This window comes from Gossypium hirsutum, chromosome D07 (assembly GCF_007990345.1).
Source record: "Gossypium hirsutum isolate 1008001.06 chromosome D07, Gossypium_hirsutum_v2.1, whole genome shotgun sequence".
NCBI classification, from domain to species: domain Eukaryota; kingdom Viridiplantae; phylum Streptophyta; class Magnoliopsida; order Malvales; family Malvaceae; genus Gossypium; species Gossypium hirsutum.
In genome coordinates this window covers 55773076-55842000 of record NC_053443.1, presented here as the reverse complement: position 1 = coordinate 55842000, position 68925 = coordinate 55773076, and the positions used below count along the sequence as shown (strand labels likewise).

At 34.1% G+C, this 68925-nt stretch overlaps 9 protein-coding genes, 1 long non-coding RNA gene and 1 pseudogene across 16 annotated transcripts; 6 read left to right on the top strand and 5 right to left on the bottom strand.

Moving 5' to 3' along the window:
• Window positions 1–8697: 8697 nt before the first annotated feature.
• LOC107936723 (probable myosin-binding protein 4) lies at window positions 8698–12295 on the bottom strand. Its single transcript, XM_016869477.2, has 3 exons — window positions 12087–12295; window positions 9148–11864; window positions 8698–9067 (listed from the first exon to the last, which is right to left on the bottom strand). Exon 2 carries the CDS (start codon window positions 11793–11795, stop codon window positions 10083–10085), a length of 1713 nt encoding a protein of 570 aa, XP_016724966.2. The 5' UTR covers window positions 11796–11864; window positions 12087–12295; the 3' UTR covers window positions 8698–9067; window positions 9148–10082.
• Window positions 12296–13111: 816 nt separating this feature from the next.
• On the top strand, window positions 13112–14977 carry LOC107936727 (phytosulfokine receptor 1-like; annotated as a pseudogene).
• A 6457-nt stretch (window positions 14978–21434) lies between these two features.
• On the top strand, window positions 21435–25062 carry LOC107936718 (uncharacterized). 2 transcript variants are annotated; one of them, XM_016869472.2, is made up of 2 exons: window positions 21435–21764; window positions 22451–25062. In XM_016869472.2, exon 2 carries the CDS (start codon window positions 22555–22557, stop codon window positions 24832–24834), a length of 2280 nt encoding a protein of 759 aa, XP_016724961.2. In that variant the 5' UTR covers window positions 21435–21764; window positions 22451–22554; the 3' UTR covers window positions 24835–25062. The 2 variants fall into 2 exon arrangements, with proteins under 2 accessions (XP_016724961.2, XP_016724962.2); XM_016869473.2 differs by lacking the exon at window positions 21435–21764 and adding an exon at window positions 21775–22304.
• Window positions 25063–25431: 369 nt separating this feature from the next.
• On the top strand, window positions 25432–28885 carry LOC107936737 (calmodulin calcium-dependent NAD kinase). 2 transcript variants are annotated; one of them, XM_041097968.1, is made up of 9 exons: window positions 25432–25654; window positions 25793–25924; window positions 26028–26251; window positions 26383–26444; window positions 26747–26968; window positions 27204–27330; window positions 27607–27929; window positions 28028–28172; window positions 28254–28885. In XM_041097968.1, exons 1-9 carry the CDS (start codon window positions 25645–25647, stop codon window positions 28506–28508), a joined length of 1500 nt encoding a protein of 499 aa, XP_040953902.1. In that variant the 5' UTR covers window positions 25432–25644; the 3' UTR covers window positions 28509–28885. The 2 variants fall into 2 exon arrangements, with proteins under 2 accessions (XP_040953902.1, XP_016724986.1); XM_016869497.2 differs by having other exon boundaries at window positions 25489–25654; window positions 25742–25924.
• A 245-nt stretch (window positions 28886–29130) lies between these two features.
• Window positions 29131–30873, top strand: LOC107936740 (40S ribosomal protein S15-4). The gene is made up of 4 exons (XM_016869500.2): window positions 29131–29287; window positions 29442–29590; window positions 29708–29765; window positions 30430–30873. The coding sequence occupies exons 1-4, from the start codon at window positions 29285–29287 to the stop codon at window positions 30676–30678; spliced, it is 459 nt and encodes a 152-aa protein (XP_016724989.1). The 5' UTR covers window positions 29131–29284; the 3' UTR covers window positions 30679–30873.
• Window positions 30874–32243: 1370 nt separating this feature from the next.
• On the bottom strand, window positions 32244–34794 carry LOC107936738 (probable WRKY transcription factor 21). Of its 2 annotated transcripts, XM_016869498.2 has the most exons (4): window positions 34323–34794; window positions 33356–34113; window positions 33102–33227; window positions 32244–32712 (listed from the first exon to the last, which is right to left on the bottom strand). In XM_016869498.2, exons 2-4 carry the CDS (start codon window positions 34081–34083, stop codon window positions 32571–32573), a joined length of 996 nt encoding a protein of 331 aa, XP_016724987.1. In that variant the 5' UTR covers window positions 34084–34113; window positions 34323–34794; the 3' UTR covers window positions 32244–32570. The 2 variants fall into 2 exon arrangements, with proteins under 2 accessions (XP_016724987.1, NP_001314332.1); NM_001327403.1 differs by lacking the exon at window positions 34323–34794 and having other exon boundaries at window positions 32551–32712; window positions 33356–34093.
• Window positions 34795–42886: 8092 nt separating this feature from the next.
• LOC107936728 (GABA transporter 1) lies at window positions 42887–44903 on the top strand. Of its 2 annotated transcripts, none has more exons than XM_016869481.2 (7): window positions 42887–43175; window positions 43318–43440; window positions 43519–43613; window positions 43691–43877; window positions 43971–44101; window positions 44172–44387; window positions 44478–44903. In XM_016869481.2, exons 1-7 carry the CDS (start codon window positions 43007–43009, stop codon window positions 44844–44846), a joined length of 1290 nt encoding a protein of 429 aa, XP_016724970.2. In that variant the 5' UTR covers window positions 42887–43006; the 3' UTR covers window positions 44847–44903. The 2 variants fall into 2 exon arrangements, with proteins under 2 accessions (XP_016724970.2, XP_040953901.1); XM_041097967.1 differs by having other exon boundaries at window positions 42903–43175; window positions 44489–44612.
• A 990-nt stretch (window positions 44904–45893) lies between these two features.
• LOC107936742 (PRA1 family protein E) lies at window positions 45894–47797 on the top strand. The gene is made up of 2 exons (XM_016869504.2): window positions 45894–46637; window positions 47568–47797. Exons 1-2 carry the CDS (start codon window positions 46112–46114, stop codon window positions 47597–47599), a joined length of 558 nt encoding a protein of 185 aa, XP_016724993.1. The 5' UTR covers window positions 45894–46111; the 3' UTR covers window positions 47600–47797.
• Window positions 47280–52081, bottom strand: LOC107936741 (E3 ubiquitin protein ligase DRIP2). 2 transcript variants are annotated; one of them, XM_016869501.2, is made up of 7 exons: window positions 51905–52081; window positions 51122–51221; window positions 50290–50623; window positions 49690–50132; window positions 49537–49587; window positions 48154–48226; window positions 47280–47713 (listed from the first exon to the last, which is right to left on the bottom strand). In XM_016869501.2, exons 1-7 carry the CDS (start codon window positions 52017–52019, stop codon window positions 47540–47542), a joined length of 1290 nt encoding a protein of 429 aa, XP_016724990.1. In that variant the 5' UTR covers window positions 52020–52081; the 3' UTR covers window positions 47280–47539. The 2 variants fall into 2 exon arrangements, with proteins under 2 accessions (XP_016724990.1, XP_040953900.1); XM_041097966.1 differs by having other exon boundaries at window positions 51122–51214; window positions 51905–52042.
• Window positions 52082–54066: 1985 nt separating this feature from the next.
• On the bottom strand, window positions 54067–59304 carry LOC107936711 (magnesium transporter MRS2-I). Of its 2 annotated transcripts, XM_016869466.2 has the most exons (11): window positions 58793–59304; window positions 58681–58710; window positions 58447–58606; window positions 58246–58367; window positions 57106–57180; window positions 55412–55636; window positions 55284–55328; window positions 55162–55206; window positions 54890–54919; window positions 54642–54761; window positions 54067–54478 (listed from the first exon to the last, which is right to left on the bottom strand). In XM_016869466.2, the coding sequence occupies exons 1-11, from the start codon at window positions 59039–59041 to the stop codon at window positions 54392–54394; spliced, it is 1188 nt and encodes a 395-aa protein (XP_016724955.1). In that variant the 5' UTR covers window positions 59042–59304; the 3' UTR covers window positions 54067–54391. The 2 variants fall into 2 exon arrangements, with proteins under 2 accessions (XP_016724955.1, XP_016724956.1); XM_016869467.2 differs by lacking the exon at window positions 55284–55328 and having other exon boundaries at window positions 58793–59276.
• Window positions 59305–66340: 7036 nt separating this feature from the next.
• On the bottom strand, window positions 66341–67566 carry LOC107936720 (uncharacterized). Its single transcript, XR_001694481.2, has 2 exons — window positions 67009–67566; window positions 66341–66736 (listed from the first exon to the last, which is right to left on the bottom strand). It is a non-coding gene; the product is annotated as an uncharacterized lncRNA (long non-coding RNA).
• Between the last annotated feature and the right edge of the window lie 1359 nt (window positions 67567–68925).

Sequence of the window (68925 nt, the reverse complement as noted above, 5' to 3'; positions counted from 1 at the left end):
TATTTTGATTTTTGATTTTTGATTTTCATTTTGACTTTGATTTTGATTTTTTCTTTTTCTTGCCTTTTTTGATCTAAGCCTTTTGGGGCGCAACTACGACAAAAAACTTTGGATCGTCCTCTTTAATCAGGATGGACCCAACAACAACTTGAAGAGGTAGAAATTTGACTTCAAATGGGCAAAGTTATGCTGACTCCACGAGAAAGGCATTGCTCCGGCAAAGAATTACATCGTTCATACTGCAAATTTCTAACATCGTGCTGTTGTGCAGATTTCATTATTGGCGTTTAACCCGGGCATATCCTGGTATGATCCTACAAAGATATCTTCGAAATCTAGAAGTGCCTCAACAAGGTCTTGCTTCGTCTCTGCGGTCAGGTCAATTCTAATCTTCGCCAAGCTCACAATTTCTGATGATTCCTTATGAGGTTCTATCCTCTTGTTCAACCATCCTTAACAAGTCAGGAGATAAACTACAATTTTTGTCATTTTCAAAGCCCTGAGATCCCTCTGAACACATGCCTCGCTTAAAATGAAAATCTGAGTTTGCAACAGTTTCATTCATGTCATTGATATCTGAGGACTCATAATAAGTACCAAAGAATATACAAAAGGAATGTATAAATTTATGAATAATTATTTATACAATATGATTTTGAATGAATGATGTGGAAGAAAATCCAAAAGAATGAAATAATCAGAAATAATTATTCAAAAAGAATGAAAGAATATTGGCTCAAAAAGGAATACAAAGATGTATTTTATTAGAATAATGACTTTCAGACATTAGCCTATTTCACAAAGGAATTTCTATCACTTTTAGGCTAAAAACAACAAAAATGTTCTGAACATTACTCTAAATAAGCTCTAAAAACTACAAGGATTTCTTCTGCAGTTCAATTGCTTAGAACGCTCCAAAATTTATAAGGGCGGGTCATCTAACAAGTTCCCTTTTCAATTGTGTCCTCATATATGCCATTGGTGTGAACATTTGCCAACATTGCTTCATACATCGCATTCATCCCATTATCAATATGGTTGGGTAGATGGCTTTCTGCACTAGATGAGTCATCCAACTTGACAATACCCATGTTGATGAATTTTTCAACTAGCTTCTTGAAGGCAATGCAATTCTCTATTGAATGCCCTGTAATTCCTGTATGGTAGTCGCATTGTGCGTTCGTGTCGTACCATCTGGGGTACGGAGGCTGTAAAGGGGTCAAGTAATGAGGAGCAACAACATGCGCATCGAACAAGCTTTGATACAGCTCCTTATATGACATCGGAATTGGTGTGAACTGGAGCTTCTCAGTACCTGGTTTCACTCCAGATTCCTACTTTAAAGGGCTCTGATGGCTAATGGTTTCCGTCTTTGGCCTGCCCACAGTGATTGGTTTTGAGTGGCCCTTGTTACGTCCGCTTGCATTATCCCTTTTATTCCTCTTCTTCCTTGGGGACTTTATAGTATCTGGGTACTCTACCCTCATCTACTTTATTTCGGCTAGATTAGCAACAAGATTAACTAAATCGTTCCTCAAATTGGATCCTAAGCCTGTCAGGCAATTCACTGGTGTCGATGTACCAGTCTGATAATATTGGGATCCGATAGTAAAAAGTGATCCTTGTGGACGCCCATCTGGCTGGACCTGGACACTTGTCGGAGTACAATCTATGGAATAGACAAGATCCTCATTATCAACCCCAAAGTAAACCACCGGGTCTTTCACTTCTTTTGACTTTCCAGCTAGTAATCGGTTGAACTGGTTTATAATAGTTCTCCGTAATTCTAGCATCTGATCTCTCATCTCCTGTTGAAATTCAGCCAATTGCTCCTGCATCTGAATCTGCATTCGCTCTAATTTTTCCAACCTTCGTTCCATTTCTCTAGTCTTTACTTGGATATCGTAAGGGTGTTTGGTTGGTTGGTTTTCTAGGTTAGCTAAAATAAAATTACTCGTTTAGACTCTTTCAATGGATTTTAATGCATGTAATGCAAATGCATGAAATGAATGCCTAAAGAGACGTTGATTCTGATTCAATTACATTTAGGAAACTTTTCTAGAAAGCAAATTCCCTTACATAAAACGGATACATGTACGGCCTCACCGTCATATTCCAAGAGACAACATCGGTCTTTTTTTCTTCATTCGCATGTTTGAGATAATCTCGCCAATTTTCAATAGATGCCACTGCTAGCTCATTTTCTTGATCTTGGTCGCAATCTATCATCTGCCTATCTTCTTAAGGCTCGTCAGCTTCTTTAAGGGAGTGGAATGTTGAAGGCTCTTAGACAATTGCCTTGAATCCTCAGGCCACAAAGTAGGATCACGAACTCTTCCATCGCCATCTTGTGTTTCTCAAAATATATTCGGAAAGTCGTATTGTTTTCCACTTTATCAAGGAATCCGTATTCCATGACAAGCTTTTTAATTTAGTAATCGAACTTGAATCAATATCTCTTTCCTAAGATGCAAATGCAATGTAATGCAATCATAATCAAAACACAACAAGAAGGGTTAGAACAAAACATAAGCAAGCACAGAAAACAAAAAAAATACCTAATCAGGTAATACTAGGGATTTGGAGTGGCTCTACCTAGGTTAAGTTCCTAAGTCCACTATATGAGGGTTGGTTCTAAAGATAAGGCACTCGAACCAGCAGATTCCTCGATCTTCACCTATTATAGGCTCATACAGACCGAGTTCGGCTCAGGGGAATACATTTACCTATGGCTGCACGGAGATGAAAATCTCGCGAAAACATAGGTACGGATGTATCCCGAAAGCAATCCACTATCCTGCACGGAGGTGAAAACCTCACGAAGGAGTAGCTTCTCACTCCCACTTAAAAGGTGTGACCAACGGTCATGCAATGCAATGTGCAGAAAGATATAAAAATTTAAAATACAAAACATGATGAAAACTATAACTCAAAACAAATGAAATGCAATGAGAGGATCGTATATTTAAATCAAAATTTCAACTTTCGACAAAAAGACAAGAAATAATCAACTTGTGGCTTGACTCTCTTATTTAAAGTCCCCAGCGAAGTCGCCAAGCTGTTGATGCCATTTTTTTGATAAAAAAGGGGTCGACTTGGGTTTTGAAAAATGAAAACAAAAACGGGAGTCGCCACCGATCCTTTTTGATGAGGTGTGATCAGATCACCTCAAAAAGTGGTTGTTTTTAATAAACGATTTAATTTTATTAAAACAACAATTTTGGTCCATGAAATTCAGAAAAACGAGTTCGGGAGTCAGTTATGCACGAGAAAGGATTAGCACCCTTGATACGCCCAAAATTGGTACCTAGTTGATTACTTAATGTCTTAGTGTCGAAAAACTGAAAACTTTAGAGAGATTTAAAATACGATCCTTAAAAAAACTCGGATGACATGGATTGAAATTTGAGAGGATATTTGGCTATTTGGTTAAATGAGAAATCGAAACCCAGCACCTTAGGGTACGTTTCCTTAAATTTCCAAACGCAAAATATTATCTTACTTCGAAATTTTTAAAAAGGGTATTTAGCCATTTGGTTGAATGAGAAAAATCGACACCCAGCACCTTAGGGCATGTTTTCTCGAATTTCCAAACGCAAAACATTGCCTTATTTTAAAATTTTTTAAAAGGATATTAAGCCATTTGGTTGAACGAGAAAAATCGACACCTAGCACCTTAGGGCATGTTTTCTCGAATTTTCAAACGCAAACATTGCCTTATTTGAAAAATTTTTGTTTTTTGAAATTTGGTATTTATGTGCATAATAGAATTATAAACATGATAATGTGAATAAAAAATGAACAAAAAAACGAATAATAAAATAAATCGATCATGCATATACCACGGCAAATAAATAAATAAATAAACTAAAACATAAAAATGGACATATAAATAAATACATAAATGAACATAAAAAATAAAGGAAAATAAATGAAAATTATAAAATATGAACACGTGTATGTACATTTAAGGGAAATATATATATGTATATACATAAATTTATAAAAATATGAAAATAGATATGTATTGTAAAATTATTGAATGTGAAGGTACATGTAAGCATGCGCATGTATATATATACATAAACTATATAAAATATATTAGTACGTATATATATTTGTAAAAATAAAATAAAAAAATAAAAGATTTACATATGTATATATATATTATAAAACATACGCTATGTATATAACAAGATTTAAATATATATATAGATGAAGAAATAATAATAATAATAACTAATAATAACAATAATGATAAAAGATGATAAAATATTAAAAATAATGAATAAAATAATAAAAATGCTAAAAAGGGGTTAAATCGAAGTAAAAGCAAGATATACGGGGCGAAATCGAAATGAAAAAAAAGATAAAAGAGACTAAATTGTGATGCGCTGAAAGAGGGGGGACCAAAACGGTAAATCGACCATAGCCCCAAAACGCAGCGCTGTAATGGACCAAATTGAAACAAAAATGAAATCACAGGGCTAAATTAAAAAATAAAAGAAAATAGTGAAAGGGGCCAAATTGCAACGCGCTGCAAAATAGGAGGGACTGTGAGCGCAAATAGCCCAAAAATTAAAAACACGCGGACCCTCCGGGTCGGGTCGAGTCGACGCGCGGATCCCCTTACCCAAAACGGCGCCGTTTTAATATCCTATATATTCCAAAAATTTTCCAAAAAATGCATTCCCCTTATTTTTCAAAAAAAAAACTTCATTCTCTCTCAAATCCTCTCCCCAGTCCTGCCTGGGCTCCAGCCAGTAGCCACCATCGCGCCGTCGCGCCGGCCACCGTGCGCGTTGGCCGGAAACTAAAAAAGGTAAATTTTTTCCTCTTTTCTTTATTTTACTATCTTTATTTATATATATATGTGTGTGTGTAATCGAAAAGAAAAGAGAATAAAATAAAAAAACCTTCTAGATCGAAAAGAAAAAAAACAACACCTTAAATCTGTGTTTTATTTTCTTTTGATTGAATCTTTTTTTGTTGCAAAAGTTGTTGGAAGCCCCACTTTTACATTTTACAACACATTCGGCTTTATAACCGAAAGAAAGAAAAAAAATGATCCAAGAAAATCTCTCATTGCTACTGCTTTTCTTCTGCTTTGCGTGTTCCTTTTCACTTTGCAGATACTGATGGTGGCATAGCAGTGAGCAGGTGTGCAGCGATGGGACGGTGGCAGGTGGTGGCAGAGTACGGTGCACATAGAGCAGCAAGGGATGCGGCGCCTAGGGTTAGGGGGATTAGTTTTCTGAAAAGTTTTTAGTTTTTAGGTTGGGTTTTAATTTTTCTTTTTGGGCTGTAATTTTATTGTTTTGGGTTAGGTATGTTTTAGGGTATTGGGTTTGGTTTAAGGTTTGGGTAGTTGGGTTCTTGGGCCCCAGGCAAATTTGGGCTTCTACAACGATGATCACATATCAAACACAATTAATAAGATGGTAATAAATTGTTATTTGTTACTCACGAGTTCCCTTATAAAAAGTTCCACTCCATTTACGGAATTAAATTATGTTATATTAACTATTTCTGTAATTTAATAGTGCCAGGGCCAATACCGCGCATTAAGGGGTCGTGTGAATGGTTTAGAGTATCCCCTGGATGAATGACTAATGTCATACTTGGAGTTAACCGGATTTGAGTTAGCGGCATTGATCCCGACATTTGATTTGCGATACGACTTAATCCATTTTGGTTGAGCAGTGGCACCCAGAGACCCACATTTTTCATTTGGCGTGTGAGGAGTGCACTATCACTCTAGAGGATGTTGCACTACAACTAGGGCTCACAATCGATTAGAGTGCGATAACGGGCGTAAGTACGATCTCTAAGCCGGTCGCCCTTTGTTATAATCTACTAGGAGTCTTGTCCAGTGATGTTGAGTCAAAATTACGGGTTTGAGGTTTCCATAGCTGAAGGCCGATTTTGAGAATTTACTGATTAATGCCACTGAGCGGGAGGTGATGTACGCTACTTAAATGTACATTATGCACATTATAGGGGGTATACTCATGCCGGATGCAAACAACAACAAGGTCCATTTGATGTACTTACCCCTGTTAACTTATTTGTATAATCTTCATCCGTTCGTATAGGGGGTGTACTCATGCCTCATATTGTTGCAGTCTTGGGCTCTTTACCAGATGTCATTCTTGGCTCGTACACGCTAATTGCAGCCTTCCGTTGACCTCCAACACTCCCCCAATATATATAATGTTGGTTTAGACATGATGACTTTTGTAGTCTATTGACACATTCATGTTATATCGCTTAATGGTAAATACGCACTCTTCTATGCTTTCGAATTTTTGGCCCACAAACAACTCTTCAGGATCGAAATCTACGGACAGCCGGTGAGCAGGTAATATATCAGGGTACTACAGGAATTCGGCTGCATGCATCGCACCGGGTCTATGAGCGACATGCGTGCCCTAGGATTATTGTGTATCACAATATGTTGAATCTGGTTCCCGACTGAAGACGTGTTAACATTTCCATCATCATTCACGCCTTCATCGTTAATATCATCTGGGACCTCGTCCACATCAGGATCACTATCACTATCGACCTCGTGATCAGAAGGATCACTACTACCGCACCCATCATCACCAATCGCATCAGTCTCAGATGCAGCATTAAGATCGATATCGATCCTGTGTACAGTCGATTGACTATCAACGTACGATATAAGAACCACCATACACGACTCTTGAGCTCCATGTTCTTCACCTAATGGAGTGAGATCTTCAGTTGTCTCTAAATTAGCTAACCCGGTAAATAATTGAACCGGTGCATTTTGGTAACTCTGATTCCCACAATAAAGAGCGATCATTGTCTCCACGTCTTCATTGTTTTGAAGTTTCATCTCGATGAATTTGATGGGATCTATCGAAACTAGAGACCTGTAGAAAAGTTTTGAGATCCTTCTCTCATAACGTCTAACAATTTTTGCACTAATCATTCCTTTCATATCATCAAACGAGATATTTCTACTAAATCTCATTACTATTTGTTGGCGACATTCAAATATACATCCAACTGTTGTCAAAATTACTCCATCGAAATAAATGCATACGAAAAACTGATTATCCATCTTCAATCCTAAATCTGTTAAAAAATAAAAATTCTCAATACAATTTCGAAGAGCTAAATAATATTTTAATAAAAAATAAACTGTAAAAAAAATATCAACATTATATCAATATGCAAAACTTTTCATTCATAAGATCAACATTATATCAATATTAAGTTCTCATTTCGTACATGACCAACCATATTTACTCTTTTTTTCCATATTCTCTAGTCTCTAACTTTTACTTTATCTTCGCATTTAACCTCTTAAACTCATTTCTATGTTTTATTCCATCTCTGATTATGTATCTTCCTCTGGGAAATTTTCTAGATTAAATTATAAATTCTTTTCAAATTCATCTTCTACAATCCAATTTGGAAATTCCTCAGGATCTTCTTCCTCTTCTATCTTTATAACGAGTATTGAATTAATAAGTTCTCTTGGTAATATCCTAAAAACTAATTCATCCATCCATGGCATGTCAAAGACATTTTGCTTTCCAGTCAACTTTCGCGAACCTACACTTTGTATCGCTATTTTTCTTGCTCCATAAGAGATTATAAACTTCACGTAGTATATAACTATATTCCAATAGGTTCGTGGTACCAATGTCTTCCAAAGTTGGTCTAAAATCATTTGATGCTCTCGTTCTATTAATGTCCCTCTAAGGGTCAAATATTGCACTTTATTCTTTCTAATCAGTTTATGACCCTTCCATAACACTTCTTGCATCTTTTGATTTACGGTAATAAGGTGTTGAATGATGTCTTCTTCTGGTTTCATTCTATAATCTTACATTTCTCTCATCATCCTATCAACTTTCTCCCTTTATGTTGAAGTTGTTATCTCATCGGGTAATATCAGATTTATTGTCATTTCTTCCAATATCTATGATAAAAAAATAAGTTTTTTTTAATTTCAGTATTTATCTATTTTCCTCTACTGCCATCACTAGCTAACAATCAATTTATAATAATTACTAACAAAATAAGTTAAAAACAACATAAATAATTATATTTATAACAAATGACAATAAACATCAAAGTAAACAAATTAGTAACAAAATACCTTCACAATAAAAATTACATTTCTAATCCCTTTTATTAAAAAAAAAACATACCTTCACCTTCCTCTTCTCTACTATCGATCGTTTCTTTTTTTGCTTTTTTTTCTTTCTTTTAGCTTTCTTTTCCTAATCTTCTTCTCTACTAAAAACCTTTTTTTTTTCACCTTTCTTTCTTCTCCCTCTCTTCTTCTCTTATGCTATCTTTATTTTTTTTAAACTACTTCTCTTCTTCTCTATAAAGGGGGGACCATGGTTATAAGACCCCCAAATTTACTTCATCGGCGCCGCCTATTAATATGGCTGCACCTCCAAATACCATACTCGTATACATCAGCGGGTTTATACTAAACCCGAACTTTAGGTGTCGCTTATCAATATGGCACCACCTATTAAAATATATATTTTTTCAAATGACAAAAACTGAAACTGGCAATTTTAGGGTGGTGGTGTACCTATTCACCACCCTCCACCACCCCATCTATACCATTTTCGTATATAATCAAACATCTAACTTATTTTTGAATTTAATATATATTTTTTGTAATATTGGTGTAAAAAATTCAAGAAAAGTAGAAATAAATAAGAATAAAAGAATCTCCTCAGTTTACAACTTGATAAAGCAGTGTTTCAGGAAAAAAAAAAAAGACCACAAATGTAACCCTCTTCCCAAGTGGCAACCAGTAAAAAGGAAAAAACCCACCAAGAGAGAAGAAAGAAAACAATCGTAAGTATTTGTCAAAAAAAAAAAAACAATGGTAAGTGATTACTCTCATGACCGATCTCCTGAGGTGGTTCCTTTCTTTGATAACTCCCATTTTCTTTATAAGCTGAGAGATAACCAGTTTTGTGTTCTGCAATGTTTGCTTCATATCTCATGCTGAGATGCTTCGCTTCTGCTTCTGGTGAGTTACCCTCAATTTGGGACACATCTGAAAGACAGTAAAATGGTCAGCGTAAGGATTCAGACACTATTTCCTTAAGAACATGGATGAGTTAATAAAATGCTTACCTTCTGTAATGATGATACGCAGTCTGTCCACATTGAGCTCATAAAACAGACAGGTTCATGGTCTTTAACCCAAATTTCTTTACTTCTCGTAAAAGATGAAGTATCTCTTGAATTAATAGCAGCCCCTTTTTTCCATTTTTGAGAGCATTTAGAGAACGGTGAAGAAAACTACAGTCAGTTTCAAGTGCTTCCAACCTCTCATTAAGTTCTGCAATTTCGTTTTCAAGAGCATCTAAGCTAATTTCTCCCCAATCTTCAGAACCTTCCTGCCCATTGGAAACCGTATCGCAATTTTCTTCTTCATCTTTGCTTATTGAAGTTTCTTGGGAAACACCGGTTCCATTAGCCATTGATGAAGCTTCCTGTACTGGTGTATGATCCTTTTCCTCTCGGCCTCCATCAGAGTTTTGTGGTGATGAAGTCCCATACTGAGCAAGCATGTTAAGTTTCTTCTCCAACTTTTGTAGCCACTGAGAGATGTACGACTTCTCGTCTTCGATTTCCGACCATGCGGTTATGACTACGGGATGATCGTCGACGACGGTACTAGCCTCGGGCAACATTGTTTCCAAGGGATATTTCATATCATCTTGCTTGGAACATGTGCTTGTGTTGTTCTCCATAGAAACATATTCCTTGTCTAAGTTGATGTTCGCCTCGGGTTCGGTCTCTTCCGATGTTTCATCAGGGAAGTTATATTTGTAATATTCAAGCTCTGCTTCCAAATCTTGTACTTCTTTCTCTTTTTCAGTCAGAAGATCGTTAGCTTTCTCCAAGGCGTCAACATCGTATTCGGCTTGCTCTTCCATCATCCTTAGGTACTGCAGGGCTTCCATACGGAGTGCTGCTTTTTCTTCTTGCAACCTTGTGATCATCGCCATTGCCTGATTTGCAGCAATTGCAGAAGCATTCCTTTCTTCATCTAGCTCCTTGGATTATGCATTTATGTAGTTCCTGTAATTGTCAACTTCTTGTTTCAGCGTATCAAGTGGATTTTCGCCTTCGATGACGCTGCTTTCTTCGAAATATTTGAGGCCAGGTGAGTCATTTATTGCTTCAAAGAACAGGTTCTGAAGATTCCGAACCTCTTCGGAGTTGGATTCAGATCGTAGCAATTCAACTGCACGATCTTGTAACTCAGGACTTAAATTGTTCAATGATAAATGAATCCCTTCTCTAGAAGTGCTCTGCCCCGACAATGACTGAACTTCTCCATTAACTCCATTCGTAGGTTCAGTAACAAACTCGGATGCACTTTTTTCTTCACCACAGACTGGTAGCTCCTGCACCGCAATCCGATCCCCATCGGTTGAATTTACGATGGCGGAATCATCTCCAAGTCGGTCAGTTCCGAAAACAGTTTGAGTTGACGAGCTTATCAACTTAGAGATTTCATCACTCTCAGTTTTACTCGGTTCAAAAATAGTCTCCACAAGCAATGACTTATGATCTTCATGAACCTCATTATTGTTTGTTAGCATATGTTTTGTAACAAACTCAGGTTCACTAGGATCTCCATCGGTCGAATTTAGCATGGCAGTATCATCCGCAACTTGATCGGCTTCGAAACGAGCTCCGGTTGTTGTACTTATCAACTTCAAGATTTCATCATTCTTATTGACAGAAACATTTTCATTCTCTGGTTCAAGAGGAACATCCTCAGCATTAACTGAAGTAGAAGTATCAACCAGAGGAATAAGATCAGCTGCTAATAATGAGGCACTGAAACTTGGAACTTCCATTAGACAGGATGTAGGAGGATAATTATCTAGAGAAATAAGCTCTGGTAGTTCATTAAAATTAGCCTTCACTTTATGCTCACTGACCACATTCTCATTCTCTGGAGCCAAGCATCTAAGATCATGAGATTCATTAGGATCATCAGCCTGTTCTTTTTTGTTCTCGTTTATATTACGAATTATGCTACCGCCAGTATCGTTATCAGTAGCCGGGAACGCGGATTCAGATTCAGAACTGATCTTCACCTCAGTGTCTCCTACGTGAGACAAGTGCTCAAATCCAGTTTTCCCAGGAACCGTGCCGTTCATCTTCTTCAAGTCATTTATAGGACTTAAGCGACGAGGCACAGGAATGCTGGGCTTCGAAACCGACGTGGACGATTTCAGGAGAAGTGATCTATTGGAACTTGGTCTTGGAATCCATGGTTTATTACAGCATAGGCACAACCGAGTGAATTTGTAGGCAGATGTAGGATCCTCATCTACTTGAGAACAACAATTTCCATCATAACCCAATTTTCCTGAAACGAGTCTCTTCATATCGGAGTTTGATTCATTTCCCTCGACATGCGACGCGAGACATTCATCGCACATGCCACTGCTATCGACGAGCTTGTCATGGATGTTGCAGGAAAGCAAGAATGAAATCTCTGATCTATGACTTCGGCAAAACAGAGTCCGATAGAATCCATCTTTTGCATTGCCGAAAACATGATCAAGCCGTGAGCATAGAATGCAAGGGATTTGCAATTCACAGTATTGTGCAAAACTTGTGACCATGTAAGAGAAGGCAGCATCAATGAACAATAAAAAGATTAGCATCCATTCACAAGCAGCAAACTTGAGCACTCTTATAAACCCTTTCAAATTCCTTTGTACTCTGGGAAATGGATTTACAGTTGCAGTCATTTTTTCCAGAAATTTGCTCTAGGACTGGATTTCCACAAGGTTCACAAAAAAAAACCTTGCAATGCAAACCTGAGATTTTAAAAAAATGGGGAAAAAAAGTGAATTTTATGGTAACAAATAATTAAAAATTGAAATCAAATTCCTTAAGATCCAACCTATTAATTAATTAATGTAATAAAAAACAACCCCACATGAAATCAAAGAAAACCCAATTACGAGGATCTATTGACACAGACAATAATAAGAACAATCCTCCAAATTCAATTAAGATCCAAAGATGAAGAATAATACCTTATCTGGATTGATATGAACAATGACGATGAGTTAGGACGAGTGTCAGATATATATACCTGTATATACATATATCTGACACAGGTAATCTTGAAATGTTCTTAGATTTAGAAGAACATTACCATATCACTCTGTCCTAATAAAATCCATACGAAAAACCCAACTAATATGATTATGATTTAACAGGGAAGAAGAAGAAGAAGAAAAGGAAACGGAAAGTGCTTTTGTCCGGGAAAAATGATTGACCGTTGAAACCAACTGTTATTGGTTGTTTAGTTGCCAAATAAAGGATTATTTCATGTTGGAATTTTTTTAATTTGAACCAGTTTGGATATGTATTTTTTTAAGCTCGAGTTCAAATATTTTTAGATTCGAATTTTCTCTTGCTCGGATCTTTTTGAAATCAATTTTTTTCGGGCTTGAATTTTTATTTTTATTTTTGTCTGGATTGGCTCAGATCAAAATGGTTTAGACAGATTCAAATAATTTTAATGTTTTATAAATCCTACCTTTTTGAATGTAGGTGAATAACACATTTATTTTTATATAAAAATCTGTATAATATATAACATATAATGTAAATAATATTTAGAAGATAGACGTATTACATGACCATATTTTATATTCTTTAATTTTCATTGTTTTGATGTATGCGAAATTGATATAAATAAAGTAGTTATATTCTAGATACACATAATAATCATTTTCAGTGAACGTAACACTTCCAGCGCTGCAAGTACATCAGCCACCATATTACCTTCACGGTACTCATGCACCACCGTGACCTCCCAGTTTCGCTTAATCAGTTCCATCGTTGACCTCCCGGTCGAACAAGGAGGCTCCAGCTTTGTCTTGCCGGTTAGAAATCGAAAAACAACAAGGCTATCCATTGCTAGTACCATCCGTCTTATCCCTATCTCCCATGCAGCTTGGAGTCCCTCGTATGCACCCCAAAACTCTGCCTCCATCACCGTGCAAGTTCCAGCATTTTTAGCAAACCCCCATACCCATTGACCATTCCAATCATGTATATAACCCCTCCACAGGCAGCCACCCTGTTAGAGTTTGCGTGACTCTATTAAGCACAAAATTAGATTGAGATTATGCTTTGTGGTACGGATCATACCGTACAAATTTAGTTCATATAGAACTATACTTTTACTATTTGACTTCGATTAGAATAAAGTTTTTCAAACCTTAAATAGAGATAATCGAAACTCCTATTGTATCATTTGTTTTTCAACTATTAGTTTGTTAAATTTATTCGAATTCCTTGATTGGTTATCTTCCTTCACAATATGTGTTAATTCTACTCGATTTCGGTTCCTTAGTTTGGCAGTGAACTACTTCTCTAGTAATATTTCACCAGGGCTGGGAACTTGTTCTTCCTTGGAGCAACTTTTGCTTGGCAGAAATGATCTTAGAGGTGGGATAACTGAAGACATCTTTTAGCTTCAAATTTTGAACCTTTTGGAGCTTTAAGAGAAACACTTTGGTGGGAAGCTTAATCCTGGTATTGCGAATCTTTCTAAACTTGTTCGGTTAGATATTTCTTCAAATGATTTTTCTGGAGAGATCCCGGATGTGTTCAGTCAACTTCAGAATTTTCAGTTTCTAGTAGCGCATTCAAATCTATTTAGTGGTAGAAATCTCAGTTCATTGTCCAATTCTCCAACCATTAGTTTGTTAATTTGAGGAACAATACATTTGAGGGTCCTATAGATTGTGCCAGATAATCTTCCTTCATGTCGACAATTGAAAGATATCAATCTTGCTAGGAATAATTGCAATGGCCAAATCCCTGAGAGCTTCAAAGAATTTCATAGCCTCTCTTATCTTTCCCTCTCCAATTCCAGCCTCCGAAATCTGTCTTCTGCTCTTCAAATTCTGAACCAGTGTAGGAATCTAACTACTCTGGTCCTTACCTTGAATTTTCGTGATGAAACATTGTCTGATCTTAAAGGTTCAATTCCCCTATGGTTTAAACGTATTACTGCTTTGCAGTTGTTGGATTTATCATGGAACCATTTGGTTGGAAAAATTCCTCCATGGTTTGGGAGCTATAGGGATCTCTTTTACTTGGACTTACCTAACAACTTGTTTACAGGAGATATCCCAAAAAGATTAACTAAATTGCCGGGCCTCATTCATGGAAATATCTCGTTGGAGGAGCCTTCACCAGGTTTTCTTTTCTTCTTGAAAAGGAATGCAAGTGGTAAAGGATTGTAGTATAATAAAATTTGGCGTTTTCCACCGGTACTTAACCTTAGTCACAACTTTCCTAGTGGACAAATTTTGCCAGAGTTTGGGAATCTGAGAATGGTCCATGTGTTTGATTTGAAATTCAATAATTTCTCAAGACCTATTCCGATAAATTTATCCGAGATGATCGACTTGGGTATTCTGGATTTATCGCATAATAACTTGTCTGGGACCATACCATCTTCACTGCAAAGTCTCAGTTTTCTGTCTTTCTTTAGTGTTGCCTATAATCAGCTTTATGGGAGGATCCCTTACGGTGGTCAATTCCAAACATTTCCGAGTTCAGGATTTGAAGGGAACTGTGGTGATCCCAGGTCTCGTTGTCACCAAGACCGTCATGAATCTCCGAAAAGATCAAGAAGAAACACAAGTATCATCATTGGACTGGTTATTGGAATCGTTTGCGGGACAATTTTTCTGGTTAGCCTCATAATTCTGATTGCGTTGCGTGCAAAAAAGTCGCGACGAGGTGGACCCCAAGAAAGAGGAGCCTAAGGCTGACACAAATGATAAACACCCTGTGATTTATTGAATAAACAGAACAATGTAGGCTACTAAAGTTGGAAATTAAGAATGATGTAATGAATTTTAATTTTGTGTAATGATATACATAAAATCTTTTATTTCGATTCTGGTTAAATTGTATCCATGAATTTTTTTTATTTTTTATTTTTATTCAATTATACATATTTTAAAAAATTAACAAATCTATTTTATTTTCATGTTTGATAAATATAATTGTTCTTGTCTACAACATTTTTTTTTCTTTGGTTACTGTCCCAAAAAAGGATTCAAGAGTTTTGCGATTTGGTGGTTCGATGTGCCGTGTTGGCTATGTAGTACTGGGGCTATGAATCAAATCGGACCGCTAGCTTCCATCTATGATGGTACTTGGGTGACACGCAATTAGTTCATTTTCGAAAATTTAACCGATAATCCGCAATTAGTTCATTTTCGAAAATTTAACCGATAATCCTCTTTTGGTGTGGAACAAGAGCGGGGAGTTTGTTGTTTGTGAAAGAGAATGAGTCGGTTTCGTTGATTCGGACTAGAGGGATTGCTAGTCTCAAATGGAAGAATTCAAACCCTCAGACTATCAAAGGAAATTGCAATGCGTCTTGCGCGAGCAACTCGAGATGGGCGGGTATAGTGGCTATTGCCAGAGATAGTGCAAGAATTATGATTGACGGGTGCAACGCAGTAGTACAAACTGCCTCAGCAAGAGTAGCAGAAGCTATGGCTATTTGTTTGGATGCTACTTCAATACGAAGTGGATATGGGAACGATCTATTATCGAAATGGCTTGCCGAGACCTTGCTCTCTCGTTAATGAATGGCTCTCTAAGTGACTAAATTGAGGATAAAACCTTAGATAAGCTATGTGTTTTACTATTAGAAATAAACATGGGTTTAACCCATAGATTCGTATCTAAACTATACTCTCTCTTTTTTTTGTATTTTTTTTTTCACATGTGATATTTTAACTACTTTTTTTTTCAAAGTTGATACCTTTGTTCATCAAATCCTTAAGTATATTTTTAAAATAGTTAAATATAAAATTGATACTTAAACTTGTTCACTTCTCTCAGATAGGTACTTTTAGTTTTTTTTGTCTCAAATTGACACTTAAACTTTTTTCCGCCTACTATATAGGTACCCAAGTCTAACGTCCTTACCTTTTTACTGATGTGGCAATGCTAGCCACTCGTGTGCTACCACGTGGCATGCCCTTTTTTTCTTTTTATTTTCTTTCTCATTTTCCCTCTTTTTCTTTTCTTCTGTTACTTTTTCCTCCCCTAGTCGCCCTGCTTCTACACCATTCACCACCGTCCGGCCTACTCCAGTGAGCTCTCCAACCAACGACGACCACCGTCCCATCTTCTTTCGTCTGCTTTTGTCTGCTAATACTGTTAATGAGACTAACGTTGTGCTGAAACTGAAGCTTGCTCAGAGATATTAGGATTTGAGTTTTAAGAAGGAAACTGAAGGGTGTTGGTGAAAAAGAAAAACAAGAACGAATCTAAATAAGAAAAAAAAATTCAAAGGTATAAAGTTTTGAGAAATGGGTCAAACAACACCAAAGGTCGTCTCTTTCACCTTTTTTCTTCTTCATTTTTGCTTCTTTGTTCTCTTTTTTTTTCCTAATATACCATCAAAATGGAGATACAAATCAATATTCTATGGGGATTGCAAACAGGTCAAAATCGGAATAAAAAACTGGGGGGAGAAAGTGAAAATTTTCACATTGCATAATGCATACATATTAGCCAAAAGGAAAATGAAAGCTTCTATTTTTTCTCTCCCTATTTCCTTCCACTTCATCTGCATATTGAACAAGTATATATGTTTGCCCCACTTCAAAATGATTCAACCGAATTTCTTTGTTTATCAATTATCCTAAAGCTTCTGTTTTATTTTTATTTTTCTCCTTTTTTATATCCATAAAAAACTACCATATTATATGGCTATCTAAGAAAGTTTCCAAATTGGGAACTGGGTATTTTTCATTGTTTTTGTTGGTTGTGCAACTCAGACTCTTTCTTGCCCCATCATTTCCCTTGTGTCTCACAGTTGAACTGGTATAATTTTTTATCATAGTTGATTTTGTTTTCGTTTTTGGTCAATCTCTTAAGTTACCCATAGTTGCAATATTTCTGCTGTTTTTTGAGCTTTTCTTATATTATTATTGTTTGACATGGTAAAATATGGGAGAAAGCTTGATGCTCTTTGGTTCTAGACAGTGAACTATTGAAAGGAGAGTTTAGCTCTATCTGATTTTACAATTCCAGTTTCCTTTGCGCCATATCCCACACCTCCAGCATCATACACTCCTTGTAACACTCCTATACCTAATCCGGCTATCGAATCAAATATAGGAATGATACATTACATATCAGAGTATTAACCAATCAAAATTTAACAAGCAAAGTTTCATTTAGAACTTATTTGTAACTTATCTAGTCATTAATTAACCAATATCAATGATAGGGAAGAGCCCGATAAGTTTCCTAAATATTTTAGTATTTAAAACAATGTTTTAAAGTGAAATATGAACTTTTGTGAAAAACAAGGTGCATGGTCGTGTGGCTAGTCCGTGTCTACCACATGGTCGTGTAGTCAAGCTGTGTTTCGTGTAGTCAAGCTGTGTAAATCTTTGAGGCCGTGTGGTTTCAAAATTAACCAATTCTAACACTCACACAGCTGTGTGGGTCATACGGTAGTGTGACTAGCCCGTGTAACTCTCTAACCCCATGTGAGCCAAAATTGAAGGAAATTTTGCAATTTTTAAACTTTTACACCTTAGTCCCTACATATCAAATTTCAATAGCAAACCAACCAATTGATAATTTAAACATTTAAAACCACCATAACACTATCTTTCCATCATACTACTCAAACATTTAGATTAAGTTCTGATAATTTATAGAGTTTACATTTTAGTCCTTCCTAATAAAAACATACACTAAATACCTATGTACATACTATTTTAACCCAAAATTTAGAAGTCATACTCTCTTGGCCTCGAGATGTGATAAGACGAGTAGGTCTCAAATCACTTCTAAATTCTCTTTCCCACTTCAACCTACGCGTTAAGCTAAAATTGCTTAGTAAGTGCTTCAATAGTTTAATCGAAAAAACTACATATTATAATGTGAGAGACTAAATGATGGATGATGATATTTTCATCTTTTTCTTCCTTCTTCCACACTCTTCCTCAAAAATATCACATGATCTTAAATTAAAAATTGCTAAATTGCTACCTAATCCTTCATCCTCTCATCTATACACTTTGGCCCAATCATTATCCATAAATATCTTGCCTCACTAATTACCATTTAGACATTTATTATCTTTACAATTCTCATGCATGAATTACATTTTATTTGGTAAAAATTTCTTCCTAATCCTTCCATGTTTTCCATCTACTCCTCTGTTGTTAACTTAACTTTTAATTTTTACACTTTTACCCCACTACTTTTTATTTTCCTATAATTTAGTCACTACCTCAAATCAAAATTTTCTATCCCGAAATTATTTCTAATTTCTACCAACTCTAATTACTTTATATACTTTTACTCTAAAATTCCTATTTAATCTATTTCTGAAAATTTTCTAATTTTCCTAGCCCGACACGCCACTAAACCACACCCTCTATACTTTGAAGATGTTACACTCCTCATGTTTGTATCCTCTTTTTCTTTCTCTCTTTCGCCATTTTGGTGCCTTTTATTCACCTTATCAAAGAAAGAAGGTCAAACAATGGTCGTCGTTGGTTGGAGAACTCACCGGAAGAGGTTGAATGGTGGCTAGCGGTGTAGAAGCAGGGCAGATACGGTCAGAAAGAAGAAAAGAAAAAGAGGGGAAATGAGAAAGAAAATAAAAAGAAAAAAAAGGGCCAGAGAGGACATGCCACGTGGCGATGCACAATTGGCCAGAGGACACGCCACGTGGTGGCGCGTAAGTGGCCAGCGTTGCTACATCAGCAAAAAATAATGGTGTTAGACTCGGGTACTAATATAGTGGACAAAAAAAGTTTGGTTACCAATCTGAGACAAAAAAAATCATAAGTACTAAATTGAGAGAAGTGGACAAGTTCGGGTACCAATTTTATATTTAACCCTTTTAAAAACAGACTTAACTCACAAATTGGTACTTAAACTATGCTTTTTTCCGATTTTGATACCTAAACATTTTTTGGTCAAAAGTGGTACCTAAACTATTATTCTTCCCAAATTGCCACTATTAGCTCAATCGTTAGTTAAGCCATTAAGTTTATTTTAAAAAAAAGATAATTAATTAAAACTTTACATGTGAAAAAACAAGACAAAAAGTATTATTTTCTTTTATATATATATATATATATATATTCTTTTTTCTTTCTTTCTTCAAAACCATACCAATGATCGAAATAGTCAAGCCACCAATTCTTAGTTTGATCAGTTCATCTAATTTGATCAAATAAATTATTTTAAAAAGCATGAAATAAAAATTATTTTAAAACTTGAGAGAATTGGTTTAACTGTGTTTTTTTAAATTAGTTTAATCGTTCTGTATCGATTCACGAATCAGTCAGCTCAACCGCTATCTTCGAACCAATATCCCAATCAGTTCTCGGTTAGTCAATCCAAGTCTGAAAATATTAGTTTTTATTGATGAAATAACTTTTTCGATTCTGTCAAGTAGAGCAAACAAACAGTGAAGTTTGAAAACAAAATCAATCGCCAACTCTCAACTTCATGATGGCAAATTTTTTGTCATGATTTCTCTTACAAAACAAAGTATTTTTGTACGTAAGAGACAAATGAAGTTAGAGATGTGAAGAAAGAGAAGTCGTCACTACGGTGTGGAGGGGGTTTGAGGTGCGATGAAAAACTGTGAAAAGAGAGAAGAGATGTGCAAAATTTTGTGGTCTACTTATTAAGAGTTCTTTGAGCTTTAGTCAAAAGTTAACAAATAGTATCACTTGTCTCACTCAACAGGCTAATGTATCACGTCAGCAAACCTTTAATGGAAAATAAATTATTTTAACGATAATGATTAAATTAAAAAAAATTAAATTAATCGAAATAAGATAAATCATATTTTAGAGTGACATTGAGTATAATTTACCCTTTATTTAATTTAAATTATCTCAAAATTAAGACCCATTTTGAAAATTAATGAATTAAAAACATGGAGCATATATCGAAATAGAAGACGATTGAGCTCCACGAAAGCTTCCTTGCACCAGTGGTCAACGGCCTTTTCTCTCTTTTTGTAATTTTATGGGTAAACTATTCATTTGTTTCACATTGCCATAACTTGATGTTCTTACTTTGTACCAAAAAAGGTTATGATTTTTTTATACTTTCTGTGAATTTTAATTTAGTTCTATATAAAATAAATTATTAAATAAAAAATTAGAAAATTCAGTATAAAAATTCTAAAAATATCAAGATTCTAGAAGTGTTATTCTGAAAAATTAAAATGCATGAGAAATAAAGAAAAAGATGAATTGAGTGGTGAAAAATAAGTCTTAAACTCCATAATTATATTATAGAAATTTCATGAAATCGATTTTAATGTCATTTTTTAATAAAAATATAAAAAAAATTTAAACTCAATTCAAAATTTCAATTCATTTAAATTATTTTTCAAAACCCAAATTATAAATATAAATTATATTCCTATTTTTTTATATGATGAAAAAAGATATAGAAAATAGAGAACCAATAATTTTACTTAATTTTTATATTTTTTCTATGTTTTTTTAAAGAATGAGTATTGGATATTTTAATGTTGCGGGTTAAAATCAAATTGATAGAAAGTATAAAAATTGTGGATTAAAATTTTTACTACACCAATTAAAAAATGTTATTGTAAGCCACTTTAACGATCGAGTAACAAAAATAATAATTTTGAAAATGTTAGTGATCAAATTATAAATTTTTTTAATTAAGTGACTAAAACAAAATTTTATCCATAATTAAGTGATTAATGATGTTGTTTCTCTTTTTATATATAGATTTTTATGTTTTTTTAATAATTTTGATAATTTGTAATGATTTTTATTCTTTTTTTTAAGAATTTTAATACTTTCATATTTTTTTATGATTTTTAAAAATTACATCCAAATTGAATCAATCAGGACAAATGATCTCTAGTTAGTGTAAGTCTTGACAATCATTTGTCAAATTTTATTCTAGCGTCTAGATTTACATTTTTTAAAATAAATTTTATTTTCTTGAATTTTTTTTAGTTTTTTCTAGCATACCAGTGCCACATCATTAACGTTCAATATCAGTCAAATGATTGATTTGGTCAATTTTATAAGTTTAAGGGTGTAATTGGATGCAAAAAGTTCATAGAGACTCGATTGATTATTTTGGAATAATTTAGGGGCTTATGAGACTATTGAGCCATTAGTAAAAAACAGAGAAAAAAAAGCACCCAAAATCTAGAGGGCCCACTGTGGCCGGAAAAACAGAAATCTAGAGGGCCCACTAATTACAATATGCGGCAAACCGATAAGGAAAGTATCGTAGCAGAAGCAACGAAGTTATATATAAAAAGGAAAGGGTGGTGGGCTGTGTAGATGACCTAAATACCCTCTAACTTTGGCTAAACCCTGCTTCTCTGCTATGACATCCCCTCGCCCCAACACCTCTTCTGCCCTTTTACCCTTCTCCTTTCCCAGTTTTCCCCTTTTAACCCAAAATCCCCGCCAACTCCCTGCCTTTCAAATTTCTCTACACTCAACACCCTCCCTCCTCCATTCTCTATTTACATGCAATCCCTAATTCCCCTTTTAAGCTCCATTTTTCTCCCCCCCCCCTTTTTTCCATTTCCTCTTTATTGATTTATTGAAATATTTTTTTCTACCCTTTTTCGTGGTTTCAACTTATTTTTGCAGATCCCTTTAAAGTGTTATCTTCCGGTGAGTTTTTTTTTCCCTCTCTCGTCTGTTTGATTGTCTTGGAGAAACAAGAGAGGATTTTTAAAGCTGAATTTCCAATGTTGCTTTTTCTTTTTAGATACATTGAAAGTATTCGAAACTTGAACTCTGTTTCTTTTTCTTTTTTCTGAATGCAAAGTTGATTGTTTATGAGGGTCCCACGTGTGATTTTTGTTGTGTTTGATAAAAGACCAAACTGAAAGTAATTTGCTTTTTTGTTTGGTTGCCTAGAAATACAAAAAAGAAAAAGAAAACCTACGTTTCAGTTTCTCTTATGTCGTTTTGTTTCTACTTTATTCATGATTTCTTTTTCTTGTAAATTGGCCATTTTGCATTGAAGTATGAAAGTTTTTTTTCCCTTTCTCTTAATTCTTTTATTTCAACTTCTTGATCATTATTGAGATGGATCCTCCCCCCTCCCCCTTCCAAATCCATTATCCTGAGGAACACTGTAGAGTGGTGTTTTGTTCCAATTTTCAGTAAAATGGATGCTTGATCAGTAAATGTTTTTTCTTTATATAGGTTCTACAGCTACTCGCTTCCTATAAATTTATGGCTTTATATCATGTTTAGATCGAAACACTGCTTTTTACTACGGGTTTCTTTTTTCTTTTTTTTTCTTGTTATGTAAAATAATTGTTTATTTACCAACATTGTTACATGAACAGGTTCTGCTTGAAACCAAATCAGTCTCAAATTAGAGCTTCCTGTGGTTTTTTAGATGAGGTTTTGCTTGGATTTGTAGGGTGTGGGCTATCAGTTATTTAACTTTATGGCAAACCATGAGATGGTGATTGAGCAAAAGCAAGATTTGTCACTACGGCAGAACCAATATGTCGGAATGGGGCATGATGCCAACTTTGTTCTTGGTCGTAATCATGATTTATTACGTTCAGAGCAGATCCCTGATGTTGATTTGGTCATCCGGCCTGCTCATGATCATGGTCATAAACTATCTACTTCTCAGACATGCACAAATGATGTAGCTCTGTTACGTGATAATCTTCATGATTATGAAGAGAATGGATTAGATATGGATCAAATTAACTACCCTGGTGCGGAGGAAGACCGTGCTGGTGTTGAGAAACATGATGATCAATTCCCTGCTGTTGTTCAAGATCATGAATTGGGTTTTGATGGTACTGAATTGACTCTTGTGAAGAACCAGGATATTTCAGACAACTTAAATTCGGATTTGCAGCTAAATCAGGAAATGAGTATTGAACCTGTATCATATCTGTTTCGTCAACAAGAACAGATGATAGTTGGTTCTTCCATGCTTCAGCACCGCTTGTTATTTTTGGTGGAAAACCATGAATTGACTGTTGGAAAAGAGTTCACTGATGTCCACAGCTGTAGGAGGGCCCTGAGAGATGCAGCTATTGCTCTTCGCTTTGAGATGCAAACAATAAAGTCGGACAAGACTCGTTTTACAGTTAAATGCGCGAGTGAGGGGTGCCCTTGGAGAATACATGCTGCAAAGCTCCCTGGTGTTCCTACTTTTACCATTAGGACCATCCATGATCAACATACTTGTGGAGGGATTACACATCTTGGTCATCAACAAGCCTCGGTTCAGTGGGTTGCAGATGCAGTAGCAGAAAGCATCAAGGAAAATCCTCATTATAAACCCAAGGAGATATTGGAAGAGATTCACCGTGTTCACGGAATCACGTTGTCATACAAGCAAGCTTGGAGGGGCAAGGAACGCATCATGGCCAGTGTGCGTGGCTCTTTTGAGGAAGATTTTCGCCTCCTCCCGCAATATTGTCATATGATCAGAAGAACAAATCCAGGAAGTATTGCTCGGGTTTATGGGTATCCTGTTGATAACTGTTTTCAACGCCTTTTCATCTCATATCAGGCATCCATCTATGGTTTTCTGAACGCGTGCCGACCTCTTATTGGACTTGATACAACTCTTTTGAAAAGCAAGTACCTGGGGAGCATGCTTTTTGCCTGTGGTTTTGATGGAGATGGTGCTGTATTCCCTCTTGCATTGGCGGTGGTTGACGAGGAAAATGATGACAATTGGATGTGGTTCCTAGCTGAGTTGCACGATCTGCTTGAGATCAATGCAGAGAACATGCCCAGGCTTACCATCTTGTCTGATAGACAAAAGGGTGTTGTAGATGCTGTGGAAGCAAACTTCCCAACAGCTTTTCATGGGTTCTGCATGCATCATCTCGTTGACTGTTTCCAGAAGGAGTTCAATAGTTCTGTGCTTACCAACCTTTTCTGGGAGGCTGCTTATGCGCTCACCAGAACTGAATTCGAAAAAAAACTCATTGACATTCAAGCAATCTTACCAGAAGCTACTACTTGGATTCAAAATATTCCTCCTCATTTATGGGCCACATCACATTTCGAAGGGACAAGGATGGGACACCTGGCGGCCAACATTGTGGAATGTTTAAGTGCTTGGATAGCAGAGGCCTATAGCCTTCCAATAATCCAAATGATGGAGTGCATCCGTCGGCAACTGATGACTTGTTTCAATGAGCGTCGTGAGACAAGCATGCAGTGGACAGGCAATCTTGTTCCTCCTGCAGAAAGGATTGTATTGGAAGCCTATGATCGTGCATGCACTTACCAAGTGTTCAAAGCAAACGAATCTGAATTCGAGGTACGATGCCCCAATGATGGATCATTCATAGTAGATATCCGAACCCGAAGCTGTTATTGTCGTGGGTGGGAGCTGAGTGGACTTCCTTGTGCTCATGCCATTGCAGTCCTCCTTTCTTGTAGACAAAATGTGCATAGGTTTACAGAAAGTTGTTTCACAGTGACAAGTTACCGAAAGGCATACTCGCAGACAATACACCCTGTTCCTGATAAAGCCCTTTGGAAAGAGATGTCTGAACAATCCCCAAATGAAGGGTCTAAAGACGTTGAGGTCACTATAAAACCACCTAGATTGCTTCAGCCACCAGCAAGGCCTAAAAAGAGACGAGCTCGTGCCGAGAATGCTGGTCGGGCAAAACGGATGGTGCATTGCAGTCGCTGTAATCAAACCGGACATTTCAGAACTACATGTACAGCACCTATATAGAAACTCATTTTTCAAAGTTTTCCCCTGAACTGTGCAGATAGAGAAGTAATTTTTTAGTTTGAAAATTTTTTTAGAGCTGCTTTTGTCAGCTCTACTTTAGTAAGCACAGATATATATATATAGGTTTTCCATTGATAACTGAATACCTTTGTTCTATATTCGAATTAACTTTGGCAAGCTTACTTAAATATATATATATCAAGAAGTTGCAAGTTCAATTTTTTTTTCCACAGTTTGCTTGCATTTGATGATAACTTTTGGCAACATATTCAAGCGAAAAGGCATTCATTTTTTATAAATAATAGCAATAATGCGAATAAACTATCGTGTCCTATTTATTTCATGTAATGTCTTTACGCAAGGGTTTATTATTATATAAGCAATAATTTAACCATGCATGAATGCATGCATGCAATCGCAATGTGGATCCATCCACCTTTGTTTTTTTGGCATTGAAACTTAGTAATATACATTTCCTCCATTTCCCAAAAATAATATAAAAGGCTTCGATGGATCGAATTAAGTTAAATTAAGAACCATAATATAAATAGCAAAAAGAAGTTTTGAATATGGGAGATGTATGCATTTAGGGGAAGCAAGAAATCATCAGATTATTACATGTGTCGGTGCTCGATCTTCATCTCAATGAGCATCCATGAAACCATCTCAATGAACAGATATAAAGGATTAAAATGTGCAGGTTCAACCAAGATTAATGGCAATTTTGCTTCTGGCATTGGGGTTCTCATCATCATCATCATCATCATCATCAAGCCTCGAAGAAAATTCTAGTTTTTGGAATTATAAAACATGCATAAAGGTAAGTCACAAATCATTTTACAAACCCTTTTACGTGATTTATGCATCTATATATAAATTAATATATATATCTACTTGTGTTGTTCAGATAATCACAGCGAACCCACATTCACACAAATCATGGTTGCCTCTTTTATAGGCATCATCATTGCAGCAGCATTGCGGTTTCATCTATGGAAACTAAGGGATGAAAAGATCATCCCACGCCTACGATCCAGAGACAAAGGCGGTGGCCGCATTGATAAGGTCGAACGCTTCCCTCACTACGTAGGTAAATATATATATTTTTAAATTTATATGATCCTCCATGGATTCTCCTTCACGTATTTCGTGTCCGACCCTTGATTTTGTTTCTCCTATCCTATGTATTTCAGCTAGGCAGATGGGATTTATAGATAGAAGAGAATGCCCTTTGCTCTGCAAGTTATCCGCCGAATATATCAGGAAATTAGAAGGTTGTGAAGATGATATATATACATTCTTCTCCAATGAGCCTGATGTGGATTCTCTCTTTGTTAAGCTTGTGGAAGAGTTTGAGAGATGCATCCTTAGTTATTTTGCATTTCATTGGTGCCATGCAGATCTTATGATCACCCAGGTAATAATATATGTATATGTATGTTAGATTCATTTCTTTTTTCATTCTTTCTTTATATTTTCTGTATTCTGATAGAAACATGTAGAAAATGAACTCTTTTCTTTTCTTTTCTTTTTTTTTTATGGTTTCAGGTTTTAAGTTCTGATGCTGAACCCAAGAGAAAGCTCAAGCAGATTTTCATGGCAGCAACTAGGTTGGGCATTGATTATTACATTACCTATTCATTGTTGTCATATCATTATAACAATATGAAATATTGAAATGAGATGGACCATTTTGTATATGCATCCAACTATTACAAGAAACTGGAATTAAGATCTTAAACCGGCCAAGATATAGTCTATTACCATCCTTGTATATGCTGAAGCACCTAAGTTCGAACATGGGGACATTCCTCTAGATATATGAAAACAAACTGAGCATATTCATATCGTATACATACCGACATTTGATGCTAATTCCTACAGGAGAATAAATCATGCTTTTCTAATATAGGGAGCAGAGATTTGAGAGGGTGACAAAAAATCTAAAGGTGGCTAGAGTTTTCACTACATTGGTGGAAGAAATGAAAGCAATGGGGCTTACATCAACAGATGATTCTCAATGTACAGAGGTGATGGCTCCAGTGGCTCACAGTGATAGAAGTCCAGTGCTGCTCCTCATGGGAGGTGGGATGGGAGCTGGGAAGAGCACTGTGCTTAAGGACATTCTCAAAGAGTAAGCCCTTTTTTTACCCCAAAAAAAAAAAACAACTCAGGACCAAGATGAACTTAAATGTAATTGTTCGACTTATGTTTTAGGAAGAATCAAAATGCAATAAAACCTGGAGCTTAACCACTGTTTGGTTACAGATATCTTTATTTCTTCCTACAGCATTTAAACACTGTATATTAAAAACAAGAGCAATATTTAAAAGCACTAATATCAAGCGTTTTGCATAACATATGAACAGACCATTCTGGGCAGGAGCAGCAGGGAATGCAGTTGTGATTGAGGCAGATGCATTCAAAGAATCAGATGTTATCTACAGAGCCCTCAGCAAACGAGGTCATTCAGACATGGTCCATACAGCCGAATTAGTAAGTATTGATTTCTCTGTCTCATCCCACATCTCCACCATGTCCTTCACTTTAGCACACCAAAATTCTATCAATCATATCATACCATTCACCTTGTCTCACTCAGCTGCATGATAGTAAGGCGAATGGAAGGACATTTTGTGTTCAATGGGATAGCTTAATGACTGAAACTGGTTTCACTATACAATAACAACATAACTTAGTAGGTTATATTGAATGGCATCTGTGCATGTTTCTTATCGGCACTTAAGATGGAGGTTTAATTAATCGAAACAGGTGCACCAATCATCTACAGATGCAGCATCGTCCCTTCTAGTGACAGCACTGAACGAAGGGCGGGATGTGATCATGGATGGAACACTGTCCTGGATACCATTTGTTTTACAGACAATAACTATGGCCAGATGTGTCCATCGCCGCCGGTATCGTATGGGTGCTGGTTACAAGAAAAACCCCGATGGAACCATAACTGAGAACTACTGGGAACAAATCGAAGAAGATGATCAAGTTCCAGAAGGAGGCAAAAGGAGGAAGCCGTACAGAATAGAGCTGGTTGGGGTTGTTTGTGAAGCTTATTTAGCAGTTATTAGAGGCATAAGGTAAGGCACACACTGAAACAAAACTATGCCTAATAAGAATATTTTATTTCCCTTTTACCCTGAGATACTGATTCTATGAAGGAATCTAATACATTCAGGAGAGCTATAATGTGTAGACGAGCCGTAAGAGTGAATTCACAATTGAAATCCCACAAGAGATTTGCAAATGCATTTCCAACATATTGCCAACTGGTTGACAACGCTAGGCTATATAGCACCAATGCCTTGGAAGGTCCACCTAAGGTGAAATTTCACTATCACTCCCACCTTCATTTGTTAGCATGATTACTTGATGAAGTATTGACTTAAACAATGTATGTGAAGTTGATAGGATGGAAAGAGAAAGACAGGACATTACTAGTGGATCCGGACGAGATCGGGTGTTTAAAGAGGATAGGCAGGCTGAACGAAAACGCGGATTCCATATACGAACTTTACAGGTATCCTAACCCCGCTTGTCAAACCGGTTCGATATGGAAAGACATTGTACTATCACCTTCAAGAGTAAATATCCAACAGGAACTGAAGTATACCATCCAGAAAGTTGAAAGAATGGAAAATGTAGTTTCCCACATATGAATGTTCACAAAACAGAAATCGCAGGCTGAACATGTCTAAATTCTCATACCATGTTGGATGATGATGATGATGATGATGAAGCTTTATATGTAAATTTATTGTTACTAGCTAAAGCCAAGTTTAGACTATGAAACCGAAAACCACAATATTTCCCTTTAATTGTTTCAAATAATCTGCTAGTATCAGTAGAGTGTATTGGCTTAATGGGAACTCCAAACAGGGATTTTTAAGAAAAGAAAAAGCAAAGAGCAGTTGCAGCTGCAACTTTGAGATAAAGTTTCCGAAGTTCACACAATTCAGTAATGCAGATGGAGTATTTTGTATGATTTAAATTATGGTATCAATGCAGTTGGATCATCATTCCACTTTTTAATTCAGCTCTTAATCTCAAAATATGTAATTTTTATATATTTTTTTTAATTGGACGGATTATTGAACTGATCAAATTATCGATTTTTTATTTGATTGATTCATACAATTCGATCTAATAAATTATTTTCATCATATTTGCTTTCAAATTAATCGATTCAACCCTTTCTAGACCAGTACCCTAATGGATCCGATTGTAAATGAGTGAAAACATAGCATCTACTAAGTAAGTTCAATGGACCAAGTCAATTGGTGTACAATCCGGGTCGGTAGAATAAAATGCCCGTTTCCATTTCGGTTACCGTATAAATTCTCGCCCCGCAATATCTTAACCCTAGAAAACGCACTCTCTTGCTCACTCTCCCGCGGCTTCGAGCTCTTGGTGCTGTTTACTTCATCTCCTAGCCATGGTCTCGCCATCGTTGCTAACTTCACTCATCTCTCTTTTCTTTCAATGTTGCTTCGTTTTCTAGATCCTTCTCTTCAAGTTCCTCGGGGTCCAATTATTTTCTTAACAATGGTGCTTTTTCTAAGGTTTTTTTTTTCTGGTTCATTTTCGTTTAGGCGGACGTGGATGCCGATGTCGCTGCACCAGGTGTACCGAAGAAGAGAACGTTCAAGAAGTTCAGTTTCAGAGGTGTCGATCTCGATGCTCTCTTGGATATGTCCACTGATGAACTCGTCAAGCTCTTTCCCGCCCGTGCACGCCGAAGGTTAGCTCTCGCTATTTTCCCTACTCGATCTTCTTTTTTACTTTTTAATTCTTCAAGATTGTTTTTATGCCTTTTTTTAATTTCGAAAATTAGATAGTTTCGTTTCTACTTTTTTAGGTTTCAGAGAGGTTTAAAGAGGAAGCCAATGGCTCTGATAAAAAAATTACGCAAGGCTGTAAGTATTCTATTTCGTTTCTTTTTCGCCATGTGAGGACCTAATTAATACTTTAATTTTTTGTTTTCTTGTTTTTTAATGCATAGGGTTTTGGATTACTCTCCTAATCATTTTCTGTAATATATTGTTGTAGTTGGTTGTGTATGGTACTTTAATGTGATTAACTAGATATAAATAAATGGTATTGATGATCATCTCCTAGATTCGATAGCCAGTAGTATACTTCACTTTGTTTATATTGCTCCTCTTCATTTGACGACGTTTACCATATATTTTTTACAATACAGTTGTTTTTTTTTCTCTATGTTGGTTCTCTTGATTTGTGTACATAATAAAGTTATCTGTTTCACAAGCAACATTGTGGGAATCTTATGATTTCATGGCTGTAATAGCTTGATCATTTCATGATTATCTTCCTTTCTCCTTTGCCATTCTTTAGCTATTGTGTAGTTTCATCTAGGGAATCTCTCTGTTACGTGAGATTTGTGGCTGTTGCAAATATTGCCAGTGAAGTAGATAGCGTGATTATTCTTATGATATTTAACTGATTTGTTGATTTATAATAAATTTCCCCTGAACCATTTTATTCCATGTTAATGATGACTATAAAGTAACTATAGATAGCACCATAAACTGAGAATGTTTTGCTGGTGTTTTGAAATAGAAACGTGAGGCTCCACCTGGTGAGAAACCCGAGCCAGTTAGGACACACCTCCGCAACATGATTATAGTTCCTGAAATGATTGGTAGTATTATCGGTGTTTACAATGGAAAGACCTTCAATCAAGTGGAAATCAAGCCAGAAATGATTAGCCACTATTTGGCTGAATTCTCAATCTCCTACAAGCCGGTAAAGCATGGAAGACCGGGTATTGGTGCCACCCATTCATCCAGGTTTATTCCACTCAAATGAAAAAGATTATGCATGTGTCTTTATTCTTGGTCTTGTTGGAATGTTTTGTTATTGAATTTTGATCAATGTGTCTAGTGTTGATGCTTCTCTTTTGAGTATTCAATTTAGAAAAGGACTCTGTCAAGCTTTGCATTTCTTTCCTATTTCCCCCTATTCTGAACTATTACTAAAAAAATTAAGGTTTTTGTTATTGAATTTTGATCAATGGGTCTGGCCTGGCTTTGATGAAACAATTAGGCTCAAGTTTTTTGGCCCAGTTCTCAGCTGACCGATCTTGTTTATTCCCATTCTACACATAACTGACATGTTAAGTAAAAAACCCACCTTATATTCTGTTATATTATTATTGGATAAGCAAACCCAACCTATATTCAATCATAATCAGATTCATTACATTTTCCCAAATTTTAAGGTAAAAACTTATCCCTTGTGTAGGGTTTCACTTGAAAGAACAGAAGCCCCCAGTTTTTATATCTTTAATTATGTAGTGTAACTATGAATACTAACCTTTCTATCCATGTTACGATTTTATTTTTATTATAATAAAAATTGGAATTTTCAGGTAGCCCTAACAATCACAAACTCATTGCTGTTTGAACAAATGTTAAATTGCTGAGTCAAATCTTTTGTATTTCTTACCCACATAAGACAAGGAAAGCCAGCCTACTTGCCCTGTCCTGAAACCAATCCTCGTAATGCATTCCTTGTGTCATATGATGGGTTTTATGGTTTCACAGATGTGACTCGTATCTTCTGATTGGACATCATCTAGTCTACAACTAACAAATTGTTGGCTCGTCTCAATTCATTTTACTTTTTCAACTCTTCTTTCTTATCATCTAAGGTTGTACTTGTTGCATTAATAGTTGTTTGAAGCACCAACTTTTTAACCAAAATTCAACCTCCAAATTTTGATCTCATTATCATCATTACTTTGACTAGCGTATTGTCTGGTTTAGCTCACGGTTTTGTCCATAAAAAGTCTCTCTAGGACTACAGCACCGAAGTTTCTACCATAATGCCCCAGCTAATCCATTCAAACAAGTTTAGGAAAAAGGTCAGCCTTTTGCTAATGGAAGAGGGAATACAGTTGCAATGTGTTGTCGAACCATGTTGCCCATGTTAGTTTAGTCTACGCACTTCACATGCCTTGTTGCAAGGCTCACTAGAGTTTCACTTCCAATAATAACATGTTATATAATTGGAGATTGTTAACTCAGACAAATCTTTGAACGCAATCAGTTTGGTAGGTATACCCTAGTTATGTCATTATTCAGAAGTTTCCAGCTGTACGTACAAAACTGCAAATCCTTTGTTGGCCTTTAAAGTTCACAGGAGATGACACATATAACCCAAAAAGTGAAAACAAACTTGAAAAATTATGACCAAGACGTGGTAGCTTGGACAAGTTTTCGACAATTTTGGTTTGGTTCCAAACGTATTCACGCGTAGACATGCAAGCAGCAGCCAGACTTCCATCTCATGCCATGTTGCACACAAAAGAAAGGCAGCCCCACAACCCCTTTTGTTCATAAAAAATTAAAATGTATACCAATTACAGCATCTTGGGCAGCACTAATGGCATTTCATTTAATTCAAAAAGTTCAACCCCTTTCAAGCTTTTCATTGCCATGGAAGATGGAACAGTTCTTTACAATTTAAACCTCAATTCCACAATCTCGTTTCGGTCCAGCACTAGGCTTTTAATGTCGGCTGCCGAATTTTTAGAAAAGGCTTGGAAAGCCAACCTTCCAAAGCCCCTCAAAAAGAAGGGAGAAAAGAAGAAAGAAACTGCTCCTATTTATCCCATGCTTGAACCATGCAAAATATGTACATGACCAGATTGAACATTGAAAGACTTGAAGAATTCTTTAGCAATGTTTCCACTGAGATTATGTGGTTGCTTGTGACGGTAACTTTGGGTGGTTGTGCTCACCTTCATACGTAACAATAAGCATCGACGGCTCTTCCAAGCACCTCTCCACATGTTTCCTCGCAGGGCAACCTCTCATACTGCTACATTTATAATATCCCCTACACAATTTATAAACAAAAGACCACCTAAGTCGATATTATACGACAGACTACACCAACGGCATATAAAATTTTACAGCTCGGTCCTATAAATGCTTAAACATTATAAAACTGAAGACTTAAATGCATCCCTCCATTCATCTTAGTCCTGGTGAGAGTCAAAATCAGATGAGAATCAAAAGCATAAAACACTATATTTCAAATCCCCTAATGGAAAAGATAATCTGATAATCATATATCGCAGACACTACGACCATGGAGTTAAATGACTTTCCGTTACTAGTCATTTTCAATCTAAAAGTTCATCCATGCATACAAGCAACACCGAGCAGGGCAACACCAAAATTCATATAAATGAGATAGCAGTCTGATAAGATGATAATGATTACCTGGGGTGAGGAGAACCCTTGATTGGCTTCTGCCCATATTTCCTCCATGAATAATCATCAGGAGGAATATCAGCAAGCTTGGTACTGATAGCAGGAACCTTGATTGATCTCTTTACTCTATGTTTCCTGTCAATACAATGCAACCAATTTAAGGTAAAAACTCAACAATCTAGATCACATCCCTTCACTCTCCATAAAAGGGAAAGCATAATTCTATAAAGATGTGAAATTGTGGAAAAAGAAAAGAATCCAACCTCTTTTTTGAGCAGTGGCATTTCCCACTACTTCCACATTTGACACTCCCATCTTCTCCCTTACCAGAACACTTCTTTTTGTGTTGGGAACCCTGATCCGAGGATCGAGGTGCGCCGATTAAATGGAAGGCATTCCCACTATCCATGTTAGCTACACTACCATCTATACTCAGAGAAGAAATGAAAGACCTAGTTGATGACATGGTAGGTGTGCAGCTAGAGCTATCAAAGTTGAAGTTAATCCCACTATTACTCTTCCTAGACAACATTTCAGCTTGATGCTGTTGGAGCTGTAGCCCTCGTTGGTGGAGGAAATGATAGTGGGCAGGAGGAGGTGGCTGTTGGGCGAGTGGAAGAGGGTTTTTACCATTCGAACTCAGTTCCAAACATGGGGTTCCCAAATAGAGAGAGCTCTTAGCATGTGAACTAAGTTCTTGATGGTAACCGAGCTGCAAATCCTTGGATGGATAATCTGTTGGGTTATGGCGTTGATAATCCAAAAAGATGCTTTGAGGAAAAGGGGTTTGTAATTTCCTCAGTTTCCTCGCTCTTGCATGTCCCAAACTAGAGTTTAAAAGAGAAACTACTCTTTTGAACTTAAAAACAGCCTCCCCTGTTTCAGCCATTAAATTCCTGTAGTGAACTTGATCTTGAGGCTGAGACAAAAGACTCAATACTCTATGGCAACTCTCTACTGCTGCCTTGTTAGCTTCCTCAACCTCCTCCATATTACCACCAATTCTGCAAACCCAGATTAGCTAAACCAAAAAAAAAAATCAACAAAGTTCACTAAAACATTAGATCTTTAAACCAAAAAGATAAAAGAAAAGAAAGACCAATCAGCGAAAATTCAACTTCCAGATCACCCAGAGACTCAACAAGGATCAAAGCAGAAACAATTCTCTCATTAAGAGAAAAATAAAGGGAAAAAGTGCCCCAAAAAAAAAGAAAGAAAAAAAAAACAGACCTTGTTGGACTTGGTGTTGTCAAAACCCTAAGTTCTTCTCCCCACGTTTTACTTTTTCTATTTTCTGAGATTGAAAGGTGTGAAAGAGAAGACTTTGTTTTTGGCTTTGAGAGGAGAGAAACTCACAAACGGCCATAATACAAACAAAGCTCCCATCTTGTCTACTATATTATTATTATTATATTACAAAAACAAAAACAAAAAATCAAGAGGAAGAGAGATTTAAATAAATAAATAAGAAAAAGGGGGAAGAAGAAGCAATGAAACTGCCGTCTTTGTCACAGATTTTGAAAGTGGGACCCAAACAAAACACCTTGGTTTGGGTTCATTCTTTTCCTTCTGCCATTTGTGCTTAACACCATTTCAGCTCCAGTTGTTTTTAATTATCAGTCTGTTCCAGAAACCAGACATGCTTTGAGGTTTCCTTATACTTTGTCTTGTACTACTGTAAATTGCAGAGTTGTTGAGGAACTGGTCAAGAGTTGGAGGGGACATTGATACATACTTTTCAATCCTCTGCTCTTTTTCTTTTTCTCTTTTTTACTTCTTACTATTTACTTTGTTGTAATTCTTCTTGTCCTAACCATGGACGATGAAATTTGTCATTTTTTGTGTCATAGATTTAGTCTATTATTATTAACCTAATTCAATTCCATCATTTTTAGAAACCCATTATCTTTAAAATTTCTACAAATGTTAATGCATTTTCTCATTGTATAGTTGAAGAATGCTAAATATGAATTACTCCTTTTTTTAGCATTTTTCATGTTGAAAAACAAAACACAAATGATGCATAGCGTATTCATCGTCCACTGTGACTGTTTTGGAATTCACATACATACTGATAGCTTAATCATTACATATAGAATCCACCTACCCTATTATTAAATTTAAAAAAGTAGGGGTGAATATTCGGTCGGATCGAGTCGAATCGAATTAAATAAAAAAATTTTAAGTTAATCGAGTTGACGAATCATATTTTAGCAACCGAACTCAATTTGAATTTTTTCCTAATCGAGTCAAAATTTCAAGTCGAGTTAACAAATCCTACTATTTATACTCAATGTTGTGTTTATATTGACCGATTATTTAACTAGTAGACGAAGTACAAGAAACAATATAATGGTTTTACATTTTAATGTAATGAGTAAATATTTATCAAAACGATTTAGTTTTGCCTTTTAACTTAATGGTTTTGACTTTTAACTTTTAAAAAAGTAAACATTTATCAAAACGACGTAGTTTTGTTTTCTCTTATTCTAATTTTCAGATAACTCAAATTATGTAATTCATATTCGAGTTAAACCGAAAAATTTAATTTTTTATTTGAGTTTATCCGAATAACTTTATTAACTCAAATAACTCAAACTGTTTAATTTTTTATCGAGTTTTTTGAATTGAATCGGATTTTGCTCACTCTTACTTCTAACTTTTAACTCAAATTTAGGTCAACCTGGGTCCAATTTGTATTCTTTGGTGGTAAAAGTATTAAAAGTTGAATTTGTTATGGTATAAAACTTAACAAGTTATAATCTATCATGTGAGATCATTAAAAAAAAATTATATGCGGAAGCGTACCTAAATCTATTATTGGAGATTGCTCCAAGAAAACAGTTTTTCTTTTAGTATAACTCTCTTTGATGGGGATGGAAAAGAAATAAGAGATATATATTTTTTAGGGGACCACTGCCCTTTTTAAATACCTGGTTATTAAATTAGTTTTCGGTATTTATAATTTGGCCCCTCATCAAATTATAAATACAACTTATGGTATCTACACGTTATTTTCATGATACTTTAATACCTATGACACTTATAACATAATTGGTCACTTAATATTGTATCACACTTTATAAAAGCATTATACATTATACATATGTGTTCATAATTGAGGATTTTAATCTAACAGGATTATATTTTAATTTTTTTATCAAAAATGGACAAATTAGTCTCTATACATTAGATCAAAAAGTAAATTTATCATTCAGTTAAAAATTTCATCTATTTTTACTATTAAAAATTAGTTTTTGTACGTCAACATAAGGTACATGTAGTGCACCACATTTTACTATCTGGTCATTTTGTCGGCCACTGCAGTTTTTAAAAGTAAAAATTGATGAAATTTTTAACAAAAAAAATTATTTACTCATTGATCTAATGTACAGATATTTATTTATCTATTTTTTTAATATAAATGGCATTATATTTTTACCACCCTTTGTTACATTTAATGTATTATTAAATTATTTAAAAATTATGAAATATATTTATTAATACTAAAAAAAAAGAGTAAGAAAGGGTAAAAAACCTGAAATGCGTAGTAAACTTTATGCTTTTTTTCAAGCGTTTTAACTTTTGCCCTTTCTTGTCAAAAGTGGGGCCCAGGCCCGGTACACGAGGGCAGAATCCGATTAAGCCGTTGTTGGGTCCAACCAATCATATTTCCCCACGTGTACCCATTTTCGCCCTTAAAATCTTACCACGTACCTCATGATAAGCGGTGCCTTTGACCGCCGAGATGCTTATGTCGGAACGCTAACTTGGGCCTGGGGGACACTGAGCGTGGGACAAGTAGGTCCCGCTGCCCTTGAATGATATACACCTTCCAAGGCTTCATTAATAAAATAATAAATATATAAAAGGGTAAATTCATAGTTAGTCATTAAACTACGGGTAAGTTTTAGTTTTGGTCATTTAATTGAAAAAAGTTACAATTTGGTCACTAAAATTTTCGAAATTATTTTATTCGGTCACATGACTGTTAAGTGACATTTTTTTAGTTGATATAATAATAATTTTAGTCTTTATTTTTTATATTTTTTGTCAATTTGATGATTATATATAAAAAGATAAAAAATTGAAAATCTTTTTAAAAATACTAGAATCTAAAATAAAAAGCGTAAACTACCTAAATAGTCACTTTTGTTTCCCTCATGTTATATTTTAGTCATTTATGTTTGAAATGTTACGTTTCCGTTACTTACATTAACGTGTTGTAACATTTTAGTCACTGAGCCATTAATTATCGTTAACAGTGGTAAGCTGACGTGACACTTTAAATCATCATTTTAAGCAAAAATTTTAGGTTAAATTATACAATTGGTCCTCATATTTTTTCGTTTTGAGCAATTTATTTTTTTCTTTTATGTTCTTTTAACTTTCCTTTTTTTTCTATATTTTCCATTCTCTTTTACTTCTCCCTCTATTTTCTTCCTTTCTTCATCTCTTTTAACGTAAAAGAAAAAGATTAACTTGCTCAAAAAGAAAAAATATAAGGACCAATTGTATAATTTAACCTAATTTTTTGTTTGAAATGATGATTTAACGTGCCATGTCAACTTACAGTTACACCGTTAACGGCAATTAACGCTCAATGACTAAAATGTTACAACACGATAACGTGACTAGAACGTAACATTTCAAACATAAGTGACTAAAATGTAACATGAAAGAAACAAAAGTGACTATTTTGGTAGTTTACCCAAATAAAAATAAAAGTAGATAAAATTTTTAAAAATAGATAAAGTGAGAAAAAATGAGGGATTATTTTTAAACCCTCCAAAATTTCTTTCCATATTATCTATACAGAGATATCCAATGCCCATTTTTTAAAAGGCATACAAAAAAAAAAACATTTAGCAAATTTATTTATATTTAACGTCTTCTGTTTCTTGGTATGATTTTTTGTTATAAGAAAATAAAAGAATTTAGAATACAATTTTTTTATTTTTTTTACAATTTAGGTTTTGAAAGATAATTTAAATAAATTGAAAATCTGAATTAAGTCTGAAGAAGAAAATTTTACGGTATTTTTGGCTAAAGAAATAGAATCAAAGTCGATTTCACAAGTCTTTATAATATCAATTCTGACATTCTTCAAGGGCATAGAATTTAACTTGAAAATATTACTAATTTTATTTCGAGAAATACTAAGTAGGCATGTAGTGATTTAATTTTTTGTTTTGGGTCTTCTTCTGTTTTTAATTTGTTAGGAATTCTATTAAATGATTTTTTTCCATACATTTTTAGATTTTATTTTTCTAGAATTTTTATATAGAATTTTCTATTTCTTAAATAATTTCGAGTTTTTTTTATAATTTTTATATAAAATCAAAGTAAATTTGACAAAAAAAATAAAAGAAAGGGATTAAAATTATTATTATACAAATTAAAAAAGTGTCACTTAATAGTTGAGTGATCTAAAAAAATAATTTCAAAAACGTTAGTGATTTAATTGTAACTTTCTTTAGTTAAGTGATCAAAACGAAAACTTACACATAATTTAGTGACTAATAATGTATTTAACAAAAATAGTGTATTACTATATTTAAAAGGGTTAAATCAGCTAACAACTTTCCTGTATTGGGGTTTAAATCGTTTTCTGTTCAAGCTAGGTTTGAATCTGACAATTGTTCCTATCTTGGGATCTGGATAGGCAGGTATTCTCGTACTAAGAATTTAAATTTTTTTTCCAAGTTAGTTCATGAATTTAACAATTATTCTCACATTTTCGAGAAAAAAAATCAGAACCCAAATAGTAAATTAATTCTATGTAAAATAAACAGCAACGACGAACTTAGATTCCAACTTGCTTAAAACATTGTATAAAGAATATAGAAAAGATTTAAAAATGCTTATAAACACTTCTTAATTTAGAAAGTATATTTTCTTTTTTAACTTAACTTTGATTTTACTGGTTTTTTTTTTCTTTTACTAATTTTATTTATGTCAAATTCTGCTATTAGACCTTGTACTTTGTGTAAGTTGTGGATTTAGTACATGTACTTTAATCTAGTTATTTTCAGTCACTGTACTTTTAGAATTTAAAAATTTTAGTCCTAACCAAATGATAACTATTAAAATTCATTAAGTTAAGTTTTGTTATTTTTAAAATTTGGCGTGTCAAACATATTATCAGACGTGTAATGCTATGTCTGCTTATTATTTTCACATATTACTCACAAAAAATTGTTAATAGATTTAACGATTGTCGTTTGTATTAAGCTTAAAATTTCGAAATTCGAAAAATGTAGTCAATAAGAATGATCCAATTAATGAACGTCGACTAAATCTATAACTTTACGCATAATACAGGATTAATGGCATAATCTAACCAAACAAAATTAACTGCTATACCATTAGTTAAGACTAAAATTTCAAAATTCGAAAAATATAAAGGTTGAAATTGATCAAATTAAAATACAAATAGTACACAATTTAAACAAATTACATGATCTAATAGCATAATTTAACCTTCATCAGTCATCTTCGTGCAAGTAATTACATGTAGTGCATGTGTTCATATATATATATATATATATATCCATAATTTATATATTTTTATAGTTTAAAGAATGAATTATTTGGAGTCAGCATTTTGAGTATTAGTGAAATAATTATTGTTTCTTATCATTGAAACACTTGTAATTCAGAGGCGAAGTTAGAAAATTTATTTTAGGAGTTAAAATTAAATTTTAATTTTTAATTATTTATGTTTTTATAATTTTTAAAATACTAAATTAAATTTTTAGGAGGGTAAAATATAATTTTATTTTTATTAATTTAATATTTTAAATAACTTAAATGAATAATTTTCTATTTTAAGTGAGGGCTCCTGTTAACCCCTTAAATACGCTACTATTGTAATTATCAATGACTTAAATATGTGAATAAAACTGGTAAAACTTGTTTGTAGCTGTAATTAAATTTTTTATTCGTCATATAAATGATACAAAATTAAATTATGGGATTTTTTAATATTATAATGATAAAATATATATTTAAATTTGATGATAACGAAAAAGTTTGATATAGAGAATAAGTGATAAAACAAATGAGTTTACAATTAAAATTGAACAATATAAATAGTAATTCATATATTGGAATGAGTCGGGTGGGGCAAATAGTTACCATAATCGTTGTATACTCACTACCCTAAAGAAAAAATCCATCCCGAGTTGCATCCACTTTTCAAAAGAAAAAATTTGCTCTATTAGGAGCGGATCGATTTAGAATCCATCAAAGGTTCAGGTTTTACCATCCCTATTTAGAGTCATGGTTGTTTGAATCGAACTTATCAATTTTACTAGGAACTATTCGGAGTATTAATCTGGAGAGAGGCATCAGACTAGTTGATCTGCGAGCTAGTACAGACCGATTGAACCAAATTAAGAAACCGGTTGAACTGGTTTTTATTTTTAAATATTTTTAATTTTGATGATTTTTAATGATTTCTTTATTTCAACCGTACAAACCAATAGCTTAAACAGTTTGACCATCAATTCAGTTCTGAAAACTTTGTTTAGAGTATATTTTAATTTTTAAATTTTTACTCTATAATTTAACACAAAAAAATTCAAATACTAAAATGAGAAAAACTTTAAAGTGTCAAATCTTAATTTTATTTTGTATGTAATTGTAATATTAATTAAGTATAATATAATATTAATCTAAAATCTAATTAAGTAATAATAATTATGACAGAAAACATTATTGAAAAATAAATATAATTATTTTATATTAATAATTTGTTATTGAAAAAAAAAATGAAAACCTATGCATCATGTACATATCCAATATTGCTATAACTTTAGGTTGATAATAAAATAGTTATAATTAAAATAATTTTTTTTAGTTATCTAATTATTAAAAAAAATTTCATTTTAAGCATCCAAAATAGAAAGTTTGTAATTTAAACACCCACATTATATAGTTTGATCATTTTAGTCACTATCATTAAAATCACAAATAGTAAACGGAAGTGATAGTTAAAAATTGGTATAATAACAAATTTAGTCATCAACTTTTACATATTATATCGATTTAGGCATAATTTTTAAAAATTAACCCTCAAAATTTACAAATTTATCATAATTCTGAAAATTCAAATAAATATATAAAAAACAATAAAATTTAATTTTATATTAGTATTGAATAAAAATAATCATATTGATATTAAAATAATAAAATAAAGAGTAAAGCCTTATTTGCCTAACAGATACTCAACATTCACCTTTTGGGATTCCAAGCTTTTGTTGGGATTATATTAAATAATCCGACAGCAGTCGGTGTTGAGTCTGTATAAAGTGGTAGTTTAGCAGAGCTGCCATTGCCATTACTCTGATAATAAAACACATTTTTTCTGCGCATTTCCTTCTTTGCTGCAGCCTCTTCTTCTTCCCTCTAAACAATAATATACCTTAACATACTCGAACTTATATCCTCATGCATTAACAACAATACCTATATCAATCAAATTAAAACTTAATCAATAAAATTTTTACAATCTTTATTTGGTTAAATCGTGAAAAGTAAAAAAAAAAACTTTTTACAATCATATTTATTTGTGTTTTTTAATATAATAAAATATTTATTATATTTATGATAATGTTTTTTTAATATAAATACTTTTTAATGTGTTAGAAAACTTTTATTTTAATATTTTTTAGTGTATTATATTTGAAAAAAACAATTTTAAATAAAAAATTAATCTAAAAAATCAAATATGGACAGCCGGGCTAGGTCTAAGTTTATTTTTCTTAAATCGGGCCAAACTTGGATAAAGAGTAAGCCCATTTTTTGAGTTAGACTCGAGCTTGGAAAAATTATCTAAATATCTTACATAAATTCGAATACCGCCCGACCCAACCCATGATCACCTCTACCTTTTCTTTTTTAAATAAAAAATATTATTGAAACAAGAAAAAAGGTGTTGCTTTATCTTATTATTATTTTTCTATTTTATTCATAACTTTACTATTAAACACAAAAATTAATATATATATTTATAATAACTTAAAATTCAGAGTTTAATGTCACCAATTAATTGGATATATTTTTATTAAGTAGAATATAAATAAGTTCAAATTTATAAAAGAATAATAAAGTTAAATAAGTAACATAAATTTAAAAATAAAAAATAAAAACCATCCATCTACTTTTAGTCATGATTTTTTTTTGAAAAGTACTCATGCAATTTTTATTTTACCAAAATTAATTACATTTATTATTACCTTACAAGTCCACTTGTATTTCTAAATAGCTAATGCGAGTTATTTTAGGTCCGTCTATATTATTTCTTTTAAAAATTAAAAAAAAATATATTTATATTATTTTTAATTTAATATTTAATAACTTTTTATATTTTTATTTATTAAAATATATATGGTTATCTTATAAATTTTAATGTTTACATTATGGTAGTATTATATAATATTATAGATTTAATTTTTATGTATTATAAATTATATAATATATAAACAAATAACATATATAAAATATCATAAACTTGAAAACGGGTCAGGCTCAAGTCTTGAATGTTCAAACTTAATTTCTGCCCCATATTTTAAATAGTTCCAATTTTTTTACCTGAATTTATCTTTCAGACCTAATATTTTTATTCAAAGCTTCTTGAATTTTAGAAAAAGATTCGGGTTTGGGAATAACTCGAGTCATGAAAAGTGGAATTAGCCCTGTATAAGGAAATTTTATGCATGAATCACCAATGGAACTTTTCACCCATACACTCGTAAGGTAAATAAAAATCAAAACAGACTACTCAATCCACTTGATGAATGAATGACTACCTACTCTGTTGACAAAAATAAAAACATTAGCTACAGAATTTTCCAACTCAGTTGCAGCTGAAGGAAGTAACCTGATACAAGTTCACACCACTTCCATCCATGTCTGAGAAACATGAAGAGGACCAAGAATTCGATGTAGGAAGTGAAGATGAAGCTGCCGGGAAAGGGACATGGAAACACGCAGCTTTTCATGTTGCCACCACCATTGCTACCCCTGCCGCTTATGCTCCTCTTCCTTTTGCCCTCGCTTCCCTCGGTTGGCCTCTTGGTAACTGCTATCATCTTCTCCCCTTATTCCTTGTCTTCAACTAACCACTGTTTTGTATAAGATCCACCCAAAAACAGCTATAGCTTCATAATTTTTTTCCCTTCAAAAGAATAACAAAGCTTGCTGCCCGATTGATTTCAAGGTGTAAGCAGCTTGGTGACTGCAACACTAGCCACGTGGTATTCTAGTTTGCTTATTGCCTCCTTGTGGAGATGGAATGGGAAGAAGCATGTCACTTACCGGCTTCTTGCAGACAGCATCTTTGGTCAGTTCCTTTGTATTATTCTTCCAAATCACTGTTATGCTATATGCTTGACCATTTTCATCTTTCTGGTTCTTGAAGGATTCTGGGGTTACTGGTCTATTGCATTTTTTCAGCAGGTGGCTTCAATAGGAAATAACATCGCCATTCAAATCGCTGCTGGAAGCAGCCTCAAGGTCAGTCAATCTGGCCCTCATTTCCTTCAAGGAATCATATCAATTAAGGCAATAAGTTAGTGCTCTATCATTTGCAGGCGGTTTACAAGCATTATCACAAGCATGGCACACTCACGTTGCAACATTTTATTATTTTCTTTGGGGCTTTTGAACTTTTCCTATCTCAGCTCCCTGACATCCATTCTTTAAGATGGGTCAATGGGTTATGCACTTTAAGCACAATCGGCTTTGCCTGCACAACCATCGGTGTCACAATCTATAATGGTAAACTTGGGGATATCCCTTCTTAATTTTGTTCTTAGATATGATCTTCATATCACCTCTACAACCAAGTGCTAACTTTGGACAACTTTGTAGGTAAAAAGATTGACAGGGAGTCAATTAGTTATAGTTTGCAGGGAAGCTCCTCTGCTAAGAGATTTGCAGCATTCAATGCTCTTGGTGCAATTGCCTTTTCATTTGGAGATGCAATGCTTCCTGAAATACAGGTTTAAGATAAAAAAATTTTGATTCATTCTGTGCTTAACAATTGATAGTTTATTATTTTTTAACTCCCAGAATACAGTGAGGGAACCTTCAGTGAAAAACATGTACAAAGGTGTATCAGCAGCATATAGTGTTATTGTTCTAACTTACTGGCAACTAGCTTTCACTGGATACTGGGCATTCGGATCACAAGTCCAGCCTTACATCGTGGCTTCATTGACTGTTCCAAAATGGACAATTATAATGGCCAATATCTTTACTGTGATTCAAATATCAGGATGCTACCAGGTAGCCGCCTTTCAAGAACAAGTTTCTCAAAAAAACAAAAAACAAAAATGCAGTAAACCCCAAAGTGTTAAAACAATTCCACTGTTTTAGATTTATTGCAGGCCGACTTATGCATATTTTGAGGAAAGATTGGCATCCAACAGAACATCCATGTTGAAAAATGGTCTTATCCGACCAATCTTCACCTCCATCTACATTGTTGTTATTACACTGGTTGCTTCAGCAATGCCATTTTTTGTAGATTTTGTGTCCATTTGTGGTGCCGTTGGATTCACTCCCCTGGATTTCATCTTCCCTGTTTTAGCATTCCTGAAAGCTGGGAAAATGCCCAAAAACAGAGCAGTTGGCATCTCCATGCGGATTCTGAATGTTGGAATAGCCGCCTGGTTTTCGATTGTTGCTGTGGTGGGTTGCATTGGTGCAATCAGATTCGTTGTTGAAGACGTCAAAACTTATTAGTTCTTTCATGACATGTAAAAGTTCTTCTGTTTTAATATTAAAAGATCATGGGATACACATAGATGGCGTTTGATAAATTTATATAAATATTGGGAATCTAGTTGCTTTAATATTTAATCTTTATCAATCTAGTTTTTTTTTTTCATTTTAGTTATGAAATTTGATAACTTTTCTCACATCAGTCCTGAAACTTAACAAGTTTTCTAATTTTGTTCACGTGATAAGGTAATACTCTAATATTGTACCATATTATCTAATAAAAAATATTTTTTTAAAAGAATTTAGGCAGCATCATAGAATCAAAATTGGAAAAATTTATTCAGTTTAAAGATTAATGTTGATAAATTCCATATATAAATATATATTGATTAACTGTGTTATATTTTTGTATTGTTTGGTGATGTTCCCTTGCAATAGTATTGCATCATCTACGTCCATCCACATATATAGTAATATATAACAATTTGTGCATTACAGGTCGTGTGTATATATATATATTTTAAGAGAAAAAGCACCGTTTTATTAAAAGGGTATGTATTTCATATATTGATGATATATCTTTTATTTTATTAGCAGTTTAAAAAAAATTGATAGTTAACCAAGGTGATTGGGTATTTGGGTATGGCCGTAACATAGACATGAGCACAGTCTTAAAGACAGAATTTCAAGCAATTGTTGATAGGCTGAAAGCGGCTTGGGAGAAAGATGTAATACTTGGAGTTAAAGTGGTGGGCTCGTCAAGATTGGCATTGGAGGTTCGCAACTGGATGATGAGAGATTGGCAAGTGGAAATTCAACATATACACAACAAACATGGCTGCTGATGCTATAAGATGTTCAGGTGTTGCCAAACAATGTTTTTTTTTTCTCACAATCACTTTTGGTGGTACAAAATGTAATGTTGAGGGATAAATACTGCCTATTGTTATCGGCTTCATTGTTTTAAAATTTACACGGGTAGTGTATCAAATATTTTGGTTAAAGAGGTAAATAAATATATAAAGTTTTGGCATAAATGTGAAATTTTAATATGGATTGAATTGCCACTTTTGGGGTCGTTAATAAATAAATTAAAAACGCCATCAAAGAATAGTAAAAGACAGATGGAAAATTGAGGATTCCCTTTAAAACGAAAGAGGTCAAACTAGACTCTCACAATTCTCTCGCTTTACCGTGTATTCCTTGCTGGTTAAGCCAAGCTCAGTAGTCGATTATCAGTTCAGATTATCTTCACTCCTCTCCAATTCGATTCTTCCACGCCAACAATGGCCTCCCAATCACCGCCCACCACCGCCTTTTTCACGCGTGCTACTCTGTCGACCTTCACGCGCCGCCCCTGGCGGGTGTTCCTTTCCCTCTCGTCCTTTGCCCGCCCCATTTCCTTCGGTGACGCCTCCGCCCGTATGAAGCGTAACCTCAACTACTTCCGGGTGAACTACGCCATGATAATCCTGGTGATCCTCTTCCTCAGCCTCCTATGGCACCCGATCTCAATGATCGTTTTCTTGGTCGTCTTCGTAGCCTGGTTCTTCCTCTACTTCTTCCGTGACGATCCCTTGGTCATTCTCAACCGTTCGATCGACGACCGCATCGTGCTGGCGATCCTCGCCGTAATTACGATTGTAGCCCTAGTTTTGACCGACGTTTGGCTGAACGTGTTGGTTTCCGTTCTAATTGGGGCTTTTATCGTGGGAGTACACGCTGCGTTTAGGGGAACAGAGGATTTGTACTCGGACGGACTTGACGGTTCCGATGGTGGGCTGTTTTCGGTTGTCGGCAGCCCCACCCGTGGTGGGTACTCCAGCGTCTAAATCCAATTTGTTAATTTTACGCTGATACATTCTTTGCTTTTAGTGTTTCTTTTTGGTGTAATTTTTTATGTAATGCTTTCAACCCAAAACTAAAGATAGGTACCCAAAATTCAAGTAGAGATGTTACTTCTTATTAAAGCTTAGTTTTGATGATTTTCTTGCTTGCTTGCTTTCTGGTACAATCAAGTTCTGGGTTTAGTTTAGGGGTTTTGCTGGTAAAACTAAAGATAGGTGCCTTTGACAATTGAGCTCTCCCAAGTGCCCAATAGATATTTTGGTGGGTAGATTCCTATAGATTCGTGGTTTTGTCTCCGCTAATAATCATATTTTGTCTTAATTGGGATTTTGCCTATTGCCAACCCAACTTAGCCTTTCGGTTGGTGTAATGTTGCCATCCTTCTTTTCTTCTTTTTTCCCTTATCAGAATGTCTTCAAAAGGCCTGCTGCTTGATTTTGTCGTTTCTTAGACGATGTCGTAGCAAAGCATAAAACTTTTTAGTTGCTAAAAGTCGAAAAATTTTAGAAAAATAAATGAATCCCTGGGTAATGTGGAAAAAGATGATGAAAATTTTACATCAAACTGATAAATTGAAGGCAGTCAAAAAGGAAGATGAAGCAATTGTAACACTAATGGGTTTTGATGTTGGATGACAATGATGTTTTAACATAGCAAATCCCATTACTTAGCCACATACGGTGCTCTAAGAAACTATATTGTAGAAGAACCAATCTCACTAAATACATATGTTTATGTAGAAGAAAATACATGCCGGAGGATCAAAATGTCCTACTCTATCACCAATGAAATTCCAATATATTTTATATAGAGAGAGAGAGATTATTGATTGTGGTGGGGAAAAGAATGAAACAAAGAAAGCATTATTACTCATCTGGGGCTTTTCGTGCATAGGCCAACACGATGACGAATTCCTTGGCGGATGAACCAATGGTGGCCGGTACTTGCTGTGATGTTGCTGCTGTTTGTAGCCACAAATCAACTAAATTATACAACTGCAATGTTGGAACTACAGGCTGCCCCATACATTTTATCTCAACCTGTCATCAAGTACATGCCAAAATGTAAATAAACACATTGCACCTTGTTTATCAAAGAAGGCGATATATCTATGGCTTAAACTACTTCAAACTGCTTGTGGGAATTTACCTATATTTTCTTCAGAAATTTTCACAAACCAAATGTGATGTCGCTAGATAAGTAAAAAAAAATTATCAAACAAGACAGCAACTAAGATGTGAATTCTATAAATCAGACTGGTTATACATGCACATGGTTTATCCCACATGCATGGAGTGGAGAATAAAGCTTGAAGCTATCTTTAACCAGACGTCAATTATCCATGCATAATAATAAAGCATATCCATGACATCATAAATGAGCCTCATAGTAAAAACACTGAAAAGCTAAAATCTTTTTGGTAAAATTTCTTATTCGCATGTCATTCAAGAACATATTATTCAAGGAGAGATTAACTCACCTCAGCTTCATCAGTGAGGTTCAGTTTCTTCTTCAGATATTTTTGAATAAAAGAAACAGGTATATTTCCATCCCTGTCACAGAATAAAATAAGTACGATAATTAGCTCCTGTAGTTAAAGAAATTTTTAATCATTCTACCATTTGAAAGGTCAGAGATAAGTTCAACTTTATGTATTTGTAACAACACACAGTGAGAAAAACAATTCAACAGGATTTGTTACCTAACACTAACAAAGAGCTATCATTTGGTTTAAAACATGATCATTAACCTGATACAAAAATTGTAAACCTGCTATGCAATTTGATGGAAGGGGGGAAAAGCAGAAAAACAGGCAGTAGAAAGCACCTTTAATTAAACAATTTGATACAATCGGTTTAGCTAGTGATGATGACAAACCAAACTTAAAGAAAAAATGGTCAAGTTAAAATGGTTACTTGGAAATAGAAACAAACTGCAGATTATTTCTTCTATTCCCCTTAAAAGCATTCATCTTACAATAAACAGGCCATTCAGGAGATAACTATTACATGCTAGGCAACAGTGTCCAGAAGGCATATTCCAAAATGATTTAGGCTAAAGTAGCATAACCAGAGTAAATGCCCATACTGTCATAAATATTCCCCTATGCAGAATTAACACCTTCCAAGAGAGAGAATATAAAATGGGAAAAAAGAATCACCTATAATAAGTCGATAGGAGATGAATTAACAGCAGAAAGTGACTAGAGACACCATATAAAACAATCTTAACCTTAAGCACTTCTAATCCAAGCATACTTGTCTTACGACACTGTTACGTACTTTCTTCCTATTTATCCTAAGCTTACTGGATTATTATATAATCATCCATATACTGGTCAAATGCTTTCTTGATTATTTTGATGATAACATAACCGAAGATGACCAGCAAAAAGCTGTGATGGAACTAAGTTAAGCCCATGATCTACTTGGTTGCCCGTGTGTCATTATACTATTCAGTAGCTCCCACCATCCCCGTTTCAAGAAGTGGAACTCTGGGTGCAGGAGTTACACAGAAGACTGTCAGGGTATTAGTATCTTCGCCTTCACCCATCTCCTTTCTGCTTTCAGAATCTATTAACACTTCCTATATAATTCCAACTTATCTATCACCTTACTGAATCCAGCATATAATATTTATTTTATTCCTCCACTAGATTTGTAAAGACCACATGTTTGTTGTCTCTGCATTCTAAGCATAATACCAGGAGAATATGGTACAGAAAACAGGATAGCTGACAAGTCAGAATCACAGTCTTAAAAAACAACAGATAAAATTTACAGTCTTTGTCCAAAAGGAAGAAAAATAGTTATAGCAAGCTACTGTAAGACACATGCAAAAGAAATTGGACAAAGGAATGTACTTTATCCTCAGGTAATTTGCAGAAATTTGAGGAAGGGGAGCATCTCCTTCCCTGAAAGCATTGACATTTGAATCAGTTTATGACCAAGACAAGTAATCTTAAGCAACTATGTTTTCAAACCACTAAAGTCTGAAAGTTGAAATCAATTCTTACTGATCTTCAGAGGCCACTAATGAGAACCAAACAGGACCAATTCTTCTTTCATGCTTTGGACCAGCAGCATCTAGCACTGCCTGCGGGGAGATGCCAGAATCCCCAAAACCAGAAGCCCTTTTTCGACTGACTCTGCGCAGCTTTTTAGGTGTTACAGTTTCTGAAGTTGCAGGACCAGCACTAGTCCTTTCATCCTCAAGTTTTGTTTTGCATTTATATTCTCTATGTTTGCTTTTGCACGTATGAGCTTCAATGGTGGGCACACAGGAAGGTTCTAACTTAGAATCAGAGCCTTGAGAATTGGACTTGAAGGACTTGGTCCTATTTGCAACCTCCACTAAACAATTCAAAGGTTTCCAAAGGTCCAATTTCCCATCCCATGCTTTGCCACCATTCTCTGCTTCTTTATTCATGTTTTGGATATGTTCGGCGGAAGAAGTACACTGAATTGTTCAATTTTGTAACATCGCAGATACTATCAGTTTAAGCTAAAACAATTTATTTCAATTAGAATGGATATTTGAGAAAAAGAAGACTATTAGACAATATTAAGCCCTAGGAGAACAAAGGATATCACCTAAAAAATTGTCTTCAATTTACCTGTCTTTTATTCTGAGTGAATTTATTTAGTGTTTCAGGTGAGCTTGCAATCTCCTGGTGATCCTCCATAAAGCCTTCATCTCCTTTAACAGGCTTCTCTATTGGAAAACTGGAATGTCGCAAAGCACCAGCCTTTCTGGTAAAAGCTTTTGTTCTCCTCCCAGTCATGGTAGTTTGTGATGATACTTTGGGGGCATTAACCACCAACGAAGAGAGTGATCTCTCCTTTCTTCTAGTTGGGATTGTAACTGGGGGTACAACTTCAGGTGCCTTAACTTTTCTTCTTTTAAGAGGGAAGATTTTGGTCCGCACATCTTGCAAATTATGGTCTGGCCTGATTATCACAAGCACAGACCAATGTCAATGCACAATAATTTTCCAATATGTTGATTAACCAACATTAAGTGCGTGGACACTCAACCAAGAAAGACGGAAAATGATTGATTACACAGGGAAGCCAAAAGCGGGTAGCATAAGGTCATTTTTTCCTCTTCAACATATTTCACCTTGATTTTTGGCACTGAGAGACGCACAATAGGAGTCCTTACATTTGCATAACTGCTAGACTCTGCCTAGATATTTTACTTGAAATTGGCTAACGTACATATACAAGCCCCTAATTTGTAAATATTAATCATCCCAGGAGATTCAGAAGAAATCAGTAAACTTTGCTAGTAACCACTTGAAACAAGTAAATATAAATTCAGAGCAATTGACAAGATTAAAACTAGGAGTAGTTTAAATTTCAAGAATGTGTCATGAAGAACGCAATGCATACATCAGTTAAGGCTTAGAAGTTGGTAGAGGAGAATAATATGCAAAAGAATGGTACCTTAATTTCTCCAGAGGGACACAACCCAAATCGATGTTGCATATCGGACAGCATTCCAGTTCTTCCTCTTCTATCTTATCATATATGCACTTTCTGCAAACTAAATAAAATTCAAAAGACAAATCTATCATAAATTTCTATTTATTGACTCAATAGACTTCTATGGCACATAAATAAAGATCACACCCATCAATCCTAGCAAATATTTTAATTAAAAACAAGCTGAAACTGGGAAATCATATGAGAATTTGAATCTTATTATGGAGTTACAAAACAGAAAACGAAAGCTCCAATGTAGGAAAGGAGCCTTGAATTGGAAATAAAGACTAAGATAGTAGGGAGCCTCAGCTTAATGTGGAAAACAACAACAAGTGCAAAAAACTTTTAAAGGAACGGATTCGTAATCAAATAAACAGAAGCCATGAATGAATTACATTGAAAACCAACTTTCTCGATAACCAAACTGTATAAGAAATACGACTGTTTTCGACTAGTTTATTAAACTAATCTGAACCCAGTTATTGTACCAAAAATGCATCAGCATCAAGTAATAAGAAACAGAGGGAAACGAAATAAAACAGCAAAACCATAAGTTTATTAAGGCATAGTAATGGTCAACCGAGAAGGTAAGAAATGAAAGCAAGAAAAACCCAGATAATAAAACGGCAAAAAGGAACAAAATTTGAAGAATTAAGAACAAATGAGCTAAAAAAAGGAACAAAATTTGGAAGTACAAGAAGAAGAAAAGGAGATATAAATCTGACGGAGAAGAGAGAGACTCACACGTGTGAAGACATTCAGATATGGTGGTGGCATCTCTAAGAAGCTTATTGCAAAGAGGGCAAGTCATGCATGCCGCAATCGCTTCTCTCTTCACTTTGACGACCTGATTCGCCATCTCTCTTCCCTTTCACCTTTCTCTTGTTTCAATCTCAACTCAATAACCCCTTGAACACGTATCCCCGTCACTGCATGTTCAATCAAAAGAAGCAAAAAAAGGAAAAATTTACGTACATATCTTCATAAACAAACCCGCATTAAAACCTATGACAGAAATATACTAACAAGAGGAAGGATTATAAACAGAGAAAGGCCAACAAAAAGCGAGAAGCAAAGGTAAAGAGATATGAGTGTATAAGCTATATGGGAATAATTTTTATTCTGAAAGGAGGGATTGAGATTAAGGGGAAAAAAACAAAAAAAAGGGGAAAATATTATAATTATGATGAAACAATGGTGATTTTTTTTCAGACAAAGAAGAAGAAGAAGAAGAAGAAATAGGGTTGTTGAGAACAGGAAGGCAACGATGATCTGAATCTAACCAAATAGAAAGAGAAAGAAAAAAAAAATACTAAAGAGGGTGTCGTCGAAAGGAGCATGAACCAAAGAGTTTTCCTTTGGTTTTATTATTATGTATTTTTCCCCATATTTTTATTATTTTATTTTATTTTTTTCTAATAAATATTTAAGACAAGTTCAACGGAGGCTTCAAATTACACGATTCGAAATTTTTGGGTCGGTGGTGACTTGTCCCTTTTGTCAATATGTATGGGACATGCGCCCTAAAGAAAACAGAGTAACCCTAGGATGCAGTTTAATATACGACGTCGTTACTGTGTTTTATTATTCTCTTGGGATGGGGGAGGGGGGAAGAGGCTTAAATTTTGTTGTTATTATTATTATTAATGGTAGTGAATAAATAACAGAATTTTATAATATATATATATGAATTTACGTGAAAATTCAATTCTAGTATTTTCGAAGTATTCGTGTTGGTGTCGTTGTAGTATGCAAAAGAAAGAACATGTGTTTTTTTTGTACTATTAAAAATTTTCAATTTTATAAGCCGAATTACAATTCAAGAAATTGCGAAATGCTTAATTTCATTTTACAAATTAATTTTTAAATATATTATAAATAGTATTTTCTTCAAATCATTTCACTTATAAGTTCGATTAAAAATTATATTGATGTTGATTTTTTTTTATTTTTACCCGGATTTCAAATAAGAATTTATCTTGCTTCCCCTATCCCTTAAACTTCAGCCACTCATTACAAAGAAACAAACAAAAAAAATTGTAGAGCTTATTAATAATGCACATTTTGGGGACTTCTTGTAGCAATTGATTGGTTTATTAACCTTCATTGTTAAGGTAATATTGAAATGGTGACAAATGACTAAGTCTTAGGTTTCAATCTTCTCCTCTACAAGCCTTAGCATTATGTTATACATTAAAAGACCAAAAGCTACTTCCCTTTTTTTTTTTTATTTGTGCCCCCACCCAAATAAAAATAAAAGGGGATGGTTGTTATATTCTAATTTTTAAACTTAACATGCACGACATTTTGCCCAAAGAAGTAAAGGAAAGATGCAGGACACAGTGGTACGAGGCAAAGCTACTTGGGAAATGATGAAAAAGGTTCCGACCACGCTAAAAACAAGGATAAGGCACAGAGAGAGAGAGAGAGCATTTGTTCGTCGCAGTGCCAGAAATCTCGTTAGAATTTTGTTACAGTGAAAAAGGCTTTGACAACTTTGGTTGGTAGGTATCCGAAGAAATTATAAATGCTGCAAAAACTCTATACCCGCTCCACGAAAATGATTACATGAATCAAATGTACTAACTATCGAGATCCACCCACCTCATAGTCAGTGCACACTGGAAACACTGAGATTAATGAAATGGAAACGAAAATGCCATGGAAGGTGGGAAAAGGAAAACATGAGTGTTCTTAGGGGGGAGAGAAAAAAAAACAGAAAATGATAAATGATGACAGCAGTAATTGATGTATGGCGTGATGTCTGTTGTAACTGTAACACAAGACAAGGCCTGCCTTATTCCTCTACAACAGTTATAAGGTGGCCTACCATCTAGACAGTGGCATACTAAAGGCCACTTGAGTCCCCCCACCCCCCCCCCCAAAAAAAAAAAAAAAGAACCCAATCAGTATCAACTATCACACAACATTTAAAATATACATGGGTGTATATACACAATGTATATATGTATATGCCAACATGATGATACTTGATAAAACTTTTTTCTGCCAAATGCAGTGACCAATTACAATAGGAGGAACAACCCCTCCCATGGACCATATTTTTCATAAAGCATGATAAATTGATAATACTAAATATTATAGCATATGCAATGTTTCACCTGAAATTGGCAATGACCTGAAGCTTTACCAGGAATTCGTTTCAGTTCTATGCATCTGCATAAAAAGATCAAGCTTTATCCCTATTACCTTGAACGCATTCTATGCACCTCATGACCCAATAAGACCCTTGTGCCTCGCGTAAGAAATTATTGATGTGAAAGTCGATGTGCATAGTAGTCCGGTAAGGATGACCACCTAATTTCAAACAGCATATTTTCGTCATTAAAATTCTCAACAAATTTATGCAAATTATCAATAACTTGGGGAAATAAATCTTTAAAAAGAAAAAAACTGTAGGTTAAATTTCGTAGACAAATATAGTAGTTTACTTCTGGTATGGTGATCATAGGAGGCATACCCATTTAAACATGTATCCATGGCCCTCTTTCCATGTATAAGGAATATTCATGCCAAAGATTGCAGCAACCAGGGAATATATAGACAAGCAAACAGTCCCAGAACTTAAGAAGAGCTCTAGCTGCCACATACAGTGAAACCAGTAAACATAAACGCATGCTGCATGCAGATATAATATTCTATCTCGAAACCAGATTTATGTCACTGAATAACAGCAGAGAAAAGGGTTTGGAGTCTAAAGAGGAGCACCTGAATAAGCTGATTTCGATGATTGTCAAGCTGCAAGAGAACGCATAATTCAGATTATCAAGATCTCAAATTAGGTCATGATACTTGAAGGCGTTAAATTGCCTCGGGAGAATTTTGATAGCTACAGCAAACTCCCAAGCTTCAATTTTAAATCAAAATTGTCAGGTAACTGAGACATTCAGACACGTCCCTCAACCATCAAAACCCTCCTTCAGCAATTTTGCCACCTTAGTTTTTTTTTTTTCCCAATATAAATTTACTTAGCTGATCACCTGGATATTGATATAGTCTTCTGTGTCATCGATGTATTCTCGCAGCTGGTGAGAAAAAAGGATAATTATGCTAAGTAACCATGAGATTAGAGCAGAATTATTGTTAAAACTAAGGAGCCTACCGTGGTCAATTTGTTCAATGTATTGTCAATTTGCATAAAGTAAGCCTGCAGAATCCAGAAATCTAAACATAAACATTTACTTTTGCATTAGCTAATCAAAACCCATGACAGGTAACGACATCAATTACCTCAAGCAACATTTCAAGCTCCTCGACATCGTTGTCCTCCTCAGCTGTCACTGCACTTGCCCGACTTGTTCTTGATATCTTTGAACCTATAGTTGGTGAGGACGGATACCAATTACGAGCACCAGAAACACTTACAGGTGAGCATGCCCCTGCCAACTTTCTCGATAAATAAAGGTCTGCCATATCATCATCGTCATCCAAAAGTTGTTCAAGTTCATCTCTTACCTAAAGGTAGGAGAGCTTATAAAGAATTGGTCTAGCTCCTTCAATAAAATAAAATAAAATAAAATAGTCTAGGGACTTAATGTGTTCTACTATGGTTTAATTCAGTCATTAGTGCCTAAGGATTTGCAACATATGCCCTAGAGAGCACTAGCAGTCATATAGTTGTAAACTGAACTCTGGACCGCAGGTTAATATCTAACCAACAAGATATCAAACCTTGACACATCCCAGAAATGTTCGTACGTTTTTTTTTAGATCAATTAAACTACTACTGAAATAAACAATATAATGTTCGAACGTTATTCAATGAGAAAGTTACAGGTATCTTAGCAAAATGCCAAAATCCCCCTTAATATATTGGCTCCTAGGTCCTAAGGCTTTTCCATTTGAGGAGACTTTTTTTCGAAATCAGGATCATCCTTGCACCTCTAGTTATAACTGCTCCTCCTTGTTAAAATTACCAGGTTTTCCAATTGATTTACAGAATGTATATGCACTTACCAATATTTCTTCTTGTTCTGAGGTAAAACAGATATTACATTTGATCTTAGCCAAAAGACCGAGAAAGGTATTGCTCTTACCAACATACATTTTCTTCCTCATTTTCCCTTTTTATCTAGTATCATAAAGTTGCTCTTATTGTGGCTCTCCCGGGTTTACTTTGGGAGGTTTCGTTTGCCTCTTTGGTTTTCCGAGTGACTTGCATCCCAGACTAAATATTAGAACATGAGATCAACGAGAAAACAACCAAATTTGTTAACCTTCCACGGGGAAAACCTGTACCGAAATCAGATTACCCGGATCAACTCCTTGAACAGAGAAACCTATCCCCCCAAGTTCCTCCCATTAGCTTCCTTTTATTTGCTTAAAGAGGTTTTTCCTATGAATTCGCATGCATCTAGGGCCTTGGCTTTTCATTTTTTAAATGGGAAAGAAAAAAACTGAAGAAAGTGCAAGTAATGGCGGAAAACAATTATGGTAGCCTTGAATCCGAATATCTCTGTTTTGGAAGCCACAAATCTGACCCTCCGTTTCTAAATGTGTTCACTGTTCGTGCACAATCAGCCTCTCAGTGAAAACTCACGTGCGGAGGAAAGAATATTCTAAATTCTAAGTGACTGACAAAGCCAAAATAAGGAGCTGAAGTACTACTAAGACTATACCAATGCACGTTAATCTTTAGTTAACAGGAGAGTTTATTTGAATTTTCCTTCTGGAAATCAGCTGGACCATTCTATACATGCGCCAATAACAAAATCTCCAGTAATCCTTAAAAAAAAAAAAGTAGATATTTATTATGCCTGTTATTGCATGGCTGATATATATACAAAGTCATCTCATAACTGAAAATCTGTAACCAGCTTATTAGCATTGGGCAATCAAGAATGACAAAAAAATTATTTATCCACCATGAGAAACTGAAATTTCAGTGATGTTTAGCTTCTAGAATCCTAAACATGGCAACATACCTTTTGAACCCGATTTGTCAGTCTTGTCATTGCACTTTTCAGTTTACGCACATGATCCAAGTTACGACTGCTAATCTGCACATAATTACAATTCTTGCTTGTAATTGAACTTATCTTACAGGCAAACCTAGAAAACAGTGGTACTGAAACTCTTTGCTATTCATCAAATAACATTAAGGCAAAGCAAATGAAAAGTTGTGATATAGAAAATCTTATTTCCATGTTATATAGAAATGGCAATTAAACAACTGAATCACAGTGGACAAAGTTTCATTGTAATTCGTATGTTGCAAGAGCTTCTGTTCAACATTGTGGTTATTGCAGGAAAAAAGGTCATATAACATATTTTACTATTTCTCTCAATGCTACTCATATTTCATTACATTACTTATGGATGCCTCAAAGTGAAGGTACAGCCTGTTCTAGTGTCCATATAGGATGCAGTTGGTACTAATCATGTTAGCAACTATAGAGGAAGACCAGCCTTAACAATAGAGCCTACTCCTGATGACCAAGTTAATTGTGAACTGAAAATCTGAGCCAGAAGCACATCTTGCGAAACAGAAACCTAAGATATCATTTCAGCTTTTACCTAGACTTTCTTTCTCCCATTTAGCCTCACAGTTTCAATGAAATTAAACTGCTTAGTTACCACCATAAGACGTAATTACTGTCATTATCAAGGCAACTTTGGTAAAAGGACTAAACAGCACATGCAGTAAAATGGCAAAATTCCCAAATATACCAAAGTGGCTGATGGATACTTTGACTTCTTACACGCTGAAGTCGTTATTGAAATTCAATTTTGCGGAAAAAGGTTGATGTGTTTTCCATGGTTGAATATATTCATGTAATGTTAAGTTTAATCCTTTCATCACTTTCACAAAGAATAGGCATAAAAAAACATTGGTATAATAAAGTGAGTAGGCGTTAAATAGATATAATAAAGTTTGTAGTACTTTAAGAGCCAAAATTCTACTCCTATAGCTATATTGTATGTTGCATCAAAGTCAACTATTAGCTTTAAATGAAGCACTAGAAAGAATAATCAGCCAACAACTAATCTCATCCCTTCAATTCAACTAGATGTAAGGGAAAGTTAAGGATAAACTATTCAGAGAGAAAAAAAAATGAAAATACCTTGGAGGTCAGCTCATCTAGAGCTGGATAGGTGTCAGTCTCCAGTTCTCTAGTACGCGCATCAAGAAAGCTACAAATTGCTTCTAGTGCTACTTCCAGTGCCCGGAATTCAAATGGAAATTCTACATGAAACGATATAACGATGTCGTAGAATGAAAGACAACTCGAGAAAATGATTTCCAAACCAAAAGTTAGTATTACCGTTTTCTTCTCCAGTGTTGACATCGTTGCGCAAACCAATATGTTCTTCTTCTTCTTCTCCTAGGCCTTGACATGTGAGATTTTTTTCTTGAGGCAATCGCCTTTTAAGTTCGGCAACAATAGGTATTACGTTATCATCAAATGGATCTCTAAGCAACACCTATCTCAAAATAAAACCTCAGTACTACATTAAACAGAAGTATTAAAAGGTATTCGTATGTCCTATAAACTAACCTCTTCTGCTGTTATTATAGCTTTAATGTGCTGCGATCACATCATGAAAAACAAGATCAAATTAAAACAATAGAAAATGAAAAAGATGAAAAATAATCGAAATCGAAATTACCTCTAAATTGAGAACAATGACTTTTTCTCTGCCCAAAACGGTGGAAGGATAGGATAACATAGGATCAAGAACACGAAGATCTCTAGCATGGATCTGAACGCGGCGCATTATAGCGTACTTGTCGACGTCAAGAACCGTGCCTTGCCCCTTTGCATCTACCGAAACCCAGCTCGTCGTAACCGCCGTTTTCTTCTTCACCGAAGCTACTTGCGTCTCCGCCGCCGGAACAAAATACACCTGTCGAGTCATTCCTGAAAAAAATAAATAAATAAGACTTTGAAAACAGAGCAAAGATGAGTGGAAATTTTTTTATAGAGACTCGAGGACATAAAAGGGAGTGTTAATGGTAATGAAGGAGATGTGGGGGCAGATGAAAAGGAAATTAAGGAGATATTTGCTGCTGTACTGCATGGGGCCTCAAAATGTTTCAGTGCTGAAAGTAGAAATGGAGGAGGAAAGGTTTTTTAACCAGCATAAAGTTTCCTTGTTTTAACTTCCAACATTTGGCGCGTGTTTTAACGGTGTTCGTCTTTTTTTCTCTTTAAATAATAATTATGGTATTATTTGATAATATTTTAAAATATTAATTGTTAAAATTTTCTGTTCAAGATTACTTTAAATTAAATGAACAATTCTAGTCTAGTTTTGGCCAACGAGGCTTTGAGCAAATGTAGAATCTTTGTATGAAAATGGAGGTTTTTTTTTTCTTAAATTATTTTAATTGGAACTTTTGACATAAATAATTTAGTCTACGTGTTATTATCAAACTGTTGGAATCAACAGTTATAAGTAATTAAAAGTTATATCACTCGGTTATTAACTAAAACTTATCGCTATTTATAGTGATGAGTTATATCTCTTAAATTCAAAAATTATGTCACTTGATTATTACTAAATAGTCATAATTATTCAGGTGGATATCTATTGAATAATTATATTTATTGCTAAAGATATTATTGTCCATTTAGGTAGTTATATCCTTATGTAGGGGTGAGCAAAACTTGATTCGAAAAAATCGAAAAAAATTTTGAATTTCAAGTTATTCAAATTATTTGAGTTCAAGTCGAGTTGAATTTCACAATTTGAATAACTCGAATAATTTTACTAATTCGAATAACATATTAGTGTAAATACTCTTTTGGTCCCTGTCAACTTTGAAAATAAGCAAATTGGTTTCTCTCTCAACAAAAATTACAAAATAAAATAAAATAATATTTAAATTTCAAAATATTTATAAAATTTTCAAATTTTATATTTTTAAGAAATATTTTCTAAAATAATAATTTAGGACCTAATTAATGATTCAATTTTATCAAACTCAAGCATTTTTTTTTTGCTTTGAAAAAGAATTCAAATATGTATGGTTTCAAATTAATATGCTCTAACTTGAAATTAATTATACTGTAATAATATTCTTATTTGACATGTTTAATTTTTTAAATTTAACTCAAATAATTTCACTCGATTCGACTCGGCTCGAATTTCATTTCACTCGATTCGAAAAAATTTCAAATTGAGTTAGGATGATAATATAGGACTTGTGAACTCGATTAACTCAAATTTTTTTCACTCGATTCGATCAAACATTCACCCATATCCTTATGAAGAGAAATAAGATGCCCTATAAATAGGTGTGGAATTTTATTTGCATGACGCATAAAAACATAGGAACAATGTTTATTTCTATTTTTCTCACCATATTTTATATTTCTATATTATTTTATAAAGAATTACTACAGAATTTGATATTCTTGCTATGTTCCATTCAATGCTCAGTGGGTTGTTTCCGTCAATGCAAAATATAGACAATCATTGGGATTCATTATATACTTGAGGTTCATTTGTCAATTAACTCTTTTGCATACCATAATATAAGTGGGGTGAATACAACTTTAAAGAAAATGACATTGATACACACCTTGAAACTTTTGTTCATTTCTTGTAAGTTTATTTTTATCCCCACGAACCGACAAATTCACCCATTGTTAAATAGATTTTATATTCTACAGCTAACCCTTATCAAAATTTGAAATTCTCATGAATAATGAATGATGAAGGAGACTTGTTTGTGATGATATCACCAATTGCAAAAGGCTCCAAAGTTTCATCATTTTATTATGCCATTGCTTAATTTGCAACTGCAACACATTCCAACCTTTTAATACATATATATACATCAATTCAAGCCACCCAAATTGAAATAAAAACTTTCCATAGAATTATTTAGTACACACATTAATTCCAATTTTCCATATCATTTACTCCTAGGCCAACTTCACTTTTAGGAGCTAAAATACTCTTTCAACTAAGGATTTTTTTTAGATGGATGGTACGTTTACTTGCGGTAAGTGTAAAAATAATGGTGGCGATGAGATTAGATGTTGTAGCGGTATTTAAGGATGAGCAAAATTCAATTTAATTCAAAAAATCAAATTTCGAGTTAATCGAATCAAGTTATTTGAGTCGAATAACTCGATTCGAGTTCGAGTCGAGTTGAATTTCACAATTTGAATAACTCGAATAATTTAAATAATAGATTGGTATAAATACCATTTTGGTCCCTATCAACTTTGAAAATAAGCAAATTGGTCTCTCTCAACAAAAATTACAAAAAAAATCAAAATAATTTTCAAAAATTCAAAATAACTTTGAAAATTTAAGATATTTATAAAAATTTCAAATTTTATATTTTTAAAATTTTTTAAAATTTCTAAAAATATATAAAAAATTAATTTTTTCTAAAATATTAATTTTAGGACCGTTCAAAAATTTCATACTCAATTATCGTTTTTTTTTCTTTTAAAAAATTTCAAACATATATGGTTTCAAATTTGTATACTTTAACATGGAATTAGTTATATTGTAACAATATTTTTATTTAACATGTTTAGTTTTTTTAATTTAACTTAAATAATTTCACTCGATTCAACTCGACTCAACTTGAATTTCATTTCACTCTACTCAATTAAAAAAAATTCAAATTAAGTTAGGATGATAAAATAAGACTCGTGAACTTGAATAACTCAAAATTTTTTCACTCGATTTAATTGAACAATCACCCCTAACGATATTATAGCATGAGACAAAAAAAATTAAATACATCATGTTGACACCATTTTTTTGGATGAAAACGGGGTCGACTTGGATTAAAAAAGAATGAAAACGGGAGTCGCCACCGATCCTTTTTGATGAGGTGTGATCGGGTCACCTTGAAAAGTGGTTGTTTTTAATAAACGATTTAATTTTTATTAAAATAAAGATTTTGGTCTATGAAATTTTAAAAAAAAAAACGGGTTCGGGAGTCGGTTACGCACAAGGAAGGATTAGCACCCTCGATACGCCCAAAATTGGTACCTAGTTGATTAATTAGTGTCTTAGTGTCGAAAATTGAAAATTTGAAGGGTTTTAAAAATACGATCCTTAAAAGAAAATTCTGATAACGTGAATTGAAATATAAGATTCTCTTGTTCCGAAGGAATATCACATCCAGCACATTAGGACACGATACCCTAAACCATCGAAACCAAGATCACCTTATGGTTTAATGAAACCATATTTTGAAGCTTTAAGAGGATATTTGGCTGTTTAGTCGAACGAGAAATCGAAACCCAGCACGTTAGGGCACGTTTCCTCGATTTTCCAAACGCGAAATATTGCCTTATTTAAAAGTTTAAAAAGGATATTTGGCTATTTGGTCGAACAAGAAATCGAAACCCAGCACGTTAGGGCACGTTTTCTCGATTTTCTAAACGTGAAATATTGCCTTATTTAGAAAAATTTTCCTTTTGGTGTTTAGTGTCGATGCTTGACAAAACAATAACGAATACAACAAGGTGAGCAAAGTAAAGTGAGTAACAACAATACAATAGGCAAAATGAAATGACGAGGCGATTACAAAGCATACAAATAAATAAATAGGACTAACATTTTAGAAAAAGCACATGTGTACATAAATAAACAAACAACAACTAACAATAATGACAATAAATACAATTATGTAAAAATGTATATGCATATAATTTTAAGCCATAAGATAAGAAATGCATATAAATTAAGAATATGAAAACATAGATAAGTATGTACACATATATGAAATCGGTAAATACTATAAAAAATGTAAATGTGTATTTATATATTTACAAATCGTGATAATATAAAATATATGTATGTGAATTATAAAATATGTGAAATATACAAAAAGCATTTTTAAGAGTGTAAAATATATAAGTATGTATATGATGTAAAATATGCATAAATATATGTAAGTGTATAAAAATTATGAAATGTAAAAAAAATATATTTAAGTATGTATAAGTACGTATATATACATATTATAAATATATAGATATATAACAAAGCACAAACTAATAATAATAATAATAATAATAATAATAATAACATTGGAATATAAAAGAAACGTACATAAAATTAATAAAATATTAAAATAAAGTGAAATGAAAAACGTTAAATACAAAAATATATGTGTATACACATACGTAATAAAAATATACACTAGTACATAGTTATAATAATAGTAATACTAATAATACTAATAATATAAAAATAACAAGGATATTTGATAAAAATACAAAAATAAACGAAAAAAAAAGGATTAAATCGAATTAAAAACGAAGTTGTAGGGCCAATTTAAAATGAAAACAAAGAAAAGGGACTTGATTGTAACGCGCGTGCAACTTGGAGGGTCAAAAGCGCAATAAACCCAAGTATTAAAACGCTGCGCAGCATGGGGGACCAGAATGAATTCGGGGCGAAACCATGGAGCCAGATTAAAAATAAAGAAAAGCTTGATTGTAAACTCCCGAAAAAGCGGAAGGGCTAAAAGTGCAATTAGCCCTTCCAAAGAAAAACACGCGGATCCTCCCTGGTGCGGGTCGGGTCGACCCGACCCGCGTTCAAAACGACGTCGTTTTATTTGTTTAAACTGGGGGTCCAAAACGGTGCGTTTTGACCCCCTATAAAAGTCAAAAAAAATTTCAAAAAAATCATTTGTAAAGCTGAGGGAGAAAAAAAAAGAAAAGGGAGAGAGGAGAGAGGAGAGAGGAGCCCGGAGCGATTTCCGGCAAAGGGGGGGTCACCGGACGGCCACCGGAGGCTCGCCGGCGCCGGCGCCGGCCACCGCACGCGGTGGCCGGAAAGGTAAAATTTTTTATTTTTTTTGTTATTCTTTTTTTTATAAATTTATGCTATGTATAGATATATATAATAGATGAATTTTCGAATAAAAATAAAAGAAACCTTAGATCTCTGCCTTTTCTGTTTCGGATCTTTTTCTCGCTTCAATCTGCTTTTTTGTATTCTAAGTAGTATTACAACTGAAAAATGAAAGGAAAAAAATCATCCCCTTATTCCCATGACCGATTTCGGCTTTTAAAGCCAATACATTTGTTTTGTTTATTGTTTTCCCCATCATTTGCATGCTCTCCTTGCTGTGGTGTCTGTTCTTGTTGCAGGTGGTGGGCACGGTGGAGTGTCAGACGCGTGGGCGTCGTGGTGGCCAAGGCCGAGGCGTGCGAGCGTGAGGGGGACAGACGAGGCTGAGCGGCGCGCCCTAGGCATGCTGCGCCTAGGGTTTTCTACTGCAAACATTTGTTTTTTTATTTGGGCTATTGGGCTAGGTAGTGGGTTGGTTTGTTATTTTGTAATTGGACTGTTGTTTATTGTTTTAATATTCGGGCCTGGGCATAAAATTGGGCCTTACACATCACACTGAAAATAAAGGCTGATTCAAATTTAAAAACTCCCTTTTGATTGCACTTCATCTCTTTTACAATCAAACACATTACAAATTTGAGTAATTAATTTTCTAGTGAACTTTTGTTGGCAAAATAAAAATCTTTCACCAAATGTTGTGAAGATTGAAAATGATTGATTGGATAAGTTGTAATATGCCATAAAAAAGAGAGAAACAAGCTTTCAATTCTCTAAGTGACTTTCTCAGTGGAATTAGGAAATTTTGGATTTTAGTTTTCATCATCACCTAATGTTAGAAGCAATAAACAAATATTTTGACAATGGTGAAGATTTATTTATTTTTTATAGTGGGAGAGGATCACAACCAAATTTAAAAACCCTAAAACTCTAAGTTTTAAAATCTTAAAACCCTAAATTATTTATCTCTTCTATTATTGACATGTTTAATTAAAAATATATATATTTATCTTTTAAAAATATTAGAAATATCTAATAAAACTCAAATTGAAACTACGGTGAGAATATGTAGGGTAGAATGGGGATGAACGTGTCCAACATCCATGATCATAAAGATAGTAGTGATTTTCAAGATTACACAATCATAACAATTTGATATAATAACAAGTTTAATACTCGACATTTACATATTGTATCAATTTGGTCATTACTTAAAAAAATCAACATTTACACAGTATCTCATTTTGGTCATGATTCTAAAAATATATTTTTTATAATTTTATAATATTGTATGGTTTTTTATAAAATCACGGCCAAATTGATACAATGTGTAAATATTGAGGGTTACTTTTTTTTCAGAGTCATAATCAAATTGAAACAATGTGTAAACTTTGAGAACTATATTTGTTTTCATACCAATTGTAAAACTATTCTCTATGTTACAAGTTAATACAAAGTTAACAATGATTAATGAAATTGGATAAAAAAAAACATCATAGAAATAAATAGAAAAATGAAGGGATATTTCAATCCTTACCAAGTCGATCTTGTTGCCCCTATAAACAAACATGCGTGAATCATTTCACGAAATATGTGTTTGGATAATCCAAAGTTTCAATAGTTAGCTTTCGATTTTTCGGTCAAAAAGCAACATCAATGAAAGCATGTGAGTGCACTATTTCGCATGAAAATTGTAACTTTCCATGATTTTTTTTAATTTTTCACTTTTTTTGAAAATGGATGAATCACAGGATATTATATTTCCAATTTTTGTCTCTTATTCTCCCTACGAATCAATCTTTTCTTTGCAATAATGGCTGATTCCTATTAGAGGTGAGTATTCGATCGAATCTAGTCAAAAAATTTCGAGTTAATCGAATTGACAAATCCTATTTTAGCAACCAAACTCGGTTTGAATTTTTTTCGAATCGAATCTGTCGAAACCATTTTTAAATTTGAAAAACGGAAATCGACTTTTTTAAAAAATGAAAATTCTGGGAGTCGCCACCGATCTTTTATTAAGGTGTGATCGGTTCACTATTAAAAATGATTTTGGTCTGTGAGTTTTGAGAAAATAAGTTCGGGAGTCGATTACGTACGAGAAAGGGTTAGCACCCTCGTAACGCCCAAAATTGGTACCAAATTGATTGTTTAATGTCTTAAGGTTGAAATTTTGAAAATATTTTAAGAATACGATCCTCTAAAAGTTTAAATTTGAATAGCAAGATGTACTCATTTTAAAGAAATGAATTGCCACACTTAGTGAGTTAGAGTGTAACAATTCAATCATCAAAATTAAATATGTCTTTTAAATTTTTAAATTTTGAAATTCATGCATTTTGAAAAGGATGTTTGGTCATTTAAGTCCAACAAGAAATCTGAATCCAGTAAGTTAGGTTTCGATTTCTCGAAGTTCTTAACCATCAGACATTGCCTTTATTTTAAAATCAGGATAACAAAATGTCACATCCAGTAAGTTAGGATCCAACAATTTGAAATCTCAAAAGCTTTATGTAATAAGCCCAATCTACCCGGGCCCGCATGCAAAAAAATAAAGGCCCAATTTTTTACAAACTCAATACCCAAACAGCCCAACAAACCCAATACCCAAAAGCCCCATCAACCCAAACTACCAAAGAAACCCTAGGGTCAGCTTCTCCGCCTCAGCGCCGCAGCAAGCTAGCACCGCAACTGCTCCCTCAAGTCGCGCATGTCGCCTCCGCACATTACGCCTGCTACTCCGTGCGCGTCGCGCGCCTTCCCTGCACGTTGAATCTACAACAACAAACACAAACAGAATAGCAAAGATCTGGCTAACAAAAAACAGAGAGGATTTCTTTTTTGATTTTTTTCTTTATCTTTCTTTTTTTTCCTTCTCTCGGCTATTTAAAGGCTGATTTTAATCCGTGTATAGAGGGGGCATTTCAAAAAGAGACAGAAATAGAGCGAATACAAAAGGTTTTTTTTCCATTTTTCAGTTTTGAGTTTTTTTAGTTTTTTTATTTTATTTTTCATTTAAAGTAAAAAGAGAGGAAGAAGAAACTTACCTGGTCGCCAGAGTCGACGGCCGGCGTCTTCTCCGTCGACGGAGGCCGTAGGCCGCGAGGGGTGGCGCGAGGACGCTAGGGGTGAAACCCTAGCAGAGCACCAGAGAAGCCTTCGTTTTTTTTTTGTTTTTTTTCTTTCCTCCGGTTTCAAATGAATTTGAAGGGCAAAATCTGTTTTAAATAACAGACCAAAACGACGTCGTTTTAGCTAGGTGCGACCCGCGCGGTGACCCGACCCGAAGGGGAGGATCCGCGCGCTCTAACGTCACATGGTCTATTTGCGCAATTGGCCCTTCCTTTTTTGCAACGCCTTTCAATTAAACTCTTTTTACCTATTTTAAAATTGGACCGCATATTTGATGTCCATTTCAATTTAGTCCCTTCAACGCCGCGTTTTGGAGGTCTGGGTAAATTGCTCCTTTGATCCTCCGTTGATGCGCGCATGTTCAAGGGGGACCTTTTCTTTTTAAATTTTATTCTAAATTCGCCCCATTTATTCTGTTTTAATTCAATTTCATCCTTTTTCTTCGTTTTTATCATAATTATGCTATATTATATTATATTGTTTTTTTATTGTCATTATTATTCTTATTATTTCTATTGTTGTACATTGTTATTTCTTATTATTATACTCTTATTACTCATATGCGCAATATATATATATATTTTACACGTTTTACATATTTTTACTTTATCCTATTTTCATATTTTTTATATACATGTATATACCCATAATTTATTAGTGTATTATTTTTTTATATTTTATACTTTATTTTCGTGACTTTTGTACACACATTTATATCTATATCTACATTTTATAATTCAAAATACACATTTTTATATTATATATATATTTTTGATATTGTTGAGTTATTATAAACTTTTTTTTATTATTCAATGTATACTCTATTATTTATATACATATCGTACATACATAAGTATTTAAATATGTACATACACGCATTTACACGGTTTTCCAATACATACATATTCATACATTTTGTAAATATATGCAAACATTTTTATTTATTTTTTTATATATACTTTATCTTTATATACCTTATTTTTATTTTGTAAATATAAATACCTACATACTTTCATATTTTTTTATTTCCATGATTTTTACCTTCATATATATATATATATATAAACATACATATTTTAATCCTTATGCACACATATTTGATATAGTATGTTTTCATGGTTTTTATAAATAAGCATATATATATATATATACACTGGTATTTTATAATGCATGTGCATTTTTCCTTATTCTTGCACATATACATTCTTTTAGAAGTTATTGTATGTGTTTTGTTTTGTATGTATACTTATATGCTTTGATATATGCCCACATATTTTCAAATTTACTTATATTGTACTTGTATTTATATATTATGTAAATACATATACATATGTAGTTAAATTGAAATAATGAATTCATGCTATGCATTAATATTGACCACGTTTCTAAAGAAAATATATTTTGGTCTTGACCGAGTATCCAAATCATCCTGTTTTATAAATTCCAAAATATTTGGTATTCGTGGTTCTCGAGGAAGGTCGTGTCCTAACTTACTGGATCGCGATTATTTTTCGATGAATCTAGAAAGCCAAGTATTTGTTTTGCAATAAGTTCGTAAATTTTAAATAAAAGCTTATTCTCGGGAATTCAAAGTGTTGGGTCATAACTTACTGGTCATGACATTTTCTTCTCGAAATAAGAGTTTTCAAAAACAAAAGGCAATATTCGGGTATTTTGAAGATTTAAAAACATTGTGTCCTAACTTACTGGGTGTGGTGTTTTATTTCTTTGAAGTAAGAATTGTCTTAATCCATTCATGAAATAAAAAGTTTCCTTTTAAAATCTTTTCAAATTTTCGACACCAAGGCATTTAAAAAAATCAATTTGGTACC

What these genes read in the sequence shown, in the direction of transcription:
- LOC107936723 (XM_016869477.2), bottom strand. Translation starts at nt 11,795, where the DNA reads ATGACTGCAACTGTAAATCCATTTCCCAGAGTACAAAGGAATTTGAAA.
- LOC107936718 (XM_016869472.2), top strand. Translation starts at nt 22,555, where the DNA reads ATGGCAAACCATGAGATGGTGATTGAGCAAAAGCAAGATTTGTCACTA.
- LOC107936737 (XM_016869497.2), top strand. An exon ending in CAGATCTTATGATCACCCAG is followed by an intron (nt 26,252 to 26,382) that starts GTAATAATATAT and finishes TTATGGTTTCAG; the next exon opens with GTTTTAAGTTCTGATGCTGA. An exon ending in TGGTCCATACAGCCGAATTA is followed by an intron (nt 27,331 to 27,606) that starts GTAAGTATTGAT and finishes TAATCGAAACAG; the next exon opens with GTGCACCAATCATCTACAGA.
- LOC107936740 (XM_016869500.2), top strand. An exon ending in CCCGCCCGTGCACGCCGAAG is followed by an intron (nt 29,591 to 29,707) that starts GTTAGCTCTCGC and finishes CTACTTTTTTAG; the next exon opens with GTTTCAGAGAGGTTTAAAGA. An exon ending in TAAAAAAATTACGCAAGGCT is followed by an intron (nt 29,766 to 30,429) that starts GTAAGTATTCTA and finishes GTTTTGAAATAG; the next exon opens with AAACGTGAGGCTCCACCTGG.
- LOC107936738 (XM_016869498.2), bottom strand. Translation starts at nt 34,083, where the DNA reads ATGGAGGAGGTTGAGGAAGCTAACAAGGCAGCAGTAGAGAGTTGCCAT. An exon ending in TGCCACTGCTCAAAAAAGAG is followed by an intron (nt 33,228 to 33,355) that starts GTTGGATTCTTT and finishes TTGTATTGACAG; the next exon opens with GAAACATAGAGTAAAGAGAT. An exon ending in AAGGGTTCTCCTCACCCCAG is followed by an intron (nt 32,713 to 33,101) that starts GTAATCATTATC and finishes TAAATTGTGTAG; the next exon opens with GGGATATTATAAATGTAGCA.
- LOC107936728 (XM_016869481.2), top strand. Translation starts at nt 43,007, where the DNA reads ATGTCTGAGAAACATGAAGAGGACCAAGAATTCGATGTAGGAAGTGAA. An exon ending in CTGCTGGAAGCAGCCTCAAG is followed by an intron (nt 43,614 to 43,690) that starts GTCAGTCAATCT and finishes TATCATTTGCAG; the next exon opens with GCGGTTTACAAGCATTATCA. An exon ending in AAATATCAGGATGCTACCAG is followed by an intron (nt 44,388 to 44,477) that starts GTAGCCGCCTTT and finishes CCACTGTTTTAG; the next exon opens with ATTTATTGCAGGCCGACTTA.
- LOC107936742 (XM_016869504.2), top strand. Translation starts at nt 46,112, where the DNA reads ATGGCCTCCCAATCACCGCCCACCACCGCCTTTTTCACGCGTGCTACT. An exon ending in TGTCGGCAGCCCCACCCGTG is followed by an intron (nt 46,638 to 47,567) that starts GTGGGTACTCCA and finishes TTTCGTGCATAG; the next exon opens with GCCAACACGATGACGAATTC.
- LOC107936741 (XM_016869501.2), bottom strand. Translation starts at nt 52,019, where the DNA reads ATGGCGAATCAGGTCGTCAAAGTGAAGAGAGAAGCGATTGCGGCATGC. An exon ending in GTCCCTCTGGAGAAATTAAG is followed by an intron (nt 50,624 to 51,121) that starts GTACCATTCTTT and finishes TGTGATAATCAG; the next exon opens with GCCAGACCATAATTTGCAAG. An exon ending in TTAGTGGCCTCTGAAGATCA is followed by an intron (nt 49,588 to 49,689) that starts GTAAGAATTGAT and finishes CAATGCTTTCAG; the next exon opens with GGAAGGAGATGCTCCCCTTC.
- LOC107936711 (XM_016869466.2), bottom strand. Translation starts at nt 59,041, where the DNA reads ATGACTCGACAGGTGTATTTTGTTCCGGCGGCGGAGACGCAAGTAGCT. An exon ending in CTATAATAACAGCAGAAGAG is followed by an intron (nt 58,607 to 58,680) that starts GTTAGTTTATAG and finishes ATTTTGAGATAG; the next exon opens with GTGTTGCTTAGAGATCCATT. An exon ending in CATTGAACAAATTGACCACG is followed by an intron (nt 55,207 to 55,283) that starts GTAGGCTCCTTA and finishes TTTTCTCACCAG; the next exon opens with CTGCGAGAATACATCGATGA.